This window comes from Mustela putorius, unplaced genomic scaffold, assembly GCF_011764305.1.
Source record: "Mustela putorius furo isolate JIRA1106 unplaced genomic scaffold, ASM1176430v1.1 tig00000558_pilon_pilon_pilon, whole genome shotgun sequence".
Classification (NCBI taxonomy): Eukaryota; Metazoa; Chordata; class Mammalia; order Carnivora; family Mustelidae; genus Mustela; species Mustela putorius.
The window spans coordinates 78138-150226 of NW_025421414.1; the positions used below are offsets into that span (position 1 = coordinate 78138).

A 72089-nucleotide genomic window follows, 5' to 3' on the forward strand; every position below is an offset into this window, starting at 1 on the left:
ATATTGTTATATTCTTAGCTAAGCACTTCTTTTCTCCCCTTCCCTTAACAACTTTTTTTAGCAGTTGCCTAATGAAAAATCATTTATTTATTTTATAGCTTTTTCTCCTCAAATTGCCTTTTAAGTTATGCTTATCTTTTTAAGTTTCTGAATTTTCGTTGTTGTTGTTCTTGTGAATGTATGTGCTCACACATGTTTGAAGGAGAAATAATTTAATTCATATGGTTAACATTTGCTTTTGGCTGAGTGAACATGATGCAGTTCAGTTGGTTATTAATTCTAACTATACAATGATTATATACTTTTAGAAAAATTTTTTTTCTACCCCAGCATCTTTATTCTAACAGATGCATTGCCTGTTCTTCTGTATACTGGAATAAAAGACAAGGTAAATAGGTGAAGCTTCTTTAATTTTGCACAACTCCCTTCATTCTCCTCTGTTTTTTTTCTTAATTATTTTTATTAACATATAATGTATTATTTGCCCCAGGGGTACAGGTCTGTGAATTGTCAAGCTTACACACTTCACAACAACCGTCTCCTCTGTTGATAATCTTGACATTGCTGGACAAGTTGTTGCTATCATTAATAGTTGAAATTCTTTAGCCACTTTGGAAATGGAAAGAGAAGCCTGTTAAAAACTATAAGTACCACTTGTAGTATCTGAATCACATCTATGAATGCATTATCATCTACTCAAACATTAAAAGACAATTTACTTTTATTGCATGCCCACAAAATAAAATCAAAATAATGCATCCCCAATGTTGATGATCCTCTACCGCCCTGTACCAACAGTTGACACTGCAGTTCACCTCTTACTTCTTAAAACTTTGCCCTGTATCTGAGTTTTATTCTTTCTTCCCTGGCTACTGCTTCTTGGTTGCTGCTGGTTCTTCTTCCTCTTCTAGATTCATATCTGAACTGATATTTTACTTTGTTCATCTAAGCCTCCACTATAATTTACCTACACCAGTGGTTCTCAACCTCTCTCAGATGTTTTGATTTAATTAATTTAGGATATAGGTATTTTTTAAAAGTCCTCTTGATGATTTTGGTGTGTATCCATCTTTTATGCATTTGACTTATCTCTAAGCTCAACCTATGTTCTGCGTATTTTGATTGCCTGCTAGGTACCACCACTGACATTTCCTCTGTCCTCTCCATACTTAAAATGATTTGAAAACCCAACTATATTGACTTTTTTTCTAACAAGGAACTCTCCTTTCACACTCTTCATGCCCTAGAGGTTCTTCTAGGAACCTCTTCTCTTACTCATATTTTTCTTTTGACTCTCACATCCATGGAATTGTAAGGTTCTGTTTGTGCTTTTTATGAAGCCTGTTCCCCTTACTTTTTATAAAGTCTGCTCCCCCCATTACTTTCTATTATTGCTACCACCCATGCCCTGGCCCTTATCTCTTAAGGCTTGTGAAGTAACCCTGTCTAACCATTTTTTAAATATAATCAGATTAGCATTCGGGAAATACCTTCTTGCCAAACAAAGATATAACTGATGGAAAATTAAATTTCAGTGATAGCCTGGGAGGACCTCAATTCCCTATTTTAGAGTTCACTGCCTTAGAAAGCATGCCAGATTCATAGATCCTAAATTCCCTGTGGTCTGGTATTGTTTCTTACTATATAAATAAATTCAGAGGAATCATTTTTTCTTTGAGACTTTTTAAAAATTTATTAATTGGTGATGATAATCTCTGGCTTACTCCTGGGGCTATTGTAAGGATCCATTGAGCTGACTAATAGGAAACCATTTAGAAATTGTGAAACTTTTCACTGAGGCAGAAGATTGTGGTCATTATTTCATAGTCCTTAACCACTTATTAATTCAACAAATATTAATTTAGTGTCTATTATGTGCCAGACACTGTTCTAAGTATATGAGATAAAGCAGTGTGATCTCATGGTACTTACATTCTGAATGGAGGAAGAACAGGCCATAACGTTGTACATAAGATATATAGGATGTTAGATGGTCATAAGTAATATTGAGAAGAATGAAATAACAAAGGGATATAGGAGATATGGAGGAAGATATAGTTTTAAAGGAATGGCCAGAGAAGCCTCACTAGGAAGATAGTATAATAAGGAACTGAAGAAGATAAGGGTGGGAGTCATATGGATGTTTAGAGGAAAACCTGCCTGGCTGAAGGAGCAGCAGATGTGAAGAACTTAAGTTGGGAATAGTTCTGTTAGTTTGAGCAATAGCAAAGAGGCCAGCGTGGCTGGAGCTAAGAGAATAGGAGGAAGAGTAGTAGATCATAAAGTCAAAGAGGTAATGGTATAAGGGGAAATATGCACATCATCTAAGGCCTCACTGACATTCTAAGGACTTTAATAGTATTGTGTGAGGTTCAGAGCCATCAATAGGTTTTGAGATTGGAAATGACATGATCTAACATGTTTTAAAAACTAACTCTCCATTCTAAACTCCTTGTCTTCATCACCCATTTTTTTTCTAAAAACAAAATAAAACAAACAAACAAACAAAAAGAAAACAATAGGTAGACTCCAGTTCACTACCTCACCATGTTTCCTCTGAATGTGGGGGAGACAAAAAACAAACAAACAAAAAACCCCAACTTTTTCTGACTACACCTTATAGTCAGGCAAAACAGACAAGAACAAGAACAGCAACAAAAACAACAACAAAAGCCCTTAAAACAGTGATTTTCAAAGTGGGCTCCACACAAAAATCATCTGATAAACTTTAAAAGTTCCAAATTGAGGCCACACCCCTGACTGGTTACATTGGAATCTCAGGAATGGGATTATCAGTACTTTTTGAAGCTCCCAAGGTACAACCTATACAAAGAACCACTAGTCGAGATCAGCCAAATTCAGTATGAATGGGGACCTTGAGTCTAGCACTGGGGAGGAACATGCTTCTGATGGGAGAGCTGGGCCTGGGATCATTCACTATACTGAGGAAAGTAAAATTAACAGATAGTGGTGCAGGAGGAAGGTAAGATACGTGGTAGTCTGGAAGCAGGTTATAAGAAAGAGAAAGCTGGGATAGGAGTGGTAAGGCCAGGAAATGAAGGGTTGAGAGCCAGCATCAAATGATAAAGCAACAATTGGATTATAGGCCAAATGTCTGGAAATAATGAAGGCACTCATTATTATAATGAGATTAGAAGTTTAATTTTCAAAAAATCGGAGTTCTCAAGGCCAGACTGAGCAACTGCTTTTATTTTTGCCAGTCTTATGCATGTGCGCCACTGAGTAGGCCCACAAGCAGGGAATGTACAGTGCGTGGACCAGCTGCTGTCTTCCTCAATCTCTTTAATACCACAACTCCTGCACTGCAAAGTAAATATGTTCCCTGAAGTTCTGAGTTCTTAATTTAGACCTGTCATCCTGTTCTGCCCACCCATCCTAGATACAAAGAGCATATTTCACCCCACAAGCATGTGCAAATTGAGAAGAGCAGCAGCTGAAAGCTGCGGCCAAAGGCAGCTGCACTAGCAGCAGCCTGAGTACCTTACATCTACCAGAAACTTGGCCAACATTAATTATTCAGGGCACAATGAGCTAATATCAGGATTATTATTAATGTCAGTCTCACTACTTCTCCTCTTCCCTGTCACTTGCATTCTTACTCTCCTAGGTTATTGTCATTATTTATTATTTATTATTATTATTTTGGAATCAGGACAGAGGGATGGTCAGGGAGAGTAGCCACATGACCAAGAAACAAAATAGACTAGTTATTTTGCAACTTGTCAGCAAGTGATATATTGATTGGTTAAACCCAGTCAATATACCCAAACAACACTTTGTTTGGATAAATGTGGGTGAAAAGTTGAGTGAAAAAAAAATCACAGTTAGAGGCACATATAAGCATAATCATAGTAGCTATTTAAAATTTTAATTTTGAGGCTAACTCAGGTAGGTAAAAACTCCTGGATAATACAGGGTAGTTCATAGTATTAAAGAAAAAGCTAAAGAACCAGCTTTAAAAAAAAATAAAAAATTGAGGTATCATTTGCATACCATAAAACTCACCTTTGTAAAATGTTCAATTCACTATTTCTTTAACATACTCACAAATTTGTGCAAACATCATGACTGTCTAGATCTAGACCAGTTCATCACCCCAAAGTGAAGCTCACCCATTAAACAGTCATTCCTCATTCTCTCTTTCTCCTAGTCCGTGGCAACTACTAGTCTACTTTCTGTCTCTATGAATTATCTATTCTGGAATTTCAAGTAAATGTAATCATACAATATTTGTCTTTTTTTGTTTAGCTTAGCATAGTGTTTTCACAATTAATCCATGTTGCAACACGTATCAAGTACTGCATTCATTTTTGTGGCTGAATAATATTTCATTGTATGGTTAGAGATGGACATTAAGATTGTTTCTACATTTTGGCTACTGTGAGTAATGATACTAGGAACATTTGTGTACAAATTTTTATGTAGATATATACTTTCAATTATTTGGGGTATATACCTAAGGGTGGAATTGCTGGGTCACATGGTGACTATGCATAACATTTTGAGGAAATGCAAAAACATTTCTCAGAAGGACTGCACCATTTCGTGTTCTTTTTTACATTATATTTTGCATTATATTTAAGTTTCAAATTTTTTAGAAAAAAATTATTCAGTGTTTAAAATTAAAAACTGTAAGATTTTCCTTGCAGCTGCTGAGTAAAAAGAAAAAAAAAGTTAAACATGAATTACCAACTGATTAGCTAGTTAAAAATGTTTTGACTCAATGTAAAATTATAATAGATATACCAGTTACTTTATATAGGTCTAAGAGTTCTGGAGCAAAATAGGTCTAAACAAAATATATCATCTGAGAACATAGAGCTAATGGGTATTTGAAATACTAAGTAAGAGAACTGATAAAGAGAGGTTGTGTCAGACCTTTGATTCTTTAAGGCTTCTAGCACTTGGTTACGACAAGCAAGAATCCAGCAGCCAGTTATTTCACCTTTTTATTTGTCTGAGTTAAAAAAAAAAAAACTCTAACCCACTAAGCAGGAATAAAGAGACACCTTATAGATCAGCTGGAAAACAAAGCAGTCCCAATTCTCGAGCAATATATGAGAGTTCTAATTTCTGCACATCCTTGCCAACACTCCCTTATCTTCCCTGTTTTTTATTACAGTCACCCTAGTGGATGTGAAGTGGGATTTCATTGTAATTTTTATTTGCATTCCTCTAATAGCTAATGATGTTGAGCATTTTTTCATATGCTTATTGGCCATTTGTATATCTTCTTTGGGGTAATGTATATTCAGGTACTTTGCCTATTTTTTAAGAAGATCTTATTTATTTATTTGAGAGATAAATAGAGAGAGATTGAGAGTTTGAGCAGGGGAAAGGAGTCGAAGGATTCTCAAGCAGATTCTGTACTGAGCATAGAGCTCCACTCAGGGCTCAATTCCAAGACCCTGAGATCATGTCCTGAGCCAAAACCAAGAGCTGGATGCTCAGCTGACTGAACCACCTGGGCACCCCCACTTTGCCCATTTTTAATTGGGTTGTCTTTTTATTTCTGAGTTGTAAGACATAACTATATATTCGTGTGTTTTATCAGATCTCTAGAATTTTCAGGGTTTTTCTCCCATTATATAGATTGTCTTTTTATTTTTCAGTGTCCTTTGAAGCACAAAAATTTTACATTTTGATTAAATATAATCTATTTTTTCTTTTGTTGCTTGTGCTTTTAGTGTTATATCAAAAATTTTGCCTAATCTGAGGTCACCAATATTTAAATCTATATTTTTATAAGAAACAAATGAGAAATTATTTAAAATTTTTTCTTAAAAAGAAAATTCTTATAAATAAGAGTTTTATAGTTTTGTCCCTTACATTTGGGGCTTTGGTCCATTTTGAGTTAATTTTGCATATAGTGTGAAGGGTTTAATTTGATCAATTTTCATATGACTATCCAATTGTTACAACACCTTTAAAAAACTGTTCTTTTCCCATTAAATAGCCTTAGCACTCTTTCTGATAATTAGTTGACCATAGCATAACAACTTTATTTATAATAGCCACAAACCGAAAAAAGCCCAATGTCTACCAACCCCCCAAAAAAAGTATAAATAAATTATGGCAAAGCCATATAATGAGATGCTAAACAACAATGGTAAGAAAGAAATGTTGCTGAGCACATGATGGATGAATCTCACAGAAATAACATTGAGCTAAGAAAGCCAGAAATAAGAGTATTTTTGTATTAATTCAATTTATATGAAGTTCAAGGACAGATAAAACTAATAACAGTGTTAGAAGCCAAAATATAAATTACTGGGGAGAAGGGGATGGTATTGACTAAGAATGGCCATGAGACAACTAGTTGAAGCAATGAAAAGATTCTGTATTTTATCTGGATAGTGTTTATATGATTATATACTAATGTAAAAAAAATTATAGACCTGTCTATTTGATTTTGGATGACTCAGCCTCATCCTCTGTGACATTTTAGAAGTATGTCGAGGTGTAGTTACGAGACACCTCAGAGTAGTCCTAATTTTCTCAAAACCTAATTGTTATCTCTCACCTTCTCTTAAAATAAAAAGGCAATTACATCTGCCAGAGGACAATTGATGACCACAGAGAAGAATTTTTCATAACTTCTGAGTTTGTCTTGGATAATAATATTTAACCACTATTAAAGTTTTCCTATATACCCTGACTTCAAAGCACTCCAGAGTCTATGTGATTTTGTTCTCTGTAATAAAGACAGTTTCTTAAGTTTATAATGAAAGACTATTTATTTTATATGCTTTAGATAAGCAGTTTGACCAAAAAAGGGGGGGGGAGACTGTTCATTCCCTGGATTCTGCTATGTGGATTTAGTAATAAGCCTAAACATAGGTCTTAAAGCCGATGTTAGAGGGATGTGTTAAGATTCATGACAAATGACATTTATTAGAGAAATGAGGCTATGGAATTCAAAAAATTAGAGTGTTTTAGACACCCAGAGGCTAGAAGCAGCTGCTGTGGAGATTTCACATGCCTACGTCAGGAGCTTATCTCAAGGCCAGGGCTGCTCTTTGGCTTCTGCCAACGTTTCTGCTTTTGTGGGTAGGGGAATGATACAGGGTAGTTGTCTGGGCCAGTATACTGGCTCTGTGCCCATGACACTTAATTCCCTTTTCATAAGGCCCATGAGATCAGTGATGGTTTTGTTCCTTACTAAGAAGTGTAGGTATGGAGGGGACTATGTTTATTGAGGCTGACAACTACAGGCCTGTAATTAAAACAACACAAGTGGGAACATTTTTTAATTTGTGCAAAAATGAATTTGTAGCCCACTCTCTTTTGAATAAAGGAATGAAGAAGAATGGTCCAATTGATGGTGGGGAAAGACACATTCAAGCAAGAATGCCAGCCAGGATGACTAAACCTAATACCACTGGGGAATTTTAAGGGGAAGAGTGGTGGCCTCTCAGAGTTCACATTCACTCTCCTCTCTTCCAACATACATACTTGGGATTTTCAGCACTTTGAATAGCCACCTGAAGTTCACCTTGGTATGAGGTTAAGGAACAAGCAAATGAATCTCCCTCCACCTCTGTCTTTGAACAGTTCAAATTGTCTATATCAATTACTTGAGTTTACCTCATTAAAATTCATCTCTGTAGAAACCTCTCTCTCTGTGTGCTTAATTCTGTCTTGTTTCGTCTATCTTTTTAAAGACTTCACAATGGTCTAATGGGCCTTAGCTCATTTAATCCTCCCAAGATCTATATAAGGTAGGTAAGAAACATATTGTCCATTTTTTTTTCAGATTAAGTAATTGTGGCCAGAAAACACAAAGTGACTCATCCAAGGGCATAGGTTGAAAGAAAAAGAATTAGGTGAGTTGAACGACCATCCCAGTTTGCCTGAAACTGTCCCAGTTTTAGCACTCAAAACCCCATATGCTGGGGAAGCCTCTTGGTTCTAAGCAAACCTGAATGATTGGTTACCCTATAGACAGGATTAAAATCTGTATCTCCCAGGTCTCAGGCCAATACTAGTAATGCTGTCTTATGCCATCTGTATTCTGAGAACTGTTATCTGAGTAGTGTTTCTCCTTCTCTACACCTTAGTGTACCAGGATATTTCTTCATGATGGGTCACCTCCCATCCCACTCTCCCTAGGACAGAAACAATGACAGCTAGTAGTGGCCCTCAAAGGTATTCAAGACAGTTTTGCCAAAAGAAAACCATATTTCAGTTTTCTTATCCACAAAACAATGACAATAATCCCTATATTGCTTACCTCACATGGTTGTTGTGTGGGTCAAATAATAATGGATGTGAAAATGCTTTCTAATTTGTTAATAGCTGGTCACATGTAAGAAATTGTGGTTATTCTCTACCCACCGAGGTAGATGTTAGCTCCCTGCCTTACTCTACTTCCGGTCAGCAAGCTGTACAGCAACTAATAGTGTGAACTTTGGAAATATCTTGGCCTCTGTGCCTCAGTTTCCTCATACAGAGATAATAATAATCTCTCATATGGTGAGGTAAAGTATTCAATTAATTATTATTAAATGTAAAGCATTTAAAAGAATTCCTGGCACATGGTCAGAGCTATGTAAGTGTTAGCAGTTTTGGATTGGCTTTCTCACCCCCTGTAACTCAGAGCCAGAGACTATATAAAGTGGACCCATAAACCAAGTGACACATAAAGCAAGCCACCACCTTCCCTTTTCACTAGCTCCCTATTTTTTGTGTTATGTATCCACAGCCTTCCCACCATGGATTGCCAAGAAAATGAGTACTGGGACCAATGGGGACAGTGTGTCACCTGCCAACTGTGTGGACCTGGACAAGAACTCTCTAAGGTAAGTACCTCTGATCAGGACACTTACTTCTTTCATATTCTAGGACTCAGCCTCACAACTGAGTGGTTCCACTATTAAGAGAGTCATTAGGGGCGCCTGGGTGGCTCAGTGGGTTAAAGCCACTGCCTTCGGCTCAGGTCATGGTCCCAGGGTCCTGGGATCGAGCCCCGCATCGGGCTCTCTGCTCAGCGGGGAGCCTGCTCCCCCCCCCGCCGCCTCTCTGCCTTCTTGTGATCTCTCTCTCTTTCTCTGTCAAATAAATAAATAAAAATATTAAAAAAAAAGAGAGAGTCATTAACCTGTGGCTAATCCAGTTTATCAGACAAAACATGGAATCCAAAGATTATGATAATAGCAGTGACAGTGCCAACAAAAAGTCCACTTGACAGGATCAGGGTCAGGGGAGGATTCCATGAGATAATGGCATATATCAAGAGCAAATATGGAATGCAGAGGCCTAAGAAGACTGTTTAGCATTAGGGAAATCTGTCAACTAAATTAGGGCCCACCCTCTTGGGATTCAGGAGCCAGATTCAGGTCTGATCTGATACAGAAGTACTTCAGATCAGGTAGCAGAGGAAAGCCTCTCTAAGGAGGTATATTCCAGGGACAGAATATAGCTAGTACAGAATCCCAAGGTGGGAATGAACTAGTTATATACAAGGAAAAAGAAGAAGGTTAGTGCAGCTGATGTAAAGTGAAATAGAGTGTGGTACACAATGAGGTTGTAGAAGAAGGTCTGGGCCAAACCATGTGGAGTCTTAAAATCTATGATGAGAAATTTGCATTTTTTCCCTAGCTACACCAGGTACCCTTTGAAGGGTTTTGATTAGAAAAGTGACATGATCCTATAAGTAAAATAAAATACAGTTATTTAGCCCACCTTCCTATCTTTTTATTTCTCATCTTCTTCAAGGTAGAAAAATTAGTCTATCATTCAAACTGCTGTTACCAAACTTTTAAACATGACCCATGATGAAATGTACATTTGTGTATTTTAACACCATTAGAAAGCTCAGAGAAAACAAATGAGATGCAATGTTGTGTTCCTGCAAAAGCTTTATACATAAACAGATTGTACTTGTATAGCAATCTCTACCTTGTAAAGGACTTTCATGTGCATTGTCTAATTTGGCTCTAAGTCCCACCAAGGAGGTATTAAGAACCCCATTTTAGATTAGGAAAATAAGACTCAGAGGATGCATGACTTTCCCAAAGTCAAAATGGCTCAGTAAAAATAAACATGAGCCAGATAAACAAGGGTTTGAGTCTAAGCTTTGCTATGAGGGAATTAGTTTATCTCTGACTCAATTAGGATGTGCTAAGTTAAAAGTAACATAAAGCAACAGTAACTTGAATGCTAAACACATTTATTTATGTAATAAAGTCTAGAGGTCAGGAGACTGTGTTTGGTTGAGCAGATCAACAATGCTTTCAGGGACCCAGGCTCTCTTTATTCTTCATCTTCGGTATCTTGTTTTGTCTTCATGCTTGTGTCCTCTTTTGCCATAACTCAAAGCATCACATCTTCACAGCATAGTCAAAGTCAGGAAGAAGGGGCAGGGACAAACTAGCTTGACTTTTATTAGGGAAGAGTATTATGGGTGCAAATTCGATGTTGTATCTCTAAACTCCAAGAAAGGCTAGGAAATGAATACCTGGCAAGTGGTAATGGGATTACCAAGATTAACTAAGGCCAACCAAGAATCAGTTCTTGAGACTGGTTACCTTGCAAGTGAGAATGAAATCACTGTGCTATTAATAAATAAGAAAATGGGCAATAACGTTTAGATAAGCAGTTAACATCATCTGACACAGCCTTGTTTTTACAGTTACGTATATTTAGTTTTAAAATTTACTCATATGGATTGTAAACATTATTATAAATAAATCTTTACAGAAAATCAACAATATTACCTCAGGACATATTTCTAAAAGTGTTATTACTATGCAAAGTTATGTACACTGTTTAGAAATTTTTGAAATATATTAGCAGATAACGCTTCTGAATTTTTTTTAATAATGTCCATTACAATTATAATTATTTTCAAAAGTGCATGGATTTCTTATATTCCAAAAGCCAAATCACACATGAACAATGCATGTTTCTATCATCTATTAATTTTATACATTCCTTTGTAATTTAAAATTACTAATTTATGAGAACTTTATATTATCTTACCTTTTTTTTCTATTTGATGGGGAAAATTTTTTTGAATTTATTATCTATTTGCATTTTCAATTCTGTGAACAATTTCAGATTGTTTCACTCTTCATTGTTTATTGTTTCTTCTTTTTTTATTGTGTTATATTAGGCACCATACGATACACCATTAGTTTTTTGTTATATGTAAACAAGATTCATTGTTTATATATAACACCCAGTGCTCCATGTAATATGTACCCTCCTTAATGCCCACCACCAGACTCACCCAACCCCCCATCCCTCTCCTCTCTAAAATCCTTAGTTTGTTTCTCAGAGTCCATAGTATCGTGATTCATCTCCCCCTCCAATTTCCACCCCCTTCCCTTTTCCTTTCCTTCTCCAAATGTCCTCCATGTTATTCCTTAAGTTCCACAAGTGAAACCATATGTTAATTGACTTTATCTGTTTATTACTTACGAGTTTAAGGCACATCAGTAGGCAGACAATATGGCAACATATGGAGTGTTTTTAAATCTTTCATATAATATATAAGATTTTTAAAAATCAGAAATGATTACAAATATTGTCACATTTTATTAACATTTGTTGACAATCTCATCTATTCTCCCCTTAACATGTTAATTCGATTGTATATATCAATAAATTCTAAATATTGAAATATCTTATATTTTTAGGATAAGCCCATTATGATTGTGATTTTTGGTTGCATGTCATTTTATGTTTTATTTAATAAGTTATCTATAATAAATAAATACATTTATAACACTATCAGCATCAGAATTTATGTAAGAATTATGCTAGCTGGATTCTCATATCAGATAAATTAGATTTTAAACTAACGACTGTAGTCAGAGATACAGAAGGACACTACATAATTCTCTTTTTTTAAGATTTTATTTATTTACTTGACACAGAGAGAGAGATGACAGGTAGGCAGAGAGGCACACAGAGGGAGAGGGGGAAGTAGGCTCCTCACTGTGCAGAGAGCCCAGTGTGGGGCCTGATCTCAGGACACTGAGATCATGATCTGGGCCGAAGGCAAAGACTTAACCCATTGAGTCACCCAGGCACCCCGACAGTACATAATTCTTAAAGGGATTATCCACCAAGAAAATCTAACAATTTGTAAATTTGTATGCCCCCAATATGGGAGCAGCCAATTACATAGGAAAACTTTTAATGACGATAAATAGTCATATTGATATGAATACATTAATAGTAGGAGATCTCAACACCCCACTCTCAGTAATAGATCATCCAAGCAGAAAATCAATGAAGAAACAAGAGCATTGAGAGACACATAGGACCAGATGGACCTCATAGATATATACAGAACATTCCACCCTAAAACAATAGAATACTCATTCTGCTTGAGTGTGCAAGGAACCTTCTCCAGAATAGACCACATACTGGGTCACCAGTCAGGGATCAACCAATACCAAAAGACAGAGATTATTCCCTGCATATTCTCAGATCACAATGCTTTGAAACTGGAGCTCAACCACAAAGAAAAGTATGGAAGTAATTCAAATACCTGGAAGCTAAAGACCACCTTGCTTAACAATGCTTGCATCAACCAGGAAATCAAAGAAGAACTGAAACAATTCATGGAAACCAATGAGAATGAAGACACTTTAGTTCAAAACCTATGGGATACAGAAAAGGTGGTCTTAAGGGGGAAATACATAACCATCCAAGCCTCCCTCAAAAAAATGAAAAAATCCAGAATACACCAGCTGTCTTTACACCTTAAAGAACTGGAGAATCAAAAACAAATTAATCCAACTCCACACACAAGAAGGGAAATAATCAAGATTAGAGCAGAGATTGATGAGATAGAAATAAGAGATACAGTAGAATGCATCAATGAAACTAGAAGCTGTTTTTTTGAAAGAATCAATAAGATCAATAAACCATTGGCCACACTAATCCAAAAGAAAATTCATAAAATTATGAATGAAAAGGGAGAGATCACAACTAACACCAAGGAAATAGAAGCAATCATCAGAAATTATTATCAACAGTAACATGCCAATAAGTTAAGCAACCTAGATGAAATGGATGCATTCCTGGAAACCTATAAACTTCCAAAATTGAACCAGGAAGAAATTGACAACCTAAATAGACCAATATCTAGTAATGAGATTGAAGCAGTGATCAAAACCTCCCAAAAAACAAGAGCCCAGGACCTGAAGGACTCCCTGGGGAATTCTATCAAACTTTCAAAGAAGAAATAACACCTATTCTCCTGAAGCTGTTTCAAAAAATCGAAGGAGGAGGAAAATTTCCAGACTCTTTTTATTACCCTGATCTCCAAACTAGGCAAAGATGCCCCCAAAAAGGAGAATTTCAGACGAATATTCATGATGAATATGGATGCTAAGATGCTCAACAGGCTCGTATCTAATAGGATCCAACAGCACATTAAAAAGATTATCCACCATGACCAGGTAGGATTCATCCCTGCAAGGATGGTTCAACATTGGCAAATCAAACAATGTGATAGCACAAATCAATAAGAGAAGAGAGAAGAACCACATGGTCCTCTCAATTGATGCAGAAAAAGCATTTAACAAAATCCAGCATCCATTTCTGATTAAAATGCTTCAAAGTTTATGGATAGAGGGATATCATCCTCATCCTCATTATCATCCTCAATGGAAAAAAGCTGACAGCCTTCCCTTTGAGATCAGGAACACAACAAGGATGCCCACTCTCACCACTCTTGTTCAACATAATATTAAAAGTCCTAGCAACAGCAATCAGACAACAAAGAGAAATAAAAGGTATCCAAATTGGAAATGAAGAAGTCTAACTCTCCCTCTTCGCAGATGACATGATACTTTATATGGAAAACATAAAAGACTCCACCCCCAAACCACTAGAACTCATACAGCATTTCAGTAATGTGGCAGGATACAAAGTCAATGTATAGAAATCAGTTGCCTTCTTATACACCAACAATGCAAATACAGAAAGAGAAATTAGAGAATTGATTCCATTTACATAGCACCAAGAACCATAAGATACCTGGGAATAAACCTAACCAAAGAGGTAAAGGAACTGTACTTGAGGAACTACAGAACACTCATAAAAGAAATTGAAGAAGACACAAAAAGATGGAAGATCATTCTATGCTCTTGGATTGGAAGAATAGACATTGTTAAAATGTCTATACTGCTTAGAACAATCTATACTTTTAATGCCATTCCAATAAAAATTCCACCGGTATTTTTCAAAGAGCTGGTGCAAACAATCCTAAAATTTGTATGGAATCAGAAGAGACCCCGAATTGCTAAGGAAATGTTGGAAAACAAAAATAAAACTGGGAGCATCATGTTACCTGATTTCAAGCTTTACTCCAAAGCTGTGATCACCAAGACAGCATGGTACTGGCATAAAAACAGACACATAGACCATTGGAACAGAGTAGAGAGCCCGGATATGGACCCTCAACTCTATGGACAAATAATCTTCAACAAAACAGGAAAAAATATACAGTGGAAAAAAAGACAGTCTCTTCAATAAATGGTGATGGGAAAATTGGACAGTTATATGGAGAAGAATGAAACTTTACTTCTCTTACACCATACACAAACATAAACTTTAAATGGATAAAAGACCTAAATGTGAGGCAGGAATCCATCACAATCACAGAGGAAAACATAGGCAGTAATGTCTTTGATATCGGCCACAGCAACTTCTTCAAGATAGGTCTCCAAAGGCACAGGAAACAAAAGCAAAAATGAATTTTTGGAACTTCATCAAGATCAAAAGCTTCTGCACAGTATAGGAAACAGTTAACAAAACAAAGAGGTAACCCATGGAATGGGAGAAGATACTGGCAAATGACAGTACAGACAAAAGGTTGATATCCAGGATCTATAAAGAACTTCTCAAATGCAACACACACAAAACAGATAATCATGTCAAAAAATGGGCAGAAGACATGAACAGACACTTCTCCAATGAAAACATACATATGGCTAACAGACACATGAAAAAATGTTCATCATCACTAGCCATCAAGGAGATTCAAATTAAAACCACATTGAGATACCGCCTTACACCAGTGAAAATGGCCAAAATTAACAAGACAGTAAACAACGTGTGTTGGAGAGGATGTGAAGAAATGGGAACCCTCTTACACTGTTCATGGGAATGCAAGTTGGTATAGCCTCTTTGGAAAACAGTGTGGAGATTCCTTAAGAAATTAAAAATAGAGCTTCCCTATGACCCTGCAATTGCACTCCTGGGTATTTACCCACATGATACAGAGGTAATGAGAGAAGGGCCATCTGTACCCCAATGTTCATAGCAGCAATCGCCATAGTCACCAAACTGTGGAAAGAACCAAGATGTCCTTCAACTGACGAATGGATAAGGAAGATGTGGTCCATATACACTATGGAGTATTATGCCTCCATTAGAAATGATGAATGCCCAACTTTTGTATCAACATGGACGGGCCCAGAAGAGATTATGTTGAGTGAAATAAGTCAAGCAGAGAGAGTCAATTATCCTATGGTTTCACTTATTTGTGGAGCATAAGAAATAACATGGAGGAAAGAGATGGAGAGAAGAAGGGAGTTGGGGGACATTGGAGGGGGAGACGAACCATGAGAGACTCGACTCTGAAAAACTATCTGAGGGTTTTGAAGGGGCAGAGGGTGGGAGGTTAGGTGAGCCTGGTGGTGGGTATTATGGAGGTCACGTATTGAATGGAACACTGGGTGTGGTACATAAACAATGAATTCTGGTACACTGAAAAGAAAATTAAAAAATAAATAAAAATTAAAAGTAAAATAATTGTGCTAGTTGAGTAAAAATGATTAACAGTATTGATATACTTCTAATTATAAACCTTGTTAGTTTGGGGAGCCACATTGCTTGAGATAATTACCTTTGCCACGTAATTAGTAAAGAAGATTCTCAATATAATTTTTCATTATACTTATTTTTTAAATATTCTAGAAAACAGCTCATTCATTTAGTCAAGAAGTGATTATTGAGGATAATTTGATAGTGTTTATTTTTTAATATTTTTAAAAGATTTTACTTATTTATTTCAGAGAGAGAAAGAGAGAATGCCTGGGGGAGGGGCAGAGGTAGAGAAATAAACAGACTCCCTGCTGAGTAAGGATTCCCCATGTAGGGGTGGATCCCAGGACCCTGAGATCATGACCTGAGCCAAATCCAAGAGTCAGATACCTAACTGACTGTGCCACCCAGGCATGCCCCCTAAAAAATAGGAATAAATTTAGGTGAGGAGGGGAAAGTGTTCTGCACTGAAAACTATAGAACACTGATGAAAGAAAGTGAAGAGAACATATACAAATGGGAGGATATTTCACATTCATGGATTGGAAAAATTCATATTGTTAAAATGTCAATACTATTGAAAGTGATCTATAGATTCAATGCAATCTTTATCAATATACCTATGACACTTTTATAAGAGTAGAAAAAAGTACTCATAACATTTATATTGAACCACAAAAGACCCCAACTAGTCAAAGAAATACTGAAAAAGGACAAAGCAGAAGGTATTGTGCTTCCTGATTTCAAGTTATACTATAAAGCTATAGTCATCAAACTGTATTATACTCCTGTATAAATAGACATATAGACCAATGGGACCAAACTGAGAGCCCAGAAACAAACACAAACATATACAGTCAACTAATATTTGACAAGGGAGCCAAAATACTCAATGGAGGAAAGATGGTCTCTTCAATAAATGATGCTGAGATAATTGGATATTCATATGTATGAGAATTAATCTGAACCCATGTCTAAACACCACTCACAAAAATTAACATTAAATGAATAAGAGACTTAAATGTGAGACCTGAAACCATTAAACTTCTAGACAAAAACATAGAAACAAAGTGACTTGATGTGGGTCTTGGCAATGACTTTTTTTTAATGTGATACCTAAAGCACAAACAACAACAACCACCACAGATAAGTTGGACTATATCAAACCAAGAAGCTTCTGCACAGCAAATGAAACCATCAACAAAGTGAAAAGATGACATAAGAATGAGAAAAATACTTGCAAATCATATGTCACAAGGAGTTAATAACAAAATATATGAAAACCCATAGAATTCAATAGCATAATAATAGCCCAATTAAAAATGGGCAAAGATGCTGAACAGACATTTCTCCAAAAAGATATGGTTTTGAAAGTACAAATCTTTTGCCACTATGGTCAAGTTCCTTCCTACATATCTTACATGTCATATCTTTTTATCATATCTTCCTACATATCATATCTTTTTGGTGCAATTGTAAATGGGACCATTTCCTTGATTTCTCTTTCTGCTGCTTCATTATTGGTGAATAAAAGTGAAACAAATTTCAGTACATTGATTTTATATCCCACAACTTTACCCAATTAGTGTATCAATTCTAGTAATTTTTTGGTGGAGTTAGATTTTTTTTTTTTAGTTAGATTTTAGAATTTGCAAACACCAAACCAGTCTTACAGGAAATATAGAAAGAGTTCCTCTAAGCAAAGGGAGAACCTAAGAGTAGTAGACCAGAAAGGAACAGAGACAATATACAGTAACAGTCACCTTACTGACAATACAATGGCACTAAATTCATATCTTTCAATAGTTACCCTGAAGGCGAATGGGCTAAATGTCCCCATTAAAAGACGCAGGGGAAAAAAACAAAAACAAAACAATACCCATCAATATGTTTTCTATAAGAAACTCATTTTAGACCCAAAGACACCTCCAAATTTAAAGTGAGGGGGTATAAAATGCTTTACCATGCTAATGGACAAGTCATCTGCAAATAATGAAAGTGTGACTTCTTCCAAATTTGGATGGCTTTTATTTCTTTTTGTTGTCTGACTGTTGAGACTAGGCATTCTATTACTATGTTAAATAACAGTAGTAAAAGTGAACATCCCTGTCTTATTCCTGACCATATAGGTAAAGCTCTCAGTTTTCCCTTTTGAGGATGTTATTAGCTGTGGTTTTTCCATATATCACCTTTATTGTGTTGAGATATATTCCATCTATCCCTACTTTGTTGAGGGTTTTTATCACAAATGGATGTTATACTTTGTAAAATGCTTTTTCTACATCTATTGAAAGGATCATATGTTTCTTATCTATCACACTGATTGATTTATGGATATTAAACCACTCCTGTAGCCCAGGATAAATCCCTCTTGATCATATTGAATGATTCATTTAATGTACCATTGGATTCAATTCGCTAGTATTTTGTTGTGAATTTTTACATCCATATTCATCAGGGATACTGGCCTGTGTTCATTCCACTTTTGTAGTGGAGTTTTTGTCTGGTTTTGGAATCAAGGTAATGCTGGCATGAATTTGGAAGTTTTCCTTACATTTTGGGGGAGGGTGTAATTTGAGAAAAATAGGTGTTAACTCTTCCATAAATGTTTGGTAGAATTCTCCTGGGAAGTCATCTAACCCTGAACTTCTGTTTGTTAGGAGATTTTTGATTACTGATTCCATCTCTTTGCTGGTGATCAGCCTGTTTAAGTTTTCCATTTCTTCCTGTTTCATGTTTTAGTAGTTTATATGTCCTTAGGAATTTATCCATTTCTTACAATTGTCCAATTTGATGGCATATAATTTTTCATAATATTCTTTTATAATTTTTTTTTGCATTTCTGTGGTGTTGGTTGTTATTTCTCCTCTCTCATTTGTGATTTCATTTGGGTCATTTATCTTTCTTTTTTATAAATCTGGATAGAGGTTAGTCAATCTTACTAATATTTTTAAAGAACCAGCTTCCAGTTTTATTAACCTGTTAAAATGGTTTTTGTTTGTTTTTTTTCCCCTCTACATTATTTAATTCTGCTCTAATCTTTTTTTAATTAAATTTATTTATTTTCAGCATAACAGTATTCATTATTTTTGCACCACACCCAGTGCTCCATGCAATCTGTGCCCTCTATAATACCCACCACCTGGTACCCCAACCTCCCACCCCACCACCACTTCATTCCCCTCAGATTGTTTTTCAGAGTCCATAGTCTCTCATTATTTCCCTTCTTCTGTTGTCATTAGGCTTCATTTTTTTCTTTTTCTAGCTCTTTTAAGTGTAAGGTTAAGTTACTACTTGCTTCTTGAGGTAGGCCAGTATGCTATATACTTTCCTCTAAGTACTGTTTTTGCTGCATGCCAATGGTTTTGGACCATCGTGTTTTCATTTTCATTTGTTTCCATGTATTTTTTAATCTCTCCCTTAATTTCCTCATAGACCTGTTCTTTCTTTAGTAGCGTGTTCTTTGACCTCCTTGTATTTGTGGTCTTTTAAATTTTTTTTTTCTTGTGGTTGACCTCAAGTTTCTTCACAGCATTGTGGTCATATAGTGTTCATGGTATGATATTAGTCTTCTTGTACTTATTGAGGACTGATTTGTGGCATAGTATGTGATCTAGTCTGCTGTGCACTTGAAAAAAATGTGTATTCTGCTGCTTTAGGATGGAATCTTTGGAATATATCTGTTATGTCCATCTGGTCCAATGTGTCATTCAAAGTCATTGTTTCCTTGTTGATTTTCTTAGATGATCTGTCCATTAATGTAAGTGGGATGTTAAAGTCCCCAATAATATTTTATTAATATCAATGAGTTCCTTTATGTTTGTAATTAATTATTTTATATAATAGAGTGCTCCTATGTTGAGGAAAATATTTAAGCTTGTTAGGTCTTCTTATTGGACAGTCCTCTTTATTATGATATAGTGTCCTCCTTCATCTCCTGTTACATTCTTTGTTTTAAAATCTAGTTTACCTGATATAACTATTGCTATTCTGACTTTCTTTTGATGTTCATTTGCATGGTAATTGATTATCCATCCCTTTTCAATCTGCAGTGTCTTTATGTCTAAAATGAGTCTTTTGTAGAGAGCATATACATGGGTCTTGTTTTTTTTTTTTTCCAATCTGCCACCCTATGCCTTTTAAAAGCAGCATTTAGTCATTTACATTCTGAGTAATTATTGATAAGTATGTATTTAGTGTCATTGTATTACTTGTTGTTTCTGGAGATTTTTCTCTGTTCCTTTCTAGTTTTAGTCACTTTTGGTCTTTCCTTACCACTCAAAGAGGCCCCTTTAATATTTCCTGCAGGCCTGCTTTAGTGGTTAGAAACTCCTTTAGTTTTAATTTGTTTGGGAACGTTTTTATCTCTCTTTCTCTTCTGAATGTTATTCTTATTGTATATGGTATACTTGGCTGCAAATAGTTCCCATTCAGCACATTGAGTATATCATGCCACTCTCATCTGACTTGCTAAGTTTCTGTGGCAAGATCTGCAGCTATCCTTAGGAGTCTCCCCTTGTAAATCAGGGACTTCTTTTGTCTTGATTCTTTTACCACTTTTTCATTATACTGTATTTTTCAAATTTAATTATAATATGTCTTGGTGTTAGCCTGCTTTTGTTGATTTTCATGGGAATTCTCTGGGCCTGCTGGATTTGTATGTATGTTTCCTTCTGCAGATTAGGGAAGTTTTCAGCTATAATTTCTACACCTTTTTCTCTCTTTTATTCTGAGACTCCTAAAATATGGATGTTCATACATTTGATGGAGTCACTGAGCTCCCTAAGTCTGCATTTGTAGTCCAAAATTTGTCTTTCCATTTTTTTGTTCAACTTCATTACTTTATATAATTCTATCTTCTATAACATATATGTTCCTCTGCTTCTTCCATCCTTGTGGTAATTATGTCCAGTGAGTTTCTAAACTTAGTTATTGTATTTTTCATTTTGACCCGATTTTTTTTTACCTCTTTTATCTCTGCAGTAAATGTCTCCCTGATGTCTTCCATGCTTTTCTCAAACCCAGCTAATATCCTTTTGATTGTTGCTTTAAATTCTGGATCAGGCATGTTACTCATATCTGTCTCAATTTGATCCCTGGATGTGATGTCTTCCTGTTTTTTTTTTTTTTTTTCTGGAATTAATGCTTCCATTTTGGCATTTTATCTAGGTATCTGTGTTCTTCTCTGTGTTAGGAAAACCTGTTACATTTCCTGATCCCAAGACTAATGGCTTTATAAAGAAGAGGCCATATAATATCCAGGGCCTGCCACTTAGTGTCTCTGGTGTATGCTGTGTGCACACTGATGCTGTGTTTTGGTTTCTCTACCCCTCAGGTCAGTCATCTGCAGAGTTTCTCTTTACCTGCTCTGGGGAGTGTGTGACCTTGGCCAGAGAGTGGCAAGTTTTAACTAGGTTTGCTCTCGTCTGCTTGTTAAAAGAGAGCTGATGCTATTTCCACTAGAACTGAAATTTTGCAGAACTCTGGTTAGTAGACATAGTGCCTCTGGTGGTTTATTCTGGTCTTCTTGGAAAGGGGCCCTCTGTGCTGGTTACTAGGCACAAATTTGCCCAATAAAAGCAGTAGAAATAGACAACAGGAGTAAAAATTTGGTTTAAGCATGTTAGGCAGCCAATGTTGGCCCCATAGTGTTTACTGAAGTTGGCTTATAATGAGGGGTGAGGGAAATAAATGGCAACAGTCAGCTCCTTTGTCCCTGGACAGGGGAGTCCATGCTTGCTGCTCTCAGGGAGCTACTTTAAGAGGAACCAATAATTTCCCCTTATGTATCATAAGCATTTATCAGATTGCTGACTTCATACTGTCTCTGGGTCACTTGCTTGTCCAGAGTAGAACAGCACAACTTTGTCTCTAACATAACTAGGCCTGCTGGTTTTTAAAATTCTATGAGTGTGAGGACCTAAGCTGGTCCCCTGGAAAGGCTCTTGCCTTACTGAGACTAATGCAGGTTTGACCCGGAAGTGCAGCCATGATAGAGTTCAGAGGCATGGATTTGAAGCAAACATGCCAAATAACCAATGTATGGATGGGTTAGCTGCCCTTAGCAACTGTCTCTGAACCTATGCTGGGTGGGGGTGGGAGATTGTGCCTGCTGTTTCTTTTGTCCCCATAGAAGCAATGCCACCTCTCACAGATGTGCTTCAAAAAGTACAAACAGAGGCACAGAGAACCATCCTCAAAATCAATAAAAATAGGTCCACAACCCATCATCTAATGTAAAACTTACAACTTTTAGTGACAATAAGAAAATCCTGAAAGCAGCTTGGGACAAGAAGTCTGTAACATACAATGGTAGAAATCTTAGATTGGCAGCAGACTTATTCACAGAGACCTGGCAGACCAGAAAGAACTGGCATGATATATTCAGAGCACTAAATGAGAAAAATAGGCAGCCAAGAAATACTATATCCAGGTAGGCTGCCTTTGAAAATAGAGGGAGAGATAAAAAGCTTCCAGGACAAACAAAAATTGAAAGAATTTGAAAACACCAAACCAGTCTTACAGGAAATATAGAAAGAGTTCCTCTAAGCAAAGAGAGAACCTAAGAGTAGTAGACCAGAAAGGAACAGAGACAATATACAGTAACAGTCACCTTACTGACAATACAATGGCACTAAATTCATATCTTTCAATAGTTACCCTGAAGGCGAATGGGCTAAATGTCCCCATTAAAAGACGCAGGGGAAAAAAACAAAAACAAAACAATACCCATCAATATGTTTTCTATAAGAAACTCATTTTAGACCCAAAGACACCTCCAAATTTAAAGTGAGGGGGTATAAAATGCTTTACCATGCTAATGGACAGCAAAATAAAGCTGGAGTGGCAATCCTTATATCAGATAAATTAAAGATTTTAAGCCAAAGACTATAATAAGAAATGAGGAAGGACACTATATCATACTAAGGGTCTGTCCAACAAGAAGATCTAACAATTTTAAATATCTATGCTCCTAACATGGGAGCAGTCAAGTATATAAACCAATTAATAACACAATCAAAGAAACACATAGACTATAATACAACAATAGTAGGGAACATTAACACTCCCCTCACTGAAATGGACAGATCATCCAAGCAAAAAACAAAACAAAACAAAGTGAAAACAAACAAACAAAAAACAAAACAAAACAAAACAAAACAACCCCCACACACACAAAAGGAAATAAAGGCTTTAAATGGGACACTGGACCAGATGGACACCACAGATATATTCAGAAGATTCCATCCCAAATCAACAGAATACACTAGTTCACATGGAGCATTCTCCAGAATAGATCACATCCTGGGTCACAAATCTGGTCTCAACCCATACCAAAAGATTGGGATTATTACCTGCATATTCTCAGACCACAACACTCTGAAGGTAGAACTCAATCACAAGAGGAAAGGTGGAAACAACTTAAATACATGAAAGCTAAAGAGCATCCTACTAAAGAATGAATGGGTCAACCAGGAAAATAAATAATTTTAAAATTCTTGGAAATAAACAAAAAGGAAAACACAACTGTTCAAAATCTCTGGGACACAGCAAAGGCAGTCCTAAGAGGAAGCTATATATTGAAACAAAACTTTCTCAAGAAAAAAGAAAGTCTCAAATACACAACCAAACCCTACACAAAGGAGCTGGAGAAAGAACAGCAAAGAAAGCCTAAACCCAGCAGGAGAAGATAAATAACAAAGATCAGAGCAGAAATCAATGAAATAGAAACAAACAAACAAACAAAACAGTAGAACAAATCAACAAAACTAGAAGCTGGTTCTTTCAAAGAATAAATAAGATTGATAAACCCTTAACCAGACTTATCAAAAAGAAAAGAGGACACAAATAAATAAAATCATGAATGGGAGAGATCACAACCAACACCAAAGAAATACAAACAATTATAAGAACATATAATGAGCAACTCTACACCAACAAATTTGACAATCTGGAAGAAATGGATGCATTCCTATAGACATGTAAACTACCATAACCGAACCAGGAAGAAATAGAAAACCTGAACAGACCCATAACCAGTAAGAAGATGAAACAGTCATCAAAAATCTCCAAACAAACAAAAACCCAGGGCCAGATGGCTTCCCAGGGGAATTCTACCAAACATTTAAAGAAGGATTAATACCTATTCTCCTGAAAATGTTCAAAAAAATAGAAGTGGAAGGAAAACTTCCCATCTCATTATATCAGTCAAGCATTACCTTGATCCCCAAACCAGACAAAGACCCCAACAAAAGTGAGAATTCCAGATCAATATCCTTGATGAACATGGGTGCAGAAATTCTCATCAAAATACTAGCCAATAGGATCCAACAGTACATTAAAAGGATTATTCAGCACAGCCAAGTGGGATTTATTCCTGGGCTGCAAGGTTGGTCGAACATCTGCAAATCAATCAATGTGATACAATACATTAATAGAAGAAAGAACAAGAACCATATGATACTCTCATTCGATGCTGAAAAAGCATTTGACAAAGCACAGAATCCTTTCTTGATCAAAACTCTTCGATGTGTAGGGATAGAAGGTATATGCCACAATATCATCAACACCATCTATGAAAAACCCACAGCAAATATTCTCAATGGGGGGAAAATGAGAGTTTTTCCCCTAAGGTCAGTAATGTGGCAGGGCTGTCCACTATCACCACTGCTACTCAACAAGTACTAGAAGTCCTAGTCTTGGCAATCAGACAACAGAGGCATCCAAATCAGCAAAGAAGAAGTCAAACTCTCACTCATTGCAGATGATATGATACTTTATGTGGAAAACAAAAGACTCCACTACAAAATTTCTAGAACTCACACAGGAATTCAGTAAAATGTCAAGATATAAAATCAATGTGCCAAAATCAGTTGCATTTCTATGCACCAACAGCAAGACAGAAGAAAGAAATTAGTCGATCTCATTTACAATTGCTCTCAAAACCTTAAGATACCTAGGAATAAACCTAACCAAAGAGGCAAAGAATCTGTACTCAGAAAACTCTAAAGTACTCATGAAAGAAATTGAGGAAGGCACAAAGAAATGAGAAAACATTCCATGCTCATGGATTGGAAGAACAAATATTGTGAAAATGTCTAAGCTACCTAAAGCGGTCTACACATTTAATGCAATCACTATCAAAATACCATCTTTTTTTTTTTTTTCAAAGAAATGGAGCAAATAATCCTAAAATTTATGTGGAACCAGAAAAGACCCAAAATAGCCAGGGGAATGTTGAAAAACAAAGCCAAAGTTGCTGGCATCACAATTTCAGACCTCAAGCTCTATTACAAAGCCATAATCAACAAGACGGTATGTTCCTGACACAAAAACAGACACATACATAGATCAATAGAACAGAATAGAGAGCCCAGAAATAGACCCTCACCTCTATGGTCAACTGATCTTCAACAAAGCAGGCAGGCATCAATGTCCAATGGAAAAGAAACAGTCTTTTCAACAAATGGTGTTGGGAAAATTGGAGAGCCACATGCAGAAGAATGAAATTGGACCATTTCCTTACAGTACACACAAAAATAGACTCAAAATGGATGAAAGGCCTCAATATGAGACAGGAATCTATCAAAATCCTTTAGCAGAACATAGGCAGCAACCTCTTTGATCAGCCACAGCAACTTCATCTTAGAAACATTGCCAAAGGCAAGGGAAGAAAGGGCAAAAAATGAATTATTTTAATAAACTTTTTAAAAAGGTGTAAACAGGGTTGCCTGGATGGATAGTGAGTTAAGCCTCTGCCTTTGGCTCAAGTCCTGATCTCAGGATACTGGGATTGAGCCCCACATCAGGATCTCTGCTCAGCAAGGAGCCTGCATCCCTCTCCCCCTTTTCCTGCCTCTCTATTTGTGATCTCTCTGTGTGTGTGTCAAATAAATAATTAAATCTTAAAAAATGTATTAACTCTGTCCCCATGCCTTTTAGACAATCCTGAGATCACACAGTCTGCCACAGGTTTGTTTTCCTGCTTCTGCCCCAGGAGTAAGATATTGGCCTCAGATTTCCAACCCAGTCAATCCTGGGGATCTCTAAAACTCCAGCCTGTAAGGCCCATGGGTGAGGAAACCTCATGAAATTCAGCACCTCTTTTTCCCTGCTAAATGCTTTGGGGAAGGGTTTACATTGTGTGTATCCATAAGTGCTATGCTCTCTCACCTTTCTCTGTAACCAGGGCTCCTTCTCCCCCACAGAAACAAAGACCCATTTATCCCCCAAACCATTTCTCTGCACTTCCCACCTTCCTCAAAGTGACCTCTTCTCTCCCTGTATTTGTGCAGATTGTTCTATTAGTCCTCAGGTAGTATTTGTGGGACCACCTTCAAACTCTCCTCTCTCTTTATTTTAGGTTACTTTTTTAACTTAATTTTTTAGGGATTTTTTTCTTAATTTAATTTTGTTTTATAATTATGTAAAAATACTGTATTCCAAAGTCAAACGTATAAAACAAAGCATATTCTCAAATTCTCACTTCTATCATTGTTCTGTCCCTCCTAATCTTTACTTGCATTTAAAAGTTAATTTCCCTCTTGCCTTTATTTTGTCATTTTTAGTTTTATGGTTTATATTTATTTTGTTTATTTCTGTAATATAAGGAAAAGTCTGTGTGTGTATTTGTGAACTGTTACCAACCTTACCTTACCCACCTGTTAGATAAATGATATCGTGCTTTTCACTACCTTCATGTTTTTCAATTGATAATATGTTTAGGAGATCAACCATTCCATTATCTAGATAATCTGTATTCTTTTATGCCTGCAAAATACTCCACTGTATATATTTCACAGTTTATGCAAGCAGTCTTCTCTTGATGGACAGTTTTGTTATTAAAAACAGTGCTATGAGTAGAGTTATACACATACCTTTGTATATGGTTGCAGTTGTACCTGTGTGATAGATTTCTAAATGTACAATTGTTGGGTTGAGGAGTAAATGCTTATGCAATTTTGATAGATACTGCCAAATTCCCTTATCAAGAGGCTGTGACATTTTATTTTTTCATTTTTTTATTATAAAAGATTTTGTTACATTTGAATCATATTTATGTTTCCCATAATGCGATTTTTTTTTTACTTTTTCTTTTTTTCTTTTTTTTTAATTAATTTTTTATTTTTTATAAAAATATATTTTTATCCCCAGGGGTACAGGTCTGTGAATCACCAGGTTTACACACTTCACAGCACTCACCAAAGCACATACCCTCCCCAATGTCCATAATCCCACCCCCTTCTCCCAAACCCCCTCCCCCCAACAACCCTCAGTTTGTTTTGTGAGATTAAGAGTCACTTATGGTTTGTATCCCTCCCAATCCCATCTTGTTTCATTTATTCTTCTCCTACCCACTTAAGCCCCCATGTTGCATCACCACTTCCTCATATCAGGGAGATCATATGATAGTTGTCTTTCTCTGCTTGACTTATTTCGCTAAGCATGATACGCTCTAGTTCCATCCATGTTGTCGCAAATGGCAAGATTTCATTTCTTTTGATGGCTGCATAGTATTCCATTGTGTATACATACCACATCTTCTTGATCCATTCATCTGTTGATGGACATCTTGGTTCTTTCCATACTTTGGCTATTGTGGACATTGCTGCTATAAACATTCGGGTGCACGTGCCCCTTTGGATCACTACGTTTGTATCTTTAGGGTAAATACCCAATAGTGCAATTGCTGGGTCATAGGGCAGTTCTATTTTCAACATTTTGAGGAACCTCCATGCTGTTTTCCAGAGTGGCTGCACCAGCTTGCATTCCCACCAACAGTGTAGGAGGGTTCCCCTTTCTCCGCATCCTCGCCAGCATCTGTCATTTCCTGACTTGTTGATTTTAGCCATTCTGACTGGTGTGAGGTGATATCTCATTATGGTTTTGATTTGTATTTCCCTGATGCCGAGTGATATGGAGCACTTTTTCATGTGTCTGTTGGCCATCTGGATGTCTTCTTTGCAGAAATGTCTGCTCATGTCCTCTGCCCATTTCTTGATTGGATTATTTGTTCTTTGGGTGTTGAGTTTGCTAAGTTCTTTATAGATTCTGGACACTAGTCCTTTATCTGATATGTCGTTTGCAAATATCTTCTCCCATTCTGTCAGTTGTCTTTTGATTTTGTTAACTGTTTCCTTTGCTGTGCAAAAGCTTTTGATCTTGATGAAATCCCAATTGTTCATTTTTGCCCTTGCTTCCCTTGCCTTTTGCGTTGTTCCTAGGAAGATGTTGCTGCGGCAGAGGTCGAAGAGGTTGCTGCCTGTGTTCTCCTCAAGGATTTTGATGGATTCCTTTCGCACATTGAGGTCCTTCATCCATTTTGAGTCTATTTTTGTATGTGGTGTAAGGAAATGGTCCAATTTCATTTTTCTGCATGTGGCTGACCAATTTTCCCAGCACCATTTATTGAAGAGGCTGTCTTTTTTCCATTGGACATTCTTTCCTGCTTTGTCGAAGATTAGTTGACCGTAGAGTTGAGGGTCTATTTCTGGGCTCTCTATTCTGTTCCATTGATCTATGTGTCTGTTTTTGTGCCAGTACCATGCTGTCTTGATGATGACAGCTTTGTAATAGAGCTTGAAGTCCGGAATTGTGATGCCACCAACGTTGGCTTTCTTTTTCAATATCCCTTTGGCTATTCGAGGACTTTTCTGGTTCCATATAAATTTTAGCATTATTTGTTCCATTTCTTTGAAAAAGATGGATGGTACTTCGATAGGAATTGCATTAAATGTGTAGATTGCTTTAGGTAGCATAGACATTTTCACAATATTTATTCTTCCAATCCAGGAGCATGGAACAGTTTTCCATTTCTTTGTGTCTTCCTCAATTTCTCTCATGAGTACTTTATAGTTTTCTGAGTATAGATTCTGTGTCTCTTTGGTTAGGTTTATTCCTAGGTATCTTATGGTTTTGGATGCAATTGTAAATGGGATTGACTCCTTAATTTCTCTTTCTTCTGTCTTATTGTTGGTGTAGAGAAATGCAACTGATTTCTGTGCATTGATTTTATATCCTGACACTTTACTGAATTCCTGTATAAGTTCTAGCAGTTTTGGAGTGGAGTCTTTTGGGTTTTCCACATATAGTATCATGTCATCTGCGAAGAGTGATAATTTGACTTCTTCTTTGCCGATTTGGATGCCTTTAATTTCCTTTTGTTGTCTGATTGCTGAGGCTAGGACCTCTAGTACTATGTTGAATAGCAGTGGTGATAATGGACATCCCTGCCGTGTTCCTGACCTTAGCGGAAAAGCTTTCAGTTTTTCTCCTTTGAGAATGATATTTGCGGTGGGTTTTTCATAGATGGCTTTGATGATATTGAGGTATGTGCCCTCTATCCCTACACTTTGAAGAGTTTTGATCAGGAAGGGATGCTGTACTTTGTCAAACGATTTTTATCTTATAGTAAGTTTGCAATCCACAATACATCTTAGTTCCTCTCCTATTTTTTTAATGTTCAGTTAACCAACATCTATCACCACCACAATATGCCTGTTTCCCTATAGCTTTAGCAACAGTGCTGTGAAACATTTTAAATTTTTGTTAATCTAATAGGTTAGAAAAAAAGTACTGCAAAATGCTTTTATTTTTTTAATTTTTAAAATTTCATTGAATTTTTTGTATGCTATCATTTATCCTATTAGTTTCAGCTGTAAACCATATTGATTGCATAAATCTATGTATTATGAATTGATCCCCACTAAGTACATTTACCGTCTGTCACCATAAAAATTAATTTCAATATTTTTGACTACATTTTCTATTATGTACAATACATCTCCATGACTTGTTCATTTTATAACTGGAAGTTTGTACTACTTAATCTGCTTCACCTCTTTCCCCCACCCCTAATCCTCCCCCCTCTAGTAACCAACAGTTTGTTTCCTGTATTTATGAATCTGCTTCCATTTTGTTTTGCTTACTTGTTTTGTTTTGTCTTAAATTCCTCATAAAAATGAAATTATGTGGTATTTGGCTTTCTTGTCTGATTTACTTGAGTTAGCATAAGACCCTCTAGGTCCATCCACATTGTTGCAAATGTTAAGATTTCATTACTTTTTATGGCTAATATTCCATACCCACTGCATCTTCTTGTATCCTTCCACCTATAGTTTGCTTCCATAAGCCACATAGCTTGGCAAATGTGAATGATGTTACAACAAACATGGGGTGGTGCATATATCTCTTTATATTGAGGCATTTGTTTTCTTCAGATAACCACACAAAGGTGGAATTGCTGGACTGTATGATCTTTGTATCTATGTTTTTTTTTTTTTTTTGAGGAAATGCCATACTGTTTTGTATAGTAGTTGTGCATATATATATATATATATATATATATATATATATACTCAGAAACAGTGTATGAGGGTTCCCTTTTCTCCACATTCTTGTCAACATTTTTTTTTTTTGCCTTTTTGATGACAGCAAATCCAATGGCAATGACATGGTACTTCATTCTGCTTTTGATTTCCATTTCTCTGATGATTAGTGATGTCAAGCATCTTTTTATATGCCTTGTTGTACATCTCTACATCTTCTTTGGAAAAATGTTTCTTCACGTCTTGTGCCAAATATTGAATCAGACTACTTTATCGTATGGATTTGTGTAAGTTTTTTATATATTTTGGATATTAACTCCTTATCAGATGTATGATTTGCAAATATCTTCTCCCTTTCAGTAGAATACATTTTTGTTTTGTGGATAATTTCCTTTGCTGTGCAAAAGTTTTTTTTTGTTGTTGTTGTTGTTGTTTTTAGTTTGATGTAGTTCTGTTTATTTTAGATTTGTTGCTCTTGCCTCTGAGAAAACTGGTCCAAAGAACATTGCAAAGAAAATGTCAAATTGCTTATTGTGTTTTCTTTTAGGATTTTTATGGATTTAGGTCTTACCTTCAAATCTGCAATTCCTTTTGCATTTATTTTTTTCTGTGGCTTAAGATGGTGGTCCAGATCCATTGTTTTCCATGTAGCTCTCTGTTTGTTTTTTTTTTAAATCATTTATTTAAGAGACTCTCTTTTCACCATAGTATTATACAGTTATTTCTTTCATCATAAATTAATTATATATATATATATATATATATATTTCATGCCAGTGCCATATTATTTTGATTACTATAGTTCATAGTATAGTTTGAAATCAGGGATTGTAATGCTTCCAGCTTTGTCATTTCTCAAGAATGCTTTTACTATTTGGTGTCTTTTGTGGTTCCATCCAAACTGTAGGATTCTTCTACTTCTTATAGAATGCCACTGTTATTTTGACAAGGATTGCATTAACTCTGTAAATTGCTTGGTTAGTATACATGTTTTAACAATATTAATTCTTCCAATCCATGAGAACAGAGTATCTTTCCAATTACCTGTGTCTTCTTCAATTTTTCTGGTCAGTGTCTCATAGGTTTCATTGTATAGGTCTTTCATCTCTTTGCTTAAATTTATTCCTAAGTATTTTATTCTTTTTCAAGCAATTGTAAATAAGATTATAATATTATTTTTTCTCAATTTCTCTTTCTGATAGCTCATTATTAGTGTATAGAAGCAAAACTGATACCAATACAAATTTTGTATTTTGTGATTTTATGGAATTCATTTATTAGTGCTAATAGTTGTGTAGTGGAGTCTAGGTTTTCCTATACTTGTATTTTTGTATATCATGTCAACTGCAAATAGTGATACTTTCACTTCATCCTTTCCAATTTGGATGGTTTTTATTTCTTTGTCTTCCCTACTTGGGCTGATTAGGACTTCCAATAGTATGTTGAATAAAAATTAGAGTAGACATGTTTGCCTTGTTCTTGACCTTATAGGAAAAGTTTTTTCACCATTCAATAAAAGGTGAGATGTTGGTTTGTCCTATATGTCCTATTATACTGAAGTACTGTCCTTATGTACACATTTTATTAAGAATTTTTATAATAAATGTTTGCTGAGTTTTTTTCCAAATTTTTTTCTGTCTTTATTGAGACAACCATATGATTTTTATCCATCGTTTTGTTAATGTGGTATATCATGTTTGTTGGTTGGTATGTAGATGTTGTACCATCCTTGCATTCCTGTAATAAATCCCACCTGGTTGTAGTGTATGATACTTTTATTTATTTTTTTTATTTTAAGAAAGGAAGAGGAACTCTTTTTTGTTATTTTGCTTGTTTTTTATTTTCAGGTTTTTTTTTCATTTCTTTCTTTATTATTATTATTTTTTTTTGATAGAAGGAAACAGAGAGAGAGAGAGCACAAGCAGTGGGTAGGGGCAGAAGGAGACAAGTAGGGAGAATCCTAGGGAGGCTCCACACCCTAACATGGGGCTCGACCTAACAACCCTGAGATCATGACCTGAGCCAAAATTAAGAGTCAGATGCTTAGGGGAGCCTGGATGGCTCAGTGGGTTAAGCCTCTGACTTTGGCTCAGGTCATGATCCCAGGGTCCTAGGATCAAGCCCCGCATTGGGCTCTCTGCTCAGCAAGGGACCTGCAACCTCCTCTCTCTCTGGCTGCCTCTCTGCCTACTTGTGATCTCTGTCTGTCAAATAAATAAATAAATAACCTAATAAAAAAAAGAGTCATATGCTTAACCAACCAAGCCACCCAGGTGCCCCCTGATCCTTTTAATGTATTATAGGATGGGTTTTTTAATATTTTTTGAGGATTTTTCATCTATGTTCTTCAGGAATATTAGCCCTTATTATTATTTTTTTTATGGTGTCTTTGTCTGGTTTTGGTAGCCTTTTAATTTTGGCTTTGTAAAATGACCTTAGAAGTATTCCTTTGTATTCAGTTTTTTGGTATAATTTAAGAAAGTTAAGTATTAACTCTTTTTTTAAATATGTAGTGGAATTCACCTGTGAAGCCATCTGGTCACTGGATTTGTCTTGGGGGAGTTTTTATATTAATGCTTCAATTTTATTGTGTGTAGTCAGTCTATTCACATTTTCTTTCTTTATGATTCAGTCTTGGAAGGTTGTATGTTTAAAGAAGTTTATCCATTTCTTCTAGGTTTTCAAGTTTGTTGCTATATAATTATTCATAGTAATCTACTATGACCATTTGTATATTTATGGTGTCTATTGTAACTTTCCCTTTTACATTTTTGATTATTTATTGGGGCACTTTGTACTTAATGAATTGGGCTACAGTTTTAGCCATTCTGACAGGTGCAAGGTGGTATCTCATTGCAATTTTGATTTGTATTTCCTTGATGAGTGATGTTGAGCATCTTTTCATGTGTATCTTAGCCATTTGTATGTTTATGGGAAAAATGTAAATTTATGTCTTCTGCCCATTTTTTTTAATTGGACTTTTTGTTTTTGTTTTTTGGGGTGTTGAGTTTCATAAGTTCTTTATATTTTTGGATACTAATCTTTATCAAATATGTCTTTTGAAAATATCTTCTCCCATTCCTTAAATTACCATTTAGTTTTGTTGATTCTTCACTCTGCAAAACATTTTTATTTTGAAGAAGTCCCAATACTTTTTTTAAAGATCTTATTTATTTATTTGACAGATAGAGATCACAAGTAGGCAGAAAAGCAGGCAGAGAAAGAGAGAGAGGAGGAAGCAGGCTCCCTGCTGAGCAGAGAGCCGAATGTGCGGCTCGATCCCAGGACCCTGGGATCATGACCCGAGCTGAAGGCAGAGGCTTTAACCCACCGAGCCACCCAGGGGCCCCCCAATACTTTTTAAATTATTTTTCTTTCCCTTGTGTCAGGAGAGATATCCACAAAGAAGTTGCTACAGCCAATGCCAAAGAGGTTACTCCCTCTGTTTTCCTCTAGGACTTTTATGGTTTCAAGTCTTACATTTATGTCTTTCTAGCTCTGTGAAAAATGTTATTGTTTGGATAGCATTGCGCTGAATGTGCAGATTGTTTTGGGTAGTATAGACATTTTAACAATATTTGTTCTTCAAATCCATGTACATGGAATGTTTTTCAATTTCCTTGTTTCATTTTCTATTTCTTTCTTCGGTGTTTTATAGTTTTCAAAATTCAGGTCTTTTACCACTTTGGTTAGGTTTATTCCTAGATATCTCATGGGTTTTGGTGTGATTGGAAATTGGATTGATTCCTTGCTTTCTCTTTCTGCTGCTTCATTGTTGGTATATAGAGATGCAACAGGTTTCTGTACATAGATTTTATTGAATTCTTGCATCAGTTATAGCAATGTGGGGGAGGGACTTTTCAGGATTTCTATATAGAGTATCATGTCGTCTGCAAATCATGAAAGTTTAACTTTTTCCTTGCTCATTTGGATACCTTTTATTTCTTTTTTCTGTCTGTTTGCTTTGGCTAGGACTTCCAGTACTATGTTAAACAATACTGGTGAAAGGGAACATTCCTTTTTTGTTCCTCATTGTAGAAGAAAAAAGGAATAAAGACCATATATGAAAAGCTGTTTTTCCCCATTATGTAATAGATTAGGTGTAGAATTGTATAAGTTCTTTTTTATATTTTAGGTAGTAACCGTTTATCAAATATGTCATTCATAAATATCTTCTCCCATTCAGTATGTTGCCTTGTAGTTTCTTGTGATATAATTTTAGTCTGGTGTTTGATTAGCCTACCTCATTGGATGTTAAGTTATATTCCCTCTTCTTTAATTTTTTGGAAGATTTTAAGTAATACTAGTATTAATTATTTAAAATCTTGGTAGAATTCACCAGTATAGCCATCTTATGCTGGACTTTTTTGAGAGGTTTATGATGATTCTATTAAGCTCTTTGTAATAGGTCTGTTGATACTATTTCTTCTTGAGTCAATTTAGGTAATTTATGGATTTCTAGGAATTTGTCATTTCATCTAGATTATATAGTTTGTTGGTATGTAATTGTTCATATTATTCTTCAATAATCCTTTTTACTTCTGAAATGCCCACTTTCATTTTGAATTTTAGTTATTCTTATCTTCTCTCTTATTTTTATAGCATATCTAAAGGTTTATCAATTTTTTTAATTTTTTTTATTTTTTATAAACATATATTTTTATCCCCAGGGGTACAGGTCTGTGAATCGCCAGGTTTACACACTTCACAGCACTCACCAAAGCACATACCCTCCCCAATGTCCATAATTCCACCCCCTTCTCCCAAACCCCCTCCCCCCAGCAACCCTCAGTTTGTTTTGTGAGATTAAGAATCACTTATGGTTTGTCTCCCTCCCAATCCATTCTTGTTTCATTTATTCTTCTCCTATCCACTTAACCCCCCATGTTGCATCTCTACTTCCTCATATCAGTGAGATCATATGATAGTTGTCTTTCTCTGATTGACTTATTTTGCTAAGCATGATACGCTCTAGTTCCATCCACGTCATCGCAAATGGCAAGATTTCATTTCTTTTGATGGCTGCATAGTATACCACATCTTCTTGATCCATTCATCTGTTGATGGACATCTAGGTTCTTTCCATAGTTTGGCTATTGTGGACATATATTTTAATATATTATTTATTTATTTAACAGACAGAGATCACAAGTAGGCAGAGAGGCAGGCAGAGAGAGAGAGGTAGGGAAGCAGGGTGCCTGCTGAGCAGAGACCCTGATGCAGGGCTCGATCCCAGAGCCCTGGGACCATGACCTGAGCCAAAGGCAGAGGCTTTAACCAACTGAGCCACCCAGGTACCCCACAAATAGCAAGATTTCATTCTTACCGATGACTGAGTAATATTCCATTATATTTATACATATATGTATATTATATAAATAAATATAAATATATATCATACATAATTTTCATGCATTTAATATTTATTAATGTATACTTATAATACATATTAATAATTAAAATTATCAATTAATAATCATTAATAATTAATAATAGGTATAATGATACCTATTATATATTAATATATTATATAATATATCATATAATTATATACATAAACATATAATATATAAATATATTATTTATATTTTTATATTTATTTTTATATATATAAATATTTTTATATTTTACATATATTTTTATATACATTCTTATATATATTTTTATATTTTTATATATAAAATATATTTATATAAACTTTATATTTATATTTATATGTATATAAATATACATACATATAAGTATATGTATATAAATATAAATATATATAATCTCATAATACAGTACCTCTTCTTTATCCATTCATCAATGGATGGACATCTAAGCTCTTTCCATATTTTGGCTATTGTGGATAATGTCTATAAAAACTGGGATGCATATATCCCTTTGAATCACTCTCTTTTTATCCTTTGGGTAAATACCTATTAGTACAATTCCTGGGTTGTAGGGTAGCTCTATTTTTAACTTTTGAAGGAACCTCCATACTGTTTTCCAGAGTGACTGTACCAATTTGCTTTCCCAGTAACACCATAAGATGTTTCACCTTTCTCTGCACCCTCACCAATATTTGTTGTTTCCTGAGTTATTAGTTTTAGCCATTTTGGCTGGTGTGAGGTGGTATCTCATTGTGGTTTTGATTTGTATTTCCCTCATGATGAGTGACATTGACCTTTTTTTCATGTGTCTGTTAGCCATTTTTGTGTCTTCTTTGGAGAAATGCCTGTTCATGGCCCCTGCCCATTTCTTAACTAGATTTTTTGGGAGGTGGAGTGTTGAGTTTGGTATGTTTTTTATCTATTTGGGCACTAGCCCTTTATCTGATTTTTTTTTCATTTGAAAATATGTTCTCCCATTCCACTTGTTGCCTTTTAATTCTATTGACTGTTTCCCTTGCTGTGTATAAGATTTTTATCTTGATGAAGTCCCAACAGTTCATTTTCACTTCTATTTCCTTTGCCTCCAGAGATGTGTCTAGTAAGAAGTTGCTGCAGCTGAGGTCAAAGATATTGCCACCTGTATTCTCTGGGATATCGATGGCTAATTCTCTCAGATTTAAGTCATTCATCAATTTTGGTTTTATTTTTGTGTATGGTATAGGAGAGTGGTACAGTTTCATTCTTCTGCATGTTGCTGTCCAATTTTCCCAACACCATTTGTTGAAGAGACTGTCTTTTTTTCCATTGGATATTCTTTCCTGCTTTGTCAAAAATTAGTTGACAATAGAGTTTTAGGTCCATTTCTGGATTCTCTATTCTGTTCCATTGATCCATGTGTCTGTTTCTGTGCTAGTAACATACTCTCTTGGTTGGTTGTTTTCCATTTCTGGTGATGTTAGCATTGATCATTTTTTTCTTCTTTTTTTAAAAAAGTTTATTTTTTTTTTAATTTCTCTTAAGTATTCCAGAATTTGTTTATGTACCATACCAGTGCTCCATGCAATATGAGCCCTCCACCAGGCTCACCCAGCCTCCCACCACCCGCCCCTTATTGAGACTATTCCCTGAATATTCTCAGATCACAATGCTTTGAAACTGGAAATCAAACAAAGAAAGATTCAGAAGGAATTCAAACACCTGGAAGCTAAAGACCACTTCGCTTAAGAATGTTTGGATCAACCAAAAAATCAAAGAAGAACTTAAACAATTCATGGAAAACAAAGAGAATGAAGACACTTCCGTCCAAAACCTATGGGATACAGCAAAGGCGGTCCTAAGGGTGAAATACATAGCCATCCAAGCCTCCCTCAAAAAAAAAAAAAAAAAAAGGAAAAATCCAGAATACACCAGCTGTCTTTACACCTTAAACTACTGGAGAATTAACAACAAATTAAGCCAACTCCACACACAAGAAGGGAAATAATCAAGATTAGAGCAGAGATTGATGAGATAGAAACAAGAGATACAGTAGAATGCATCAATGAAACTAAAAGCTGTTTTTTTTGAAAGAATCAATAAGATCGATAAACTATTGACCAAACTAATCCAAAAGAAAATAAAGAAGATCCAAATTAATAAAATTATGAATGAAAAGGGGGAGATCACAACTAACACTCAGGAAACAGAACCAATCATCAGAAATTATTATCAACAGTTACATGCCAATAAGTTAAGCAATTGAGAAGAAATGGATACATTTTTGGAAAAGTATAAACTTCCAAAACTGAACCAGGAAGAAATTGACAACCTCAATAGATCAATATCTAGTAACTAGATTGAAGCAGTGATCAAAAAACCTCCCAAAAAACAGAAGCCTGAGACCTAACAGATTCCCTGGGGAATTCTACCAAACTTTAAAAGAAGAAATAATACCTATTCTCCTGAAACTCTTTCAAAAAATTGAAGCAGAAGGAAATCTTCCAGACTCTTTTTATGAAGACAGCATTACCCTGTCCCCAAACCAGATAAAGACCCCACCAGAAAAGGAGAATTTCAGACCAATATCCCTGATGAATATGGATGGTAAGATTCTCAACAAGATCGTAGCTTATAGGATCCAACAGTACATTAAAACGATTATCCACCATGACCAGGTGGGATTTATCCATGGATTGCAAGTGTGGTTCAACATTTGCATAACAATCAATGTGATAGAACAAATCAATAAGAAAAGAGAGAAGAATCACATGGTCCTCTTAATTGATGTAAAAAAAGCATTTGACAAAATCCAGCATCCGTTCCTGATTAAAATGCTTCAAAGTATAGGGATAGAGGGAACATTCTTCAAATTCATGAGATCTTTCTATGAAAAATCTACAGCAAATATCATCCTCAATGGGAAAAAAAGCTTGCAGCCTTCCCGTTGAGATCAGGAACATGACAATGATGCCCACTCTCACCACCCTTGTTCAACATTGTATTAGAAGTCCTAGCAACAGCAATCAGACAACAAATGGAAATAAAAGGTATCCAAATTGACAATGAAGAAGTCAAAGTCTCTCTCTTCGCAGATGACATGATTCTTTATATGGAAAACCCAAAAGTCTTTACCCCCAAACTACTAGAACTCACATAGCAATTCAGTAACATGGCAGGATACAACGTCAATGTATAGAAATCAGTGGCTTTCTTATACACTAACAATGAAAATACAGAAAGGGAAATTAGAGAATTGATTCCATTTACTATAGCACTAAGAACCATAAGATGACTGGGAATAAACCTAACCAAAGAGGTAAAGGATCTGTACTCAAGGAACTACAGGACACTCATGAAAGAAATTGAAGACACAAAAAGTTGGGAGACCATTCCATGCTCTTGGTTTGGAAGAATAAACATTGTTAAAATGTCTATACTGCCTAAAGCAATCTATACTTTTAATGCCATTCCAGTCAAAATTCCACCAGTATTTTTCAAAGAGCTGGAGCAAACAATCTTAAAATTTGAATGGAATCAGAAGAGACCCTGAATTGCTAAGGAAATGTTGAAAAATAAAAACAAAACTGGGGGCATCACATTACCTGATTTCAAGCTTTACTCCAAAGCTGTGATCACTAAGACAGCATGGTACTGGCATAAAAACAGACACATAGACCAGTGAACAGAGCAGACAGCCCAGATATAGACCTTCAACTCTATAGTCAAATAATCTTTGATAAAGAAGAAAAAAATATAGTGGAAAAAAGTCTCTTCAATAAATGGTGCTGGGAAAATTGGACAACTATGTGTAGAAAATGAAACTCGACCATTCTCTTACACCATACACAAAGATGAACTCAAAATGGATAGAAGACCTCAACGTGAGGCAGGAATCCATCAGAATCCTAGAGGAGGCCACAACAACGTCTTTCAAGATATGTCTCAAAAGACAAAGGAAACATACTCTCTTATTAATTATAGTTTTGTAATACAGCTTGAAGTCAAGAATTGTAATGTCTCCCACATTGGTTTTCTTTTTTTTAAAGATTATTTTGACTATTCAGGATCCTTTCGGGTTCTATACAAATTTTAGGATTCATTATTTTAGCTCTGTGAAAAATGCTAATGTTATTTTTGTTAATTTTTGTTAATTTTTTATTTTTTATAAACATATATTTTTATCCCCAGGGGTACAGGTCTGTGAATCGCCAGGTTTACACACTTCACAGCACTCACCAAAGCACATACCCTCCCCAATGTCCATAATCCCACCTCCCTTCTCCCAACCCCCCTCCGCCCAGCAACCCTCAGTTTGTTTTGTGAGATTAAGAGTCACTTATGGTTTGTCTCCCTCCCAATCCCATCTTGTTGCTAATGTTATTCTGATAGGTATTGCATAGAATTTGTAGATTGCTTTGGGGAGTATGGACATTTTAAGAATATTTATTCTTCCAATCCATGGTCATAGAATGCTTTCCATTTCTTTGTTTCTACCTCATTTTTTTCATATGTGTTCTATAGTTTTAAGACTACAGTCTTTTACCTCTTTGGCTAGGTTTATCCCTAGGTATCCTATGGTTTTTGATACAATTGTAAATGGGATCAATTCCTTGATTTCTCTTCCTGTTGCTTCATTATTGGTATATAGAAATGCAACACACCTCTGTGCATTGATTTTATATCTGGCAAATCTGCTAACTTCCTGTATCAGTTCTAGCAACATTTTGGTGGAGTCTTTTGGGTTTTCTACATAGAATATCTTGTCATCTTTGAAGAGTGCAATTTTGGCGGCTTTGATGATTTAGATGCATTTTATTCATTTTAGTTGCTGATTGCAGAGGCTAGGACTTCCAGTACTATGTCAAACAGCAGTGGTGGGATAGGATGTCCCTGTATTGTTCCTGACCTTATGGGAAAAGCTCTCAGTTTTTCCTTTTGTGTATGGCTTTTATGATGTTGAGCTATGTGGCCTCCACCCCTACTTTATGGAGGGTTTTTATCAAGAAAGGATGCTGTATTTTGTCAAATACATGTTCTACATCTATTGAGAGGATCATTTGGTTGCTATTCTTTCTTATATTGATGTGGTTTATCACTTTGATTTTTAGGGGATATTGAATAACCCTGTCATTCTGGAATATAGACCATCTATCCTTTTTATTATCATTATGTTATGTTAGTCACCATACAGTTTGTCATTAGTTTCTGATGTAGTGTTCCAAGATTCATTGTTTATGTATAACACCCAGTGCTCCATGCAATAGGTGCCCTCCTTAATACCCATCACTGGGCCAACATACCCCCACCCCACCCTCTCCTCTGAAACCCTGTTTGTTCCATGGAAACCATAGTCTCTCATGGTCTGTCTCCCCCTCCGATTCTAGCCCCCCTTCATTTTTCCCTTCCTTCTCATAATGTCTTCCATACTATTCTTTATGCTCCTTAAGTAAGGAAAGCTTATAATAATTGACTTTCTCTGCTTGGCTTATTTCACTTAGCATAATCTCCTCCAGTCCCATCCATGTTCATGCAAAAATTGGGTATTCATCATTTCTGATCACTGAGTAATGTTCCACTGTATATATAGACCACATCTTCTTTATCCATTCATCTGTTGAAGGGCATCTTGGAGCTTTCCACAGTTTGGCTATTATGGATATTGCTGCTATAAGTATCTGGGTACATGTGGCCCTTCTTTTCACTAGACCTGTATCTGTGGGGTAAATACCCAGTAGTTCAATTGCTGCATCATAGGGTAGCTCTATTTGCAATTTTTGAAGAATCTCCACACTGTTTCCCAAAGTGGCTACACCAACTTTCATTCCCACCAGTAGTGTAAAAGAGGGTTCCCCTTTCTCCACAGCCTCTCCAATATTTGTTATTTCCTGCCTTGTTAATCTTTGCCATTCTAACTAGCATAAGGTGTTATTGCAATGTAGTTTTGACTTGAATTTCCTTGGTGGTCAATGATGAAGAACATTTCTTCATGTGTCTGTTATCCATTAGTATGTCTTCATTGGAGAAGTGTCTGCTCATGTCTTCCGCCCATATTTTGACTTACTTGTTTTATGGGTGTTGAGTTTAAGAAGTTCTTTATAGATCTTGGATATCGGACCTTTGTGTGTAGTTTCATTTGCAAATATCTTCTCCTATTCCATAAGGTGCTTCTTTGTTTTGATAACTGTTTCCTTTGCTGTGTAGAAGCTTTTGATCTTGATGAAGTCCCAGAAGTTCATTTTCACTTTTTTTTTTCTTTTGTCTTTGGAGATGTGTCTTGAAAGAAGTTGCTGTGGCTGATGTCGAAGAGATTACTGCCTATGTTCTCCTCTAGGATTTTGATGGATTCCTGTCTCACACTGAGGTCTTTCATCCATTTTGAGTTTATCTTTGTGTATGGTGTAAGAGAATGGTCAAGTTTCATTCTTCTGTACATAGCCGTCCAGTTTACCAGCACCATTTATTGAAGAGACTGTCTTTTTTTCCACGGGATTTTTTTTCTGCTTTGTTGAATATTATTTGACCATAGAGTTGAGGGTCCATATATGTGCTCTATACTCTGTTCCATTAGTTTATTTGTCTGTTTTTGTGCCAGTACCATGCTACCTTGGTGATCACAACATTGTAATTAAGCTTGAAAACAGGCAATATGATGCCACCAGCTTTGTTTTTCTTTCTCAACATTTCCTTGGTGATTCAGGGTCATTTCTGGTTCCATAGAAATTTTGGATTTTTTTTCCAGCACTTTGAAAAAAAATGTCATTTGGTATTTTGATTGGGATGATGTTGAAAGTATATATTGCTCTGGGCAGCATAGACATTTTAACAATGTTTTTTTCTTCTGATCTATGATCATGGAATGTTTCCCCATCTTTTTGTGTCTTCTTCAATTTCTTTCATGAGTGTTCTATACTTCCTCGAGTATAGATCATTTACCTCTTAGTTTGGGTTTATTCTAAGCTGTCTTATAGCTTTTGGTGCTGTTGTCAATGGAATCAATTCTCTAATTTCCCTTTCTACAGTTTCATTGTTAGTGTATAAGAAAGCAAATGATTTCTGTGCATTGATTTTGTATCCTGCCACATTACTGAATGACTATATGAGGTCTAGTAATTTGGGGATGGAGTGTTTTGGGTTTTCCAGATAAAGTATCATGTCACCTGTGAAGAGAGAGAGTTTGAATTCTTTTTTACCAATTTGAATACCTTCTGTTTCTTTCTGTTGTCTGAATGTTGCTAGGACTTCTTGTACTATGTTGAACAATAGGGACAAGGGTAAATACCTTTTGTCTTTGTGAATATTCCTTTTAATATACTCTTGGATTCCATTAGCTAGGATCTCATTGAGAATTTTTGCATCAAGTTTTATCAGGGATATTGGTCTATAATTCTTCTTTTAAGTGGAGCCTTTGGTTTGGGGATCAAGGTAATGCAGGCTTCATAGAATAAGTTTGGAAGTTTTCCTTCCATTTTGATTTTTTGGGACAAGTTGAGAATAATAGATATTAACACTTCTTTACGGGTTTGTTAGGGTTCCCCCTTGAAAGTCATCAGGCTCTGGACTCTCCTTTGTTGGAAGATTTTTTTTTTTTAATTCAATTTCTGTTATGTGTTTGTTCAGATTTTCTATTTCTTCCTGATTCAGTTTTTGTAGTTTATATGTTTCTAGGAATTTATTGATTTCTTCCAGATTGTGTAATTTGTTCACAAACAACTGCTAATAATATTCTCTTATAATTATATTTTTGTGGCATTGTTTGTGATGTCTCCTCTTTCGTTCATGCTTTTATTTATTTCAATACTTTGTCTTTTCATTTTGATAAGCCTAGCTAGAGATTTATCAGTCTTGTTAATTCTTTCAAAGAACCAGCTCTTAGTTTTCTTGGTATGCTCTACTGTTTTATTGATTTGTGTATCATTGATTTCTGTTCTAATCTTTATTATTTCCCTTCTCCTGCTGACATTAGGCTTTATTTGCTATTCTTTTTCCAACTCCTTTAGGTGTAATGTTACATTGCATATTTGAGACTTTTCTTGCTTCTTGAGAAGGGCCTGTATTGCCATATACTCCCCAATTAAGAGTGCCTTTGCTGCATCCCTGAGGTTCTGAAATGTCGTGTTTTCATTTTCAGTTTCTTCCATTTTTTTTTTTAATTCTTCCTTAATTTCCTTGTTAACCCACTTGTTCTTTAGCAGGGTGATCTTTAACCTCCATGTATTTGTGGTTGTTCCAAACATTTTCTTGTGGTTGACTTCAAATTTCATAGCACTCTGGTCTGAAAATATGCGTAGTATGATCTCAGTCTTTTTGTAGAGGTTGAAGCCTAATTTGTGACCTTGTAGTTGATCTATTCTGGAGAATATTCCTTGCGCACTCGAAAAGAGTGTATATCCTGCTGCTTTTGGATGAAATGCTCTGAATCTGTTAAGTCCATCTGGTTCAGTGTATCATTCAAGCTTGTTTCCTTGTTGATCTTCTGCATAGATGATCTGTCCATTGATGTGAGTAGGGTGCTAAAGTCCCTTACTATTACTGTATCATTATCAATCAGTTTCTTCAAGTTATTTTTTTATTAATTGATTTATATATTTGGCTGCTCCCAAGTTAGCAGCATAAATACTTAAAACTGTTGGATATTCTTGCTGAGTGGACCCCTTTACTATTATATAGTGCCCTTTTTCATCTCTCATTATGGTGTTTGTTTGAAAATCTAGTTTGTCTGGTATAAGTATGGCTACTCCAGCTTTCTTTTGGTGTTCATTAGCATGATAAATGATTCTCTACCCCCTCACTTTCAAACTGGAGGTGTCTTTGTGTCTAAAATGAGTCTCTGGTAAGTGGCATATCAATGGGTCTTGAAGATTTTGTTTTTGTTTTTGTTTTAATTCATTCTGATACCTTATGCCCTTTGGAGCATTTATTCCACTTGCATTCAGAATAATTATTGACATATATGAGCTTAGTGCCAGTATATTACCTGTAAAGTCTCTGTTTCTGTCTAGACTGTGTTGCTTTTGGTCTCTGTTTCTCAGTCAAATGGTCCCCTTTAATTTTATTGCAGAACTGGTTTAGTGTTCATGAACTTATTTAGTATTTACTTATCTGAGAAACTATATCTCTTCTTCTATATTGAATGACAGACTTGCTGGATAAATAATTCTTTGCTGCATATTTTTCCTTGTAGCATGTTGAATATTTCCTTCCACTCCCTTCTGGACTGCCAAGTTTCAAGGGACAGGTCTGCTGCTATCTTATGTGTCTACACTTGTAGGTTAAGGACTTTTTTTTTCTCTCATGACATCAAATAATAAAGATGTAATATATGTTAGCTAACACAACAAATAATTAAAAAAAAATCTTTTCCCTAGCTGCTTTCAGAATTTACTTTTACCCTCATATTTTACAAGTTTCACTGTGTTATGTCTTGGTGTTGACTTGTTTTTATTGATTTTGAGGTAAGTTCTCTATGCTTCTTGGATTTGAATGCATATTTCCTTCCCCAGATTTGGGAAGTTCTCAGTTATAATTTGTGTCAAATAAACCTTATGCCCATTTTTCTCCTCTCTTCTTCTTCTGGGGCTCCTATGATATGGATATTATGTTCCTTTATGGACTCACTGAGTTCCCTAAGGCCACATGCATGATCTAGTAATTTTCTTTCCCTCTTATTTTCAGCTTCATTATTTTCCATAATTTCATCTAGCTATTTATTTATCTATGTATATCACCAAATATCCCTTCTGTTTCTTCAGTTCTTGTTGTGATTGTATCCAGTTTTTCATCTCAGTTTTAGCAATTTTTATGGCAAACTGACTAATTTTAATTCTTTTATATCTGTAGCAAGGGTTTCTCTGGTGTCTTCTGTGCTTTTTCAAGTCCAGCTAGTAGTCTTATGACTGATGCTTTAAATTATTTTTCAGATATATTGCTTTTATCTGCTTTGAGAAAGTCCTTAGCTGTGATTTCTTCCCAACCTTTCTTTTAGGGAGAATTTCCTCCATCTTTTCATTTTGGGTAAGCTTCTGTCTTTTGCATGTTTTATAAGTGTGTTATCTTTCCTACACCTGAGAGTAATGCCATATTTAAAAAGGGTCATGCACTGTCCAGGGCCTGACACTTTAGGAAGTGTTTTTCATGTCTGCTATATGTACTTTGTTGTTGAGTTTTGTCTGCTCTTTCCCACTGGTCCAACCCTGTAGAGTTCCTCCTTACTTGTGGTGGGGAGTGTTTGGACCTTTAACTAGGAAAAAGGGGGGGGGAATCTGATTTAAAAAAGAAAAAAATAATAACAGGAATAAGAACAAATAAAAACAATCAGAAACCTATAAGCCTGATTCCTAAGGAAGGAAAGAAAGAAAGAAGAGAAAAGCAATTCTGATCCCATGCCCCCCCAAAGAGAAAAGGAAGGAAAATGAAACAAAAAAAAAAACCCAAAAAACAAAAAAACAAAACAAAACAACAACAACAAAAAAAAACTATGAGCCTGATTCTAAAGAATAGAAAAAAACTAAGAAGTAAACCCTGGTCCTATGATCACCAGAACTGCTGCTGACACTTTGAAGCACCCTATGATCAGTAGACCTTGTGCATGTGGGGTGCTGCCTATGCTGGTCTTCTAGAGGAAAGGCTCCATGCACTGGCTCAGAATCAAACATGTCCCAGTACATATGCAGTCGCTAGGCACAGGGGGGCAGGTTTTGGTATGAGAAGGTCTCACCTCCTCTTAGGGCCACTGTGTTGCACTCTGAAGTCTGACTCTATTTTTTGTTTGTTTGTTTGTTTTTGTTTTTTAAGATTTTATTTATTTATTTGACAGAGAGAGATCGCAGGTAGGCAGAGAGAGAGAGAGGAGGAAGCAGGCTCCCTGTGGAGCAGAGAGCCAGATGCAGGGCTTGATCCCAGGACCCTGGGATCATGACCTGAGCTGAAGGCAGAGGCTTTAACCCACTGAGCCACCCAGGTACCCCTGAATCTATTGTTTTTGAGAGGAAAAATGGCTCCACCCCACTCTTTTGTCCCTGTCAGGAAGACCTTACAAAGTAGCAGGGACCCTCAGCCCACCCAACACCACAGTTCTTCATTTTATCTTTGCTGTTTGATGAATTCAAAATTTCAAATCTTAGAGAACCTGGCACTGCTTGGGCCTATCCCCATCCTTTAGCATGGAGCCTCACCCTGCTGTATCTGGTGTCCTTTATCCCAGAAAAACAGTCCCTTGCCTGTGCAGTGCATGGAATCTATACTGTAGCACAATGAAATGCAGCAACCAGGTTAGCCACCCTCTGAATGTGCCTTCCCCTACTGATGAAAGGCCCTTTGCTGGCACCTGAAGTATCTTTTGTCCTTAGAGAGGCAAAATACCCTCTTCCAAATGTACTCCAAGAAGGGGAACATTCTCTCCCAGTGTGACCCAGGATATTCCTACACCACATTATATGCTCCTAGGCTAGCTCCCTTCTCCCTGGAGTGCATGTCATAGTTGCACTCTGGTGAAAGTCATGTTTTTCCAAAACCTCAGAGTTTGAGTTCCATACACTATTTGCAAAAATCCTGCAACACTCACTACCCCTCACTCTCCAGTCCTTGGTCCAAAGAGGTTTTCTTCTTGTGTGAACCTGATGCTACATTCTTTCAACCCTCTCTCTTTCTCTCTTTTTTCTCTCTCCATGGAAATTATTCCCTCCTTTCTACAGCACCACAGTTTTTCTCTCCTCAAATTTACTTCCATGCACTTGGCACTTGCCAGGTTATCTCTCTCCAAACATGGGTATCCTCTCCCATTCATCAGGCTAATTTCATGGATGTTCTAAGTGATATGACCTCAGTACAGCTGTCTTCAAGGAATGAGGAAAAGCCCAGTGTCCCCTTACTTCTCTGCCATGTTAACTGCTCTCCCCTCTTCTTTGTTTCTTATAGATTTCTTGCTGTTGTTGTTGTTGTTCATGGTCTATTTTATATGGCATCAATACAGACACCCCAGGGCTCTTTTTGTTACTATTTGCAAGGAATATGTTTTTCATCCTTTTACTTTCAATCATTTGTGTCTTTGAATCTTGTACGCAGCATATGGGTGGGTCATGCATGTATATTTCTGTTGTTACTTATCCAGTCTGCCAATCTCTACCTTTGGAGCCTTTAGAACATTGACATTAAGAGAAATACTTAAAAGAGAGAGAGAGAGACAGAGAAAGAGAGAGAGATTGTTAAGGGAGTACTTCTTACATCTTGTTATTTGTCTTATGTATGGTTTATACCATTTATGTCCCTCATTTCCTACATTATTACCATTTTTGCTAGTTGATTTTCTTTGCAGTGAGTTTTATTAATTTCCTTTTCATTCCTTTTATATATATTTTAGTTGTTTTCTTTGTGTTACCATGCAGATTCCCTTTAATATCCTAAATTTCAACAATGTAGTTTGAATTGAGATCAAGCTAACTTTAATAGCATACAAAACCTCTAATTTATACAGCTTTGTCTCATTTCTCTTTATGTTATTATTTTCACTTTTTTATATTTTATTTATTTATTTTGCAGAGAGAGAAGTAGATCACAAGTGGGCAGAGAGGCAAGCAGGGGGTGGGGAGCAGGCTCCCCACTGAGCAGAGAGCCCAATGCCAGCCTTGATCCCAGGACCCTGAGATCATGACCTGAGCCAAAGGCAGAGGCTTAACCCATTGAGCTACCCAGGTGCCCTTCACTTTTGTCTTAACTATGTGCCAATATCATATATTTATAACTATTGCATTTTCTTTTAAATAGTATGGGAAATAAAAGGTGGAGTGGAAAACTTAAAATGCAGTAATTATGCCTTTTATATTTGTTCATGTATTTACGTTTACCAAAGATATTTATCACTCTGTATGGCTTTAAGTGACTATCCAACATCCTTTCATTTTTTTTCTTAAAGATTTTATTTATTTATTTGACAGAGAGAAAGAGAGATCTCAAGTAGGCAGAGAGGCAGGCATAGAGAGAGAGGGAAGCAGGCTCCCCACTGAGCAGAGAGCCCAATGCGGGGCTTGATCCCAAGACCCTGAGATCCTAAGTGGAAGACAGAGGCTTAATCCACTGAGTCACCCAGGAGCCCCCAGCACCCTTTAATTCTAACCTAAAGAATTACCTTTAGCATTTCTTGCAGTACAGGTCTGTTAATATTAAACTGCCTCAGCTTTTGCTTATTTAGATATGTTTTAATTTCTCCTTCATTTTTGAAGAATTTTTTTTTCCTGAATAAAGAATAATATGTTAGCAGTCTTTTTCTTTCGATACTTAAATATGTCATCTTATTGCCTTCCAGGCTCCATATTTTTTTTTAGGAAAAATATGATCTCTTGTACTTGACAAGTTGTTTCTCTATTATTATGTCAAGGTTTATTCTTTGTCTTTGGCAATGTATATCTTATTTTTAATATGTCTTATTATGGGTCTCTGAATTTTCCTATTAAAGTTCATTGAGAATTATGGATGTGTTTATTAATGTCTTTATTAATGTCTTTCATCACATTTTGTAAAATTTTAGCCATTATTTCTTCAAATATGGTTTCTGCTTGTTTATTTCTCTCCTTTCCTTCTGGGAATCCCCATTGTTTGTTACTCCCCTTTTTGGTGTCTCTTAGTTTTTGTTACTCTTTTCACTCATTTTTTTTTCTGTTCCTCAGACTTCATAATTTCAACTGTCCTCAAGTTTGCTTATTCATTTTTCTACCTGCTGAGAGATGCTGTTGAACACTTATAATGAATCTTTATTCCAATTGGTTTATTTTCAGATCCAGGATTTCTGTTTGGTTTCTTTTTTTATAATTTTTATGTTACCATTTTCTTTAAACACTTCTTTCTAATTTCCTTATTTCATGGTTTTTTAATATATTTAAGATATTAGTCTTCTAGTCTTTGTCTAATAAGTCCAATGTCTGGACTTCCTCAGAAACACTTTCTATCAATTTTATTTCTTTAAATGAGCCATACATCCCTATTTCTTTATATGCTTTGTCACCTTTTTGTTCAAAACTAACCATTTTTTTTATTATAATGTGGTGTTAATCAGTTTTTTTTTCCTTCTTCACATTTAGTTTATTTTTTTTAATGAATTTATTGAAAGTTTATTGGGTCACTTATTTAGGTGTTTTTCCAAACTTTTTTCAGACACTGTATTCGTTGCCATATGTTGTCATGTAATCTGTGTTCATTTAGATCATGGTTAGTCAATATTCTTATTTTATTTATTTATTTATTTATTTATTTATTTAAGAAGGAGTGCATACAGGGAGGAGGGGCAGGGGGAGAGGGAGAAGCAGACTCCCTGCTGAGCATGGATTCCTATGTAGGGCTGGATCCCAGGAGTCCAAGATCATGTCCTGAGCTGAAGGCAGAAACTTAGCCGACTTAGCCACCCAGATGCCCCAATAATATTATGATAGTGATTTCCTTGAGCATTAGAAGTTAATCAAAATAAACAAAAAAATAAACAAAAACACACTTTTCCCAGTCTTTGCAGATTGGGTTTGTGCTGAAGCATTCCTTAAGCCAAAATTGCACTTAGCCTGTGGATCAGCCCGATGTGGAAGCTTTGGGTCTTCTCCTTTTATAAGCATTTCTCATGCCCTAGGAATGCATGTGCCTTTCTAAATTCCCCCATATATATGGGTGCTTCTAAATGTTTTCTTTTTTTTTTTTGAGTTTACAGAATAACTTTATTTATTTTTTTTTTATTTTCAGCATAACGGTATTCATTATTTTTACACCACACCCAGTGCTCCATGCAATCCGTGCCCTCTCTAATACCCATCACCTGGTTCCCCCAATCTCCCACCCGCTGCCACTTCAAACCCCTCAGATTGTTTATCAGAGTCCATAGTCTTTCATGGTTGACCTCCCCTTCCAATTTCCCCCAACTCCCTTCTCCTCTCTAACTCCCCTTGTCCTCCATGCTACTTGTTTTATCCACAAATAAGTGAATGTTTTCATTCACTTATTAATTTGTCCCACATTTCTTTCATCTTTCTAAGCCTTCCAAGGTTAGGATGTCTATTGTGTTTATTTGCTTATAATTTCTTGCCCCAGGTATCTGTTGTTTGTTAGTTTGCTTTGCAAACTTTTTCTTTAAAAAATGCCCACCCCTTTCCCAGTTTGAATTCTGAATTGAATGAAACAGAGGTGAACACTTTGTACCAGTCTTTCAGGTAGCCAACATACAGGTTAGAACAGTCATACACAATAATTTTGAATAAGTTTTGCTCAATTCACTCTGGAACTAGGGATGAAGTCCTCCCACTAGGAACACAGGCTGTTGCCACTTTAAGATTGCCTCCACTTTAGGACTGGTGCTGCTCAGGAGAGGGGTGTAGTAAAGGCAAACAAAAATGGCATAAAATTTTCCTTTCATTTTCAAGTCGTCTTTTACTTGGTTCAGCATTTGCTTAATTGCTATAAGCCTTTGTTTCCCAGAGTCCTGAAATATGATTGCGACAATTTCTGCATACTTTTTGTAAAGAATTATTCATTTATTTGAGAGAGAGAGAGAGGGAGAGAGAGAGAGAACACGGGCCAGGGGAGGGGCAGAGGGAGAGGGAGAGGAACCCTCAGGCAGACACTCTGCTGAGCATGGAGCCAGAAGTGGGGCTCAGTTCTGGGACCTTGAGATCATGACCTGAACTGAAATAAGGAGCTGAATTCTCAACTGACTGAGCCACCCAAGTGTCCCTCTGCCTGTTTTTCTGTGTTACTATGAGGAAATGAAAGCTTGAAGCTGCCACCTTCTCCATTTTCCTGATGTCCTGCCATTTTTAATATATTGAATTCAGCATTTCTCTGGGTGTTCCTGTGTTCCAGAAAATCACAGTATAAATAAAATTAAAGCATTTTTAAATACAAAATAAGTATAAAGAAAAAAACCAGGCAGTTTTCTTGGAGGCAGGCCTAAGGGAGGCAAACCTCACTTTATCCATATTCCATTAGCTAGAAATTAGGTACATGGATCCACCTAACTACAGTGGGGTTAGAGCATGTTGGCTAGTGGTATTCTCAGGAAGAATGGAGACTTAGTTTGGCAATCACCCTACTTCTGCCATAATTAGCAAATAGTTAATATCCCTTAATAATTAGAGTTGTATTTTTGAAAGAGCTATGATATATCAGGCAGGTGCCTTACACCTAAGTTAGAATGTCAGAGCTGGATGAGTATTTAGAGACTATCTACTTCAGCCTCTTCAAATGTTGGGGCTTCTGATCTTTAGAAACAGAGAGGGACTGGCTAGAGTCACACTGAGTCAATATTAGACCCAAGGCAAGAACCAGCTAGATCAATCATCTCTCCTCTATATCATTGGCATTCCAACATTTTTTTAACCATTACCAAGAGTAAGGAATACATTTTTTGTCACATTCTAACACATACTTGCATATATTTTATATAAAAGTTTTGTAAGATGATATTGAGGTATTGGTAGTGATTACAGCTGTTTGTCAAATATTTCCACCTCCTTACCCTCTAGAACATTGTGGAATTGCACTTTCTTTTACTTGTGTAGTTACTAATGGTCAGATGGTATGTGTGGTCAAAGACATGCAAGCAAAGTGAAATGGATCATTTCTGGAAGAAAATAAGAGCCAGTGGCAATTCACAATGTTCTCTTTTCCCTGATGTTCCAATCATGGCAACACAAAGATAAGCCTCTGTTATCTTGTGTAGCCCAATAAGAATAATGTAAAGCATAGCTCCTACTACACCTCTGGTAGGCTAATAGGGTGATTGAGAAATAAACTTTGGTTCTTTCAAGGCATTGAGATTTGGAATTTGCTTTTTGCCAATGTCAGGTTTGTCCATCAAACCCAGAGAATGGCGAATGAAAAGATTTCTCCAGACACCTTAGTAGGAGAAAGAAGAGGCCTGAGGACAAGACTCTCTAGTGGCAAAAGACCTTGTGCCAAGCTTTGTCCTCACTTTTATTGGGATCTTAGCAATATATGAGGTGCAAGTGCAAAGTGAGGAAGAAAGTGTAACTTTAATGGTCAGGATATTAATATATGGGGCAGTGTGTGATAAGCGCAAGAAGACAAGGAGTCTGTGAAGTATGTGACAACAACAGGTGCCTTTTTTTTTTTCTTCAGAACTTAAACATTTACTCCCTAGATTAGAATCTTGAGCCTCAGTAAGAATTTGGCCATTTTCAGCCAAGAAACTTCAAAGGATGCCGGTGTTCTGGGCACTCCTCCTTTGCTTTTCAATTAGTCTCATCCAGGGAGGCATATACAAGTCAGATTTTATCTATACAGGCACTGTAAATTCCCACATGCCATATTATAACCTAGCCTATGTTGACTGATATTTAGCATTAGCATATGTACACTGATATTTTTATCATTATTTTGTTTTGTTTTTCAATTTTAATGCTGATCTCAAACTAGTAAACTGATTTTGTGATTCATAAACGTATTTCAACTTGCAGTCTGTAAAGCACTACTGTATACGATGTCCATTTGTCCCATAGCTGATCCTCTCTCTAAGTTTCTATAGAGCTGTGTTAGTGATTCCCATCTCTCTGCAGGATTGTGGCTATGGAGGCGGTGGAGATGCATACTGCACAGCTTGCCCTTCCCGCAGATTCAAAAACAGCTGGGGCCACCATAGATGTCAGACTTGCATCACCTGTGCTGTCATTAATCGCATCCAGAAGGCCAACTGCACAGCTACCTCTAATGCTGTCTGTGGAGACTGTCTGCCTAGGTGAGCCTGCTCTGGAGACCAAAATTTTTATGGACCTTTTATATTCCTTGGAGGTCTTTTTAATCCTTACCTTTCAAAGTCTAGTTGAAATATTCTAACTCATCATATCATAATGAGCTCAAAGTCCCATGAGAGAGAAGCAGTGTCTTCCCATGACACCCTTACAATGTGCCTAGCACATGGTCAGCCACAGATGAATACTTAACAATTTTTTCATCATGCTGGCATGCTTAAGCCAAGGCCCAAGATTCAAGGTAAATCTCACTGTAGACCTAAAAGAGATCACAAAGCAGTTGATTCCAAAGCAGTGTTACCCTCTCTTATAAGATTAATTCTGCTTCTTAGCTATTGGTTCTGGTGAATGAGGGAGGAGGTAGAACATGTGGGACTCTGATTCAGAATCAGATATTGAGGCAGAGCATTCATAAGGGTTGGAGGTGGGTACCAGCTTCCAGGAGGGCAAGACTTTTAGAAGTTGCTTATGGTCTCAGTAAGGACCAGCCTACATGCATTGTTTATTTTATTACTTTGCCATTCCTTATTGCTCTGACCATAAGTTCTACTGAAAGACATGCATTGAAGGACTGCAGGACCAAGAGTGCATTCCATGCACAAAGCAGACACCCACCTCTGAGGTTCAGTGTGTGTATCAGTTCTCTTCTCCTGTTTTCCTCCAACCCATTGGGGTGGTAGTAACATAGGGTAGTAAGGACTTCCCTACCCCTTTGTACTCCTTCCTGTAGAGCAGATTGGCAAGGGAAGCAGTTAGATTTGAATTCTTATTTTATAATGCAGTGTCTGCATAACCCTCTTTACATCTTCTGAAAAGAATGTAAGTCATGATAATCACCATTCTTCATACCTATGGGATGGCTGTCTAGGTCTAATGAATTAATAAATTTAGAAAGCACTTTATAAATTATACTATTTGTACACTTATAGATGATAATGATGATGTAATATGAGGTTTAAAAGAGTCTCTATTGCTTAGGAATAGAGAAGCCTGAATGAAGTACTACAATCTAGTCTATGCCCATACCACCATCCATTTTTCTATCTATAATTTTTCTCTATTTATCATATATATATAGATAGATAAATAGATAGATAGATAGATATACTCACTCCTTACAATTATTGATATGTTTATATTATGAAATATTTCAAATATGTAGATGCTGCCCAGAGCAATCTATACTTTCAATGCTATCTTGATCAAAATACCACTGGCATTTTTCAAAATGCTGAAACAAACAATTCTAAAATTTGTATATAGAAATATTTAAAATGAAAAAATATATATAAAGTATATATAAATATAAATATAATATATATATATATATATATATATATATATATATATATAATTAGTTGCTGGTACCTGGGTGGCTCAGTTGGTTAAACAGGTCACGATCCCGGAGTCCTGGGATAGAGTCCCATGTCAGGCTCCCTGCTCAGCAGGGAGTCTGCTTCTCCCTCTGCAACTACCTTCTGCTCATGCTTTCTCTCTCTCTCTCTCCCAAAAATAAGTAAATAAAATATTAAAAAAGGTTAATTGCACAATATCAAAAATTAATAACTTTTAACATTTTGTGAATTTATTTTAGGTTTTCTTAAAAAGAACAAAGATTCCACAGATTTAATAGAATTTTTTTTTCTAAAGATTTTATTTTTTTATCTGAGAGAGAGAGAGAGAGAGCATTAAGGAGGGGCAGAGGGAGAGGGAGAAGCAGACTCCCCTCTGAGAAGGGAGCCTGATGCAGGGCTCAATCCCAAGATTGAATCTTGGATTCAATTGAATCTGCTGAAGGCAGATACTTAACTGACTGAGCCACCCAGGCATCCCTATAGAATTTCCTTTTAGATCCTCTCTGAATTTCATTCTCTCCCTATTTCCCCAGAGGCAACCTCTGTCATAAAATTGTATGCATCCTTTTGGTAGGCTATGCAACAGTAACAAACCCCTAACTTAATACAAAAGTTTATTTTTCACTATATAAAGACATTCCTCCATCTTGTGACTATACCATCTAGACCCCGTGGCTCCTAAGTTGATGGAACAGGGAAGATATGGAAGAAACATAGTGGTTCTTAATTACTTCAATCTGCAAGGGACACACATTGCTTTCACTCATGGTCTATTGGCCAGAAGTACTCTGATGGCCTAACTACAAAGTCTCTAGGAAATACAGGGAAGCATGTGGATAATTGGTGAGCACTATGATTCTGCCAAACCCTCCACCCATGTTTTAATACTTGTATTTTTGTTACATAATTTCATATTTGATATTTTATATAAATTATTTCAAGTTATATCCTCACTTTCCCCAATTTTCTTTTTCCCTTCTGGATTATTTATATTGATCCATACAGGTCTTTTATTTTAAATTATATAATAATATTATGTCATTACATGATTTATTTATCCTGTACTCTACTGATGAACATTTTAATTTGTTTCTAGTTTTCTAGGTTATATAACTAGATATGACATGGAAAGACCATAAATATGTTTGTGTTTAAATAATTGTATTAACTTATACTTTACCAACAGTATGTGCAAGTTCTTCTATTTCATTCTTTATATTTTTGCCTTCTCTATGAATAATTAAAACCAGCTTAGCAGCCCTAACTGGGGGAGGTCCTAGGAAGAGGACAATAGCTTACAGAAGTTCAGGCCCAATGTCAGGGTGACTATTAACTTCCCATAGTGACTGACTTCCCCCATTTTCTGATCTCACAGGTGCCTTCCAGTTGAGCTTAGTGAAGGCAGATATACCCACAGTGCCCCCTCAGGAGGCCACACTTGTTGCATTGATGAGCAGTCTGCTTGTGGTGTTTTCCCTGGCCTTCCTGGGGCTCTTCTTCTTCTACTGCAAGCAGTTCTTCAACAGACATTGCCAGCATGGTAAGGGTAGCTACTTCACATATCACATGAATCAGGAGCAAGGCTCTGATTAGCAGAAGAAAGGAATTTTCTGGGGTTGAGAGTTAATGGGCCTTCTCTACAGTGCTGAAAACCTCAGGGGTGGACTATCTGTGGGTGGCAATAGAAAGCATGGGACTTCAGAAACTACTGAGACCAACCCTGCAAGTTTATGGAACTTAATTCATTAAGGTAAAGGGATTCATAAAGGAACACAGCATCATGAGAAAACCCTCGGGGGAGTATTGTGGCTATCTAGGTTCTAAATCAACCTATGCATTACTAATGCAACTTTGGGCACATTGTCTAGCTTCTTTGGGCCTTTTCATCCCTAATCTTTAAATTGAGAGTTGGTGTTGCATTAGTTGGTTTCTAAGTTCTTTTCCAATTCTTCATTCCTACTTATAGGTATAGATTCTGGAGCTTATCAGGAATAGAGGATGAATGGCTGGTTTTGAGACATGACTGTAATAAAAGTGGGTGAGGTCTTGGGCAACTGTTAACAGAATAGTTGTATCTCAAATGTGGTAACTGAGAATCCAGTTTCCAGAGGAGATGGTGGACACAGACATTTACTCCCAGACAATACTGACACCCAAAGAGGTCTGGCCCAGCCCATAGGAGATTTCCATGGAAATTGCCAATGGAAGGTCATAAAGTCAGGAGTACCATTGTGATCTGCTCTAAGCACAGCTCTAGCCATTATCCAAAAATGTAGGACAGAAAGTCCAGGTCAATGAAGGCAAAGATAGGAAGAGATGGGATGGGCTGGCCAGGAATAGGCAAATGGTTAGAACAAGAGCCCAGAGGATTAAGGGTTATGTGCAGCTTTGTGTCATTGAGAGGACTGAGAGCTAGGCAGAGACACCTAAACAGGAATCCAGGCTAATGAATAGAGTTTGTTTAGTAAGAAATGGGGAGAATAAACTTTCTTAGTTATACTGGTGCTTAGATTCCTCCTCAGCCCACCAGATACTGGGCCCAAAACAGTATCACTTTTTTAACTTCTCTCTATGTGGGAAGATCTCTTTATATAGATCTCCTTGGGTAAGTTTGGTTTTAGGACATGCCAGATAATCTATAGAAGGCCTAGCATATAGGTTTGGCTTAAGCAATGGTGAATCTAGCATTTCTTGGACTGCAAGGATGCAAAGGGAAAACTGTTACCCCTTTATCACCCCTCTCAAACTCTGTTTCTTTCTCCTCTACTATTTGGTGGATCTTGGAACATTGTGGTTCAGGGTGGACCTTTCTGACTTTGGAGACAGTTTCCCAAATAAGAGATCTGTTGCCCAGTCCCTGGGCATGGGCCTGAAACATAGGCAGTGAAGAGTTTGGGCTCCACACCCCAGAAAGATGAAGATGAGGCAACATCTGAGAATTGCTTTTGTCCCTCCTTTTGCCTCAGGAAAGGAGAAGTGTGTAACCCTTTTCTGTTCCTCCCCTGTCTACAGGATAATAATTAAATAGCCTTCTCTGAGGATATGAGGGCAAGTATTTCCCTCAGAGTCTCCACAGGAGAAAGATAAAACTTTATTTATTTATTTATTTATTTATTTATTTATTTATTTTCATTTGGAGAGGGTGTTTATCAGGAGTCACTGACTAATATGCATACTGGAGTCATATAGGAGAAATCATTGTGTGAATTAGATTCTATGTATTACATAACAGAGAGGAGTAGGGACTATGGCAAACTAAAGAGTTAGTTCATTTTTTTGCCTAAAGGCAAATCCGCTACTCAACTCCAAGTGGTTCCTTCGTTCGTTCTTTCTTTCTTTCTTTGTCTCTTTCTTCCTTTCTTCCTTTCTTCTTTCTCTTTGTTTTACCATGGAGGAATGTTCAATGTTTTAATATTTTCTGCATTTTCAGAGGAATACATAAATCCAAATTTCTGTATGTTAGTTTTAAGCTCTGATGATGAATTCCAGTAATAAAATACATGTGTACATACTGAATGACTAAATGAATGAATAAATAGATAAACAAACAAACAAACAAACAAATAAAACAACCACAATGCAGAGAGTCAAACAAATACACACCCCATGGACTCTCAGTTCATAACCTAATGCTGTATTAGACTTATACGTGAAGCATGTACTCCTTTTCTGTTGTTGCCATAACAAATTAACATAAATTTAATGGCTTAAAACACTTATTTATTATCTCACCATTTCCATGGATCAGAAGTTTTGTGGACTTAGCTGGATCTCTACTTAGAGTCTTACAAGGCCAAAATAAATCTGTTCACAGGACTGTGTTCCTTTCAGGAAACTGGAGGAGAGAATCCATTTCCTTGTTCATTCAGAAAAATGGAATAATTCAGTTACATGCATTTATATGAATGAGGTCCCATTTCCATGCTGTCTGTCCATTGAGGGCCATTTCTAGTTTCTAGAGACCACCTGCATTCTTTGGCTTATGACCCTTATTCATTTTCAAAACTAGTAATGATGGGTCAAGTCCTTTTCATGTCTCATCTCTCTGATGCTCTCTCTGATTCTCCTGCTTTTAAGAGCACATAAAATGACATTGGGGCCACCTGTGTAATACAAGACAATATCACTATTTTAAGATCCATAATCTTAGTTACATCTGAAGTATGCCTCTTGACATATGACACAACATAACACATAGGCATAACACTAAGGGATGAAGGTCATGGGAAAAGAGGGTCAAAGTCCTGCTTCCCACAAAGGGTTTCTCATTCTCTGGAGAAATTGACTCTTTTTCCTGATCCACCACTAGGTAGCCTCAATTTGATACCCCAGTGTAAATGTTTTTTCCAAATTGTATTACCTCAGCCTAGTGCTAGGTACTTTGATCTCCAGGGAGGGGAAGGGGAGCACTACTTCCCAGGCCCTGCCCATCTTGTACTCCGGACAAGGTCCTCCACTGAAAGGATCTCGTACCTTTGTGTGATGCAGTGGCTTTCTGCTTCAAGTTGAAGGAGGTTTGCTGCAGTTTGAGGCTGTTGAGGCAGCAGAAGAGGAATCTCTCTTCACCATGCCACCTGGCCAGGAGACCAGTCCTGAGTCTCCCCTGAGTGAAAGCATCTGTGAGACCCAGCCACTTAACCCTATCCTGGATGACGACTGCAGCCCAACTTGTGGCTTCCCCACACAGGAGTCTTTTACCATGGCCTCCTGTGCCTCAGAGAGCCACTCCCACTGGGTCCACACCCCGATCAAATGCACAGAGCTTGATCTACAAAAGTTTTCTAGTTCATCCTCCTATACTGGAGCTGAGACCTTGTGGGGGAACAGAGCTGAAAACTCTGAAGACAGACTGAAATTCAAGATGCCATTTGAAGTCTCTAGCCCTTAGCTCTAGTGAGGTGAGCTGGAAAGGTGGGACAGAAAGACCAGAAACTGGGGACCACCCCCAAGGAATTTTTCTCCGGAATATTGTTGTTCGGTAGGGCTAGGGGTAGAGGAAAAACAAGCTAGAAACACTGGAGGGGCAAAAGTGTCTACACTAATCTTTGGAGTCTGTCAGCTAAACATTACATTTCTGGGCCTACAATGGTCAAGGAAGTAGCCAGGTTGACATGGTGCTGGTCTTTCTATCCTGGTTTTTCACAAGCCCTCTTGACCTCACTGTCTAATATTCATATTCAGTTATCTCCATTCATGTGTAGAAGCACCATGACACAATGGAAAAATAAGTAAGCCTTGCCATCTGGCATCCCTATATTTGAAATCTACCTCTATTCCTTAATAGCTCTGTGAGCCATGTGTATATCTCTTTACCTCTCTGTAAACTATAAAAAGTAGAGAGCACTACTTACTCCATAAGATCATGTGGGAGGTTGAGTAAGAAATGTATGTGCAAGCATCTTTTATAGTGTCTAAGGCATTCAAAATGTTTAAATCTTGTTAATTTTCATTCCTTCTCCAACCCTAGTTCAATTTGTATACCCTTCCAGATTGGCTACACTTATCTGATCTAACACAATTTTGTGGTAAGCAGGTCAGAGTTTGTTAACCTCATTTTATAGAGATAGAAACTGAGACAGAGAGGGAAAGTGATTTGCTCAATGTCACGGAGCAAATCAGTGCTTGAATTAAGCTAGAGCCCAGCTGGGGACTCCATTCCAGAGTTTGTCTAACCATATCAATGTGAATATTCCATAGCAAGTGTTACTTTCTCAGAGGCTTAAGTAATATGAGGTAATATGAAGCAGGAGAGCAGGTAGATTCCTACTTTTCAACTAACCAACTACATTTAAAAACACTTTTCCATATTTCTGCAGGTAAGATATTGTCTAGGCCCTCTAATGTCTCCCCCTCCCCTATATCTACTTAAGAAAATGTGAACAAAATATAGGTGAAATCTAACACTGCTACCAAACAAGTCAGCTTATTTATCTTCAGGGTTATCTAGTCCAACTTCCCTTCCAAGTCTTCCAATCCATGTTTGAGTTCATTTTGTAATGTCCCCAACAAATGTTTGTATCCCATTTGCTCACATACTTACAGTGTCAGAGAGCTTACTACTGCCCCATGTGTACTGCAACTATAACTGGTAGATTGGAGCTCAATGTAAAGAAAAATCTTCTGTATCCCTATAATATCTACTCATGGGTCCTGGATCTGTTCCTTGGGCCACACAGACCTCATCTGCTTTCTTTGCCTTGTGAAATCCCTGAAGAGGTCTAAAGATAGCCTTTCCTTTCTGGGAGGTACCACTTTGTTTTTCTATGGAGAATGTGGAGCTTAAAACTGAACCCAGTTTCATGAGGAATGGTATCACCTAGATAGAACAGGGTAGAACTATCATCAACCTAGCTAAGTGATATATTTCTACTGTTGAATCTTCAACCATTGACCTAAACTATAAGTGATTTTTGTTTTTTGTTTTGTTTTGTTCTGTTTTGTTTTGTTGGAGACATAAGGAGAGCAGGAGAATAATGAGATTGCTCCACAGATTTTTAAGTTGCTCTGCTCCCTCCCTAGGTCTCTTGGGCTTCAGCAACCTTGCCCAGTCATTCTTTCTGGAATCTCCTGCTTTTTTTTCCTATATACAACAGTATCAGGGGCCTGGGATGTGGTATCCACAACAGCCATTACTCTATGAATGGGGATATCCTATCCCATTCCACCAAAGGATTGATTCTTTACCATTTTCCCAAGATTGACCTGCAGCATTTCTTGCTTCCCTATTATAGCTAGCCCAGAGAGCAATATTCTTTGCCATGGAACTACCAGATATGTTCCTAGCTTAGCTTAATTATAGAGAAAAAAAGGAGGGGATGCCAATGAATGAGGTAGAGTTTTAATGTTTGGATGTTTGTCAGGTAGACTTTGAGGAGAGACCTCTCAGGATAATACAGATACTGATATTTCTACCTAGCACTTCAGGGACAAAATCAAACCCTTCCCCCCTTTAACTCCTTCACACTGCCCCCTCTATAACACACACACACACACACCTTTACACACATCTTGGGGGATGCCTGACACCTTGATTCCCCACTCATCTCCTAGACTTCTGTGGTTGGGACAGGTCTGGAGCTAGCCCATTTGCCAGGGTCTTCCTCCCCACACATAGGTCATTTACCCCTCTTTAGTGAAGACTGAACTCAATATTTTTTGATCTTTTAAATGATATTTCCTAAAGTTCCTTTTATTTGTTTTTATCTTCCTACTTTTGCCTCTGTAGTCCCTTCCTGGTACCTGGTCTAAAATAAGGCCCAAGGCTAAATCTCTAGATCCCAATGACCAAACTCACTTCAGAGCTTTGATCTTTGAAGTGACAGTGAAGCTACTGAGGTCTACAGTGGGGGCACTGTAGACAGAAGGTTCTCACTGAGGCCTGATTTTAGGGGAGCTCAAAGGCTATTGGTGCTTTCTTGGTTTAGAGTAGAACAAAATCGGCTTCTGACCCCTCACCACCAGCTTCACATGCTTCTCATAATAAAGTGGAACTTCAGTCTCCAAGGCTGATGACACAGGACATACGAGAAACTCAGTGTAGAGATCTGAGCGTTGCAGAATGCTTTTAAGTCCCTCTTAGGTCTATAATGGGTCACTTGAGCTGATGCCCACTCCCTCACAGTGGATCAGATTTAAAGAAAAACAGTTCTCAGATGAGTGGAGCAATTATCTTCTTTCTCTGGGAACAGTATATATAGTCCAGAATGTTGGGTGTAACTTAATTTATAAAAACTCAGGTTAGAGATAGGGCAGAGTTATCCTAGGGTGGAAGTGTTGAAATTTACTGCATATACAGGTGCTGCACTTTACAGTTTGCGGTATGTGTTACAACCATTATGTCACAGGATCTCAGATTTTATTTATTGTTTTGACAGAGAGAGCACAAGCAGGGGGAGCAGCAGACTTCCCGCTGAGCAGGGAGGCTGATGCAGGGCTTGATCACAGGACCCTGGTATCTTGACCTGAGCTGAAGGCAGCCACTTAACTGACAGCAACACAGCCACCCCTCATTGGACCTTTATAGAAACCCTGAGATGGGCGATGCAAGGATTATTATCCTCAGTTTGCAGATAAGAAAACTGAGGCCCATAGATGGAAAATGACTAACCTTAAGTTACTTGGTGATGTAGGGGTAAATAGCAAGTCCTCTCCAGTATCTTAAAATTTTAATTTTCTGAAAGACAGTGTTATGGAATAAGGAGATACTGATTTTCTGGCATATCTGTTCCAGAAAACAACGATCTTTGGTAGGAAAAAGGGTAGAGATACAAATAGGGCTTTTATGTGAATGAGGTAATGTTTTTGCCCACATGCCAAACCTATTCTCACCCCTTCCCTACATCTCCACTATACCTACCCTGCAGCCACCCTTGATGTACATTTTCTGCCAGGTCTGATCCTAGTGTAAATCTAAGAGATTTCCCTTTTAGTACTGTCCCTCAAGAGGTCAAAAAGTGAGAAGGGCTGCAAGGTCAGACAAGACACTTTTTACCTGTATTATTTTATTTTGCCTCTGGAATATGAAAAGATTGGCTAAAGGCTGGAGGTAGTAAGAACATCCATTCTATCGCCCCCTCCCCACATTCCACTGTCCAGTTTAAGAGTCTCTGATCTTAGCTTGGACAAATATTTGGGACTTTTCTTTATTCAGAGGTGGGAGGAGTACAATTATTTCATCTTTAAAAGCCTCTTCCAGGTAGATTGCAGATATTGGAGTAAATATGTCAACTATAACTTGATTACTTTATAGTCTATAAAAGTTTATTTTTAAAAAGGTTTATTCACACATTATGCCCATTTTAAAGGAGGAAATCGATGCCTAGAAAGACTAATATATTATCCAAAGCAATGCATATTTGGGAAATACAACCTTCCCCACATACCCACTCCCACTCCCAGACCCAAGTGTTGATCCCAAGGCTTAGTGTTTAGTCCAGGGAAGAACAAGTATAGCAGAAACTGTTTTTGGCTATGAAAGGACAGGGAAGGGCACTAGTTCTTTCTCTCCATCAGATACTGCCTAAATAACCCCAAAGGATCACTAAGGAACTTAGGGAAGAGACTTAGGAGATGGATTAAAGCAGCTCATCCCTACTACCAGGAAAAACATCTGACCTAATATTCAGTAAATTGTTGCTGAGTTAACAGTGATATTCCATCGAAAAACAGCACATGACTTCATCTGCATCCAAGATATAGAGGTCTTTTCTTTCTTTCTTTTTTTTTCCTTTCCTTTCCTTTCCTTTCTTTTTCTTTTTCTTTTTTCTCTATAGTTCTTACCTCCTATGGCCTATAAAGTTTCTTCTGCTTTCCTCTTCTGTCAGGTTTCTCCAGACTCATTGCACTCCCTGGGTCAGCTGGAAGCTCTTAAGACATGATTGAAGAGCAATGTTTCTGCATTGCAGCAGAGAGCAAAGAAAGTGATTTCCCAGGGGATCGATTATCTGGGTCTCACTCTTTATTTGAGGTGGTATAACTCTCCAACTCCAGGAGGGAACAAAGCTAGGTCTTACTGTCTTTGAAACTTACAGAAAATTTCTAAGCCATGTTGACCTTCCTTCTGGGGCCTGACTTTCCTTTTTTTTTTTTTTTTTTTTTAGTTATCAAGTTTTTAAAGATTTTATTTTTATTTATATGAGAGAAAGAGAGGGTGCACAAGCAGAGGGAATATCAGGCAGAGGGAGAGGGAGAAGCAGACTCCCTGCTGAGCAAGGAGGCCCATGTGGGGGGTCGCAATCCCAGGACACAGTGATTTTTACCTGAACGGAAGTCAGATGCTTAACTTACTGAGCCACTGAGGCATCCCTGGGGTCTGATTTTTCCAAACTTTCCCCCAGAAAGATACTCTAATTAGCCTGGGGGCAGCTGAGTGGGAGAGGGAAAGGAACCCCATTGTGTTTTTGCTTTAGGTCCTACTTATAAATCCCATGACCAGAGAGGAATAAGCTCCTTGGAGACCGTATTCTTCTTTATTGTCTGGTTATTTTTCTGAATCCTGTAAAGCCAGTTCCCATCCCATAAGTGCTTGGTGGTTAATTAAATGAGTTAAGCACCATGAGCACTTCATCACCAGGTTTTAACCCTGGAAAAGGACTGTTCTCTACAGCAAGACCTCTGCTTTCAGGATTTTATTAAAAGCATCTTTGGGGATATTCTATCTATAATCACTGATTAAAGGCTCCTGGGTCAACCCATTGATGAGAGTGCTAAAAGCACCTGAGAAAAAGTAAAATGGCCCATTCTACTGGACTGGGAACCAGAAGCAATTGATTTACAAGGCTGCAAGGCTGCACCACACAGTCTGACATCGCACAGGTATTAGCAAATATGTATGAGCCAAGGTTTTCAGCCATGGCATTTAGATTCTCTGTTCTTTTATTTCTGGGATGGTTTATTTTTCTCACTGGCTTTAATTAGTCTTGTCTACACCTTCTGGTAGGGTAAGAACTAGTACCCAAACAGAAGATGATTCAGCTTGAGCAGGCCTTAGGTGTGTTCAAAGGTCACCATGCACCTGACAGTGGCTCAAGTCCAACACTACTGTTCTATGGGAAAGGTGGTGATTGTAACACAGCAATAATAGCAACAATACAATCATGAAAATGACACAGCCTTTTTCACTATGCCTTCTCTAGACTTTAGAATTTATGAAGCACATTTACACCCATTTCATCCTCTTAAGACCCTGGATTGGGTGTTATTTTATCCCTTTTTAAAGAAGAGGACGTCATCTCAGATTAGATATATGGTTTGTTAGGCCAGAGGTCAGTCGCCCAAGTATTCTAATCCCCAGAGCAAGGCTTTCTCCTCTGCTTCAAGGCTTCCCCCTAACAACTGATTTAGGACAGTACATAGTACAAGTACCATAGTGGAAACAGGCCAACATTGCAGAAAACAAGACAAAACAAACAACATGCAGGTATCAACATCTTCCATTGGTGTGTCTATAAACACAGTAACTACAAAGCTCAATGTGAGCTCCACCCCAGACAACAAACTTCCTGAATGGAATACCTAGCCTAGAATAACTTCTTGGCACTGAGTTTTTTCTGTAGCAATGTAGATACTAGCCTTGGTTGCCAAGGCTACCTCAGTGCACAGGTGTGCCAGACAAGAGCAAAGTCCTCATGAAATGAACATTGTGTGACCATCCCAAGCCATACCAAGAATCACCTTGGTTTTAATTTCCTTTTCCAAAGTTCAAAAATTGGAGTTGGCAATGAAAATAGGTAAATTAAGTTTTACTTTGCTTTTTAAGGTATCTTATGTAGAGGTGAGATGAAACATACTTTTTTCCTTTGTAATTGCTCTTTGGCCATGACAAATATCACACTCAGCTGTTTTGCTTTTGGAGAGTGCTTTTAAAGATTTTCTTTTCATTGCTTTTAAGTATGGACACCTTTCTTTGAACACCTTGCTTTTATGTATTTTTGTTTTACTGGAGAGGTATTGGTCAGTGGAAGCACAAAAGGCACTTAATAAAAACATTTTCAACATGCCTCGAGCCTACATAATAGCTGAGTTGTCTGTATTTGAACTAGTAAAGTAAGTGCTTTTTTGTTTGTAAGGGAAGGTAGTTGTTTACAAGGAATGAGTTTGCTTTTTGGTTCAATATTTTCCTCTCTGTATAACTGGATTTGGCTTTTGACAGGGAATAATCTAGGAGAGCAACTTTTTCCTCCAAGGTTCTCAGACCCAGGTTAAGTAACAGTGTCAATACTGTGGCCCTACTATACTGGGAAGATAATCTCTCATGCCTCTAACCCCCTGCCCACCTTACTATCAAGGTCTTAGGTGTTTTTCACTGAATGTAGGTTAATTATAATTACTTTTTCATCATAAATTGGTTATTTATAGATATTTTGTTAAATCTTGAGCCATATACATTTATGGCTACTGGCAGATGACAGAGTTCTGTTTTGTTTTTGATGCTATGGAAATATTTCTTATTAACCAGTAAGCAGAAATACTTCCAAACACATTTTTCCCCCTCTACTTAAAAAAAAAAAAATCCTTCCTTTGGCTGGTGTATCTTTGCTCAGTGAGTAGAGCAGGGAAATAAGAAAATGTGCTTCTTGGGGTGCCTGAGTGGCTCAGTGGGTTAAAGCCTCTGCCTTTGGCTGAGGTCATGATCTCAGGGTCCTGGGATCTAGCCCCTCGTCGGGCTCTCTGCTCAGCAGGGAGCCTGCTTCCCTTCCTCTCTCTGCCTGCCTCTCTGCCTATTTGTAATGTCTGTCACATAAATAAATAAAATCTTAAAAAAAAAAAAAAGAAAATGTGGTTCTTTTTTTTTTTTTTTACTGTGGATATACCCTCAGGGGTAGTGGAATTCACTGGCCTGTCTCCCAGGAGATCTGGTTTATAGTCCAAGGTCTCCCTCTATCTTTTTAAACTGTTTATAACATTTATCTTCTCATCTGTGCTACAAAGCTATTAGAAATTTTTGTGTTCTGGGGCACCTGGGTGGCTCAGTGGGTTAAAGCCTCTGCCCTTCAGCTCAGGTCATGATCCCAGGGTCCTGGGATAGAGCCCCGCATCGGGCTTTCTACTCAGCAGGGAGCCTGCTTCCTCCTCTCTCGCTCTGCCTGCCTCTGCCTACTTGTAATCTCTCTCTGTCAAATAAATAAAATCTTAAAAAAAAAATTTTGTGTTCTAAACTAATACTTCTTAAACAGGGCTCCATGACCCTAGGAGACATGGGCGCATGTCTTCTGAGGTCTGCAAAATTTCTAGGAGTGTGTGTTTGTGTGTGCTTTAATTTTGATAATAAAATTTTAAAAATGGAAGCATATTCTAACTAGACTTTCTGAAAATATTTACACAAATATTTATAGAATCATTAATTATAACACCTATAAAGTAGAAACAACCCAAAGTCTATCAATTGGTGTATGGATAAACAAATTGTCACATATACATATTGTGGAATACTATTCAGTCATAAAAAGGATTGAACTGACACACAGTATGTCATAGATGAACCTCAAAGTATGCTAAGTAAAAAAGCCAGATAAATAGAACACATATTGTATGATTCAATTTCTGTAAAATGTCCATAAAAGCAGCTAATATAAAAAGAAAGTACTTTAGTGGTTGCCTGGGGCTGAGTGAAAAAAAAAATGTTGAATATAAATTGGGAAAAGGGAACTTATTTGGAGATGAAAGTGTTCTAAAATCAAGTTATGATGATATGGCTGCAACTCAGTAAATTTCATAGAAATCAGTGAAATGTACACTCAAAGTGAATGAATTTTATAATATGTAAAATATAACTCAATAAAGTTGTTTTTTTTAACTTTTTATTTTTTATAAACATATATTTTTATCCCCAGGGGTACAGGTTTGTGAATCACCAGGTTTACACACTTCCAGAAGATCAACTTGAATAAAGTTGTTTTTTAAAATATCCTATGATCACTGATTTATGAGTAGGCTGGTGTTTGCCAGTGTGATTACTTTCTAAACACCTGCATTGCCAGAAATCATCTCAATCTCAATCTTTCTCTCTCTCTTCTTCCCCCCTTCCCCACCCCAGCACACACACACACATTCACACACACACAGGCATACACACCACCCAGTTACTCAATTCAGAACAAAAGAAAAAGAGAGAACCTGAGCCCTATTCAGTTCTTTTAATTTTGAACTCTTACACATTACCTCTCATATGCTTACTCAATTTCATATGTTGTCTCATTCAATCCTTATGATGTTCCTGGGTGGTTGGTGTTCTTTAAAACCTTATTTTACAAAAGAAAGTCAAACAAATTTCATGCTTTTTCTATGGCTGTATCAGTAAGTGCCATGCTGGAATTCTAGCCCAAATCTGTCTGACTCTGAGGCACAAGCATTTCCCACTATCCACAGCTGACTCCCTAAGACAGACCCCAGAAAAGAGACTTGCCTTTACTCACAATGAATTTCTCAGAGTTCCCAGCTTAGAAAGCTACATCAAGTGGGGGAGGGGGTGGGAATCTGGGAAGGAGATGGACCATGAAAGACTATGGACTCTGAGAAACAAACTGAAGGTTTTAGAGGGGAAGGAGGTGGGAGGATGGATTGGCCCAGTGACATGGGGGGCCATGTATTGCGGGGAGTACTGGGCGTTATATAGAAACAATGAATCTTGGAACACTACATCAAAAACTAATGATATACTGTATGGTGACTAACACAACATAATAAAAATATAAATAAATAAATAAGAAAAAAGCTAAAAAGAAAAAAGATTCGTCCTAGGAATTTCTAAGTATAACACAATAGTGTCAAAATGCTATCAGCTTTGAAAAAATTAATAAAATTGATAAACCCCTGGCCCGACTTATCAAAAAGAAAAGAGAAAGGACCCAAATAAATAAATCATGAATGAAAGAGGTGAGATCACAACTAATACCAAAGAAATACAAACTATTATAAGAACATACTATGAGCAACTCTACGCCAATAAATTTGACAATCTGGAAGAAATGGATGCATTCCTAGAAACATATAAACTACCACAACTGAACCAGGAAGAAATAGAAAGCCTGAACAGACCCATAACCAGTAAGGAGATTGAAACAGTCATTAAAAATCTCCAAACAAACAAAAGCCCAGGGCCAGACGGCTTCCCGGGGGAATTCTACCAAACATTTAAAGAAGAACTAATTCCTATTCTCCTGAAACTGTTCCAAAAAATAGAAATGGAAGGAAAACTTCCAAACTCATTTTATGAGGCCAGCATCACCTTGATCCCAAAACCAGACAAGGATCCCACCAAAAAAGAGAGCTATAGACCGATATCCTTGATGAACACAGATGCGAAAATACTCAACAAAATACTAGCCAATAGGATTCAACAGTACATTAAAAAGATTATTCACCACGACCAAGTGGGATTTATTCCAGGGCTGCAAGGTTGGTTCAACATCCGCAAATCAGTCAATGTGATACAACACATCAATAAAAGAAAGAACAAGAACCATATGATACTCTCAATAGACGCTGAAAAAGCATTTGACAAAGTACAACATCCCTTCCTGATCAAAACTCTTCAAAGTGTAGGGATAGAGGGCACATACCTCAATATCATCAAAGCCATCTATGAAAAACCCACCACAAATATCACCTCAATGGAGAAAAACTGAAAGCTTTTCCGCTAAGGTCAGGAACACGTCAGGGATGTCCATTATCACCACTGCTATTCAACATAGTACTAGAGGTCCTAGCCTCAGCAATCAGACAACAAAAGGAAATTAAAGGCATCCAAATCAGCAAAGAAGAAGTCAAATTATCACTCTTCGCAGATGATATGATACTATATGTGGAAAACCCAAAAGACTCCACTCCAAAACTGCTAGAACTTATACAGGAATTCAGTAAAGTGTCAGGATATAAAATCAATGCACAGAAATCAGTTGCATTTCTCTACACCAACAGGAAGACAGAAGAAAGAGAAATTAAGGAGTCAATCCCATTTACAATTGCATCCAAAACCATAAGATACCTAGGAATAAACCTAACCAAAGAGACACAGAATCTATACTCAGAAAACTATAAAGTACTCATGAAAGAAATTGAGGAAGACACAAAGAAATGGAAAAATGTTCCATGCTCCTGGATTGGAAGAATAAATATTGTGAAAATGTCTATGCTACCTAAATGAATCTACACATTTAATGCAATTCCTATCGAAGTACCATCCATCTTTTTCAAAGAAATGGAACAAATAATGCTAAAATTTATATGGAACCAGAAAAGACCTCGAATAGCCAAAGGGATATTGAAAAAGAAAGCCAACGTTTGTGGCATCACAATTCCGGACTTCAAGCTCTATTACAAAGCTGTCATCATCAAGACAGCATGGTACTGGCACAAAAACAGACCCATAGATCAATGGAACAGAATAGAGAGCCCAGAAATAGACCCTCAACTCTACGGTCAACTAATCTTCGACAAAGCAGGAAAGAATGTCCAATGGAAAAAAGACAGCCTCTTCAATAAATGGTGCTGGGAAAACTGGACAGCCACATGCAGAAAAATGAAATTGGACCATTTCCTTACACCACACACAAAAATAGACTCAAAATGGATGAAGGACCTCAATGTGCGAAAGGAATCCATCAAAATCCTTGAGGAGAACACAGGCAGCAACCTCTTCGACCTCTGCCGCAGCAACATCTTCCTAGGAACAACGCCAAAGGCAAGGGAAGCAAGGGAAAAATTGAACTATTGGGATTTCATCAAGATCAAAAGCTTTTGCACAGCAAAGGAAACAGTTAACAAAATCAAAAGACAACTGACATAATGGGAGAAGATATTTGCAAATGACATATCAGATAAAGGACTAGTGTCCAGAATCTATAAAGAATTTAGCAAACTCAACACCCAGAGAACAAATAATCCAATCAAGAAATGGGCAGAGGACATGAGCAGACATTTCTGCAAAGAAGACATCCAGATGGCCAACAGACACATGAAAAGTGCTCCATATCACTCGCCATCAGAGAAATACAAATCAAAACCACAATGAGATATCACCTCACACCAGTCAGAATGGCTAAAATCAACAAGTCAGGAAATGACAGATGCTGGCGAGGATGCGGAGAAAGGGGAACCCTCCTACACTGTTGGTGGGAATGCAAGCTGGTGCAGCCACTCTGGAAAAACAGCATGGAGGTTCCTCAAAATGTTGAAAATAGAACTGCCCTATGACCCAGCAATTGCACTATTGGGTATTTACCCTAAAGATACAAACGTAGTGATCCAAAGGGGCACGTGCACCCGAATGTTTATAGCAGCAATGTCCACAATAGCCAAACTATGGAAAGAACCAAGATGTCCATCAACAGATGAATGGATCAAGAAGATGTGGTATATATACACAATGGAATACTATGCAGCCATCAAAAGAAATGAAATCTTGCCATTTGCGACAACATGGATGGAACTAGAGTGTATCATGCTTAGCGAAATAAGTCAAGCAGAGAAAGACAACTGTCATATGATCTCCGTGATATGAGGTAGTGGTGATGCAACATGGGGGCTTAAGTGGGTAGGAGAAGAATCAATGAAACAAGATGGGATTGGGAGGGAGACAAACCATAAGTGACTCTTAATCTCACAAAACAAACTGAGGGTTGTTGGGGGGAGGGGGTTTGGGAGAAGGTGGTGGGATTATGGACATTGGGGAGGGTATGTGCTTTGGTGAGTGCTGTGAAGTGTGTAAACCTGGTGATTCACAGACCTGTACCCCTGTGGATAAAAATATATGTTTATAAAATATAAAAAATCAATAAAAAAATGCTATCAGCTTATTATAATTGTTTTTTATCATCAGAATGACCACATTAATTACGTTGTTTTATTGGGCACAATGCTGTAATTGACAGAGCATCCTGGAAATCTGAGTTCTTATTTCACCTCCATCATTCCCTAGATGGATTAAGATCCTTCCACCTTTCCTTGGCCTCAGTTTTGGTGCACAAAGGAGATTAGACTCAATGATCTCTAATATCCTTCCAACACTGA

At 37.0% G+C, this 72089-nt stretch overlaps 1 protein-coding gene across 1 annotated transcript; it reads left to right on the plus strand.

Annotated features, from left to right (window-relative positions):
• The first annotated feature begins 8735 nt into the window (after positions 1–8735).
• EDA2R (ectodysplasin A2 receptor) lies at positions 8736–59469 on the plus strand. Its single transcript, XM_004781848.1, is given in 8 exon segments — positions 8736–8822; positions 53035–53213; position 53643; positions 53771–53855; positions 55957–56121; positions 56741–56742; positions 58860–58914; positions 59087–59469. Coding segments are annotated over 8 exon segments (957 nt in total).
• The last annotated feature ends 12620 nt before the right edge of the window (positions 59470–72089 follow it).